Genomic DNA, 72,089 nt, shown 5'->3' with positions numbered 1-72,089 from the left:
TGACTGACTGTGAACGCTGCTATTACTAGACAGAAAAAGAAGCGTTAATTCTCGTGTGGGCGGTGGAAGATTTCCACATATTCCTTTATTGTAAAAGATTTGAACTTATAAGAGATCACAAGCCGTTGGAGGTAATATTTGGTCCTAATTCTAAACCATATGCAGGGATAGAGAGATGGATTATACGCTTACAATCTTACGACTATAAAATAGTTTACCAACCAGGGAAAACCAATATCGCCGACTCATTGTCGAGACAACAAATAAGCAAAAATGCGGAGAAATCCCTGATAAAATTGGAAGACAATCACATTTGTCATATTGTAGATTTGCCCGACCTCGTGCTGTTTATATTAAAGAAATAATAGATAGCACAATGGACGATAGGGAAATACTAAACGTGAAAGAGGGTTTATATCGGAACATATGGAACGACGACGTGACGTTGTATAAAATCTTACAAAATGAACTTTGTTTTCATGAGGGTATATTATTGAGAGGAATGAGAATTGTGGTTCCCTCGGCACTTCGTAAAAGAGTTTTGAATGCAGCTCACGAGGGACATCCCGGTATCGTGTCAATGAAGTCGAGACTTCGTACGAAAGTCTGGTGGCCTAGATGCGACAGAGGCTGATAAAATTGTTAAAGCCTGTAAAGGATGTACTCTTGTATCTGCACCATGTCCACCAAACCCTATAAAACGGCGTGAGTTTCCAGAAGTGCTTTGGATTGATATTGCAATTCATTACAAGTGGTGACCACATATTATAAAGAAGTGAAGATTTGTCGCAAAATTACCTCTACTGAAATTGTAGCCAAACTTAAAGGAATATTCAGTCGATTAGGAAATCAATAACTTCAGATAATAGAAGACAGTTACTCAGCGAAGAGTTTAAATCATTTCTAACAGAGATAAACATTATTCTTTTCAATACAGTACCATATTGTCTGCGACAAAGCGGAAAGGTCGAAAGACAAAACTGTGTCATACTTAAACGTCTTAAAATAAGTATAGCTGAAAATAAAGACTGGAAGGAAAGTTAACTGGAATATTTAACCATGTACAACACATTCTGTTACTGGAAGAACCTCATCAGAACTTTTCTTCAAAAGTTAAGAGATAAATTACCTATGGTAAACGATACAATAGAGAGGACATCGCAAGACACTGAGGTTAAGGATATACAAAAAAAAAAAAAGGAAACAAATGGGAAAAGAAATCGGATACGATAAACGGAAGGCTGGATAATGTGATTTAATACCAGGAGACATAGTGTATATAAAAATATGAATAAAGGAAATAAATAAAAATAAAATTAATACATCCAGAAACAAACACGGTGGAAATCACGAAAGGAGGAGATATCACGGTAAAAAACGATGAAACCGGTCAAACTCGAAGAAGGGACGTTGTACATTTGAAAAGAGTTCAAGGGGAATGGAATGTCTAAAAGAAATGAAGTTAACGACGAGGAAATCAATGTCGGAACTTAACCCTAGTGTAGCTGCATAAAACTTTAATTTCATTAATTATGTTTGATTCATGTAAAATCCATCACATTACATCCAAGTTACATTAATGAGTAATCAGAGAGATATAATCAATAAAAACAAATAAAACAAAAAAGGGATGTAGTGTATTGACTAAATAAAGTGTTGCTTGGTTGTCTCATGCGCCTACGTCACTTGTCAGACAGTCAGTCGTAATCTGACACCCGAACGGAGCGGTTGTGTGTAGGACGTTTGTACAAGTGTTGTGGTGTTGGTGAGCCGTAAAACACTCCAAGAAGCAGGACATTACAAAATGAATTGTAATGACTTGCGTGTACACACATATAAAAAAAGTCATGATTATATTTTTTCATATTTTACTATTGTATTTTAATATTATTTTATTATTCATAATACAAAAAATATTTTTTTTTTCTTATTGGTACAAATAAACTCTTTATTTGTATGACTTCGATAATGGGAAATTATAAATGTGTTTTTTTTACTAAACTTTATAATAAATAGCATTTATCTAACCTTAGCCGCCAAAGGCAGTTCGAATAAATAAAAATGAATGGGGACAAATATTATTAAAAGAATAGAATTTAAAATTTGATACTAGTTTAATTGAAAATCTCAGAACAAAAGAGCCATAATAAATTGATTCCACTAAACTCATTCAGATTTCATTCGACAATAATTCTATAATCCGTAAAATCTGTAAACTTAGTAAACCGAGATTTAGGGTAGGGTTGTCACATATAAAATTAAATTACAAATCAACTAACATTTTGATTAATTTATAGTCCTTTACCGATTAAAACTTATACCTATCAACTGAACCGCTTTCGACCTCCAATAATCGTAAATATTGTAGCACCTGGATCGCCGGGCGAGAGTGATCTGGGGCGACAGCATCGGTGACTCCAGAACTGGTGCTTTTCGCGCTCAACAAATAACTTTCGTAATTCATCGAGGAAATGCTGCCAGCATAAATAATTACAGAACTTAGAAAATTTGATGCTTTATCGGTAACAAGTGCTATATTTCAGGCGTATTAAAACGCACACTAAGGTAAAGAAAAACTATGTTAACAAAACATAATATTACAGCTAGCTAAAGCTAGCATATAAAAGTTTTATAAATGCTCTCCCAAACCTGTTAGCTTCTTCATTTTTTCCTCAAAAAAGACTATTCTTCCAGATATAGCAATTGCCAACCCTATTTTTCGCGTGGATTGAAAGTGCTCAAAACGCTTGTAGTATGATTGAACTAATTGCTTCTCAGATCTCAAAGACATCAAAGAGTTTGAAATTATAGATGCTATTGTTAGATTATTAATACAATCAAATTCGACAGAGCTAAAGATATGTTGAGAAGACACGATTTTGCTGTGAGCTGAGTGGTTTCTCTTGGGTACTTTAAGACAAATTAAAAAGTTTTGGCTAATAATCTTCACTTTAAAAATGTTAATAAATCAGACGAAGATATTCCCCCGCCCCGTTTATGGAACTTCAAACAATTTTCAGCTATTGTATATCGCCCCTGGTGCGTACAATTCGAGTATGGGGTGATGTTAGTTGTTTCGACTATGTACTTGCGTGTTGTTCCCATGAAAATGTAAGTGCGTGCTCCTATTTCACCATGCCTCCTGCTGATAGAGGACAAATCTTTGTTTTTAATTTATTTTATTATTATTTATTACCTAAGATGTCATGTGGAACATGGTGTAATGGTTGCAGCTCCAAACGTTGTGTAAAACCAAAACTTGGCGATTAAAAAGAGTGGCGGAGAGTTTATTGCCAGTTCTTCTTTTCCGTTCTACGCCCTTGAGTTGAGAACTGGCAGTAAATGTAAAATTAGAAGCATTTAATGTATATTTCTTTTTTTTTGACGTTCATAAGTGTACATTGTGTTACCTACATGAATAAATGATTTTTGTTTGTTTGTTTGTTTGTTTAAGTACACCCAAAATTGTTAACATCAAACTTATAGAAGTATCTCTCTTTTGTGTTTACTAGAGGCAGGCACAGGAAATAAAAAAAACAACCATGATGATTTCGCTGAATTGAGCAATTATTATGAAGTAGAAAACAAACACAGGCCGAAACCTTCGATGTAACTTAAACATATATTCATTTATTATTACATAAATTCGTCATATTATGACTAAAGTACACCCAGTCAATATCTAACTTATAGAAGTATCCCTGAAAACATGTACCCTTTCTGGTTTTGTGTTACGAGAGGCAGGCACAAGGATTTAAAAAAAACAACCATGATGTATTTCGCTGAATAGAGCATTTATAATGAAGAAGAAAGCAAAAACAGGCCGAAGTCTTCGATGGCTGTAACTTAAACATATAGTAATTTATGTATTCACATAAATTCGTCATATTATGTCTTAAGTACACCCAAAATCGTAAACAAACATAGGTTTATCACCTTGACTATATATAACAATTACGATTCAAAAAGACGCAATATGTCTCATACTTCCTAAGTCCATGCGGACAAAGTAGCAAGCATCAGCTCTTTAAGTTGGGGTTACCAAGTAGAACGTCTATCCCCGAAACTTTGGAAGATGAGGGCTTTGTAACCGCTTTTAGTGAATTAAAACTTACACAACTCCACTGATTGGTGTTTAGCGAGATCAAAGACGAATTATGTACTCTTAAAAAATGTGTTGAAGTTCGTTACATATTCATAATGCAACTAACCTAAATTTTGTATGGATGTAGGAGAAAAGTCAAATATTCAATATCAGTTAGTCCATACTAAAAGGAACATCGACAATGGCCTGTTCAAAAAACGTTTGAAACAGAAAAAAGGTTTTATACGAAAATCGTTGATTTTGCTTAATTATAAGTGTATTAAGCAAAATATTTAATTATTATTTTATTAATGAAATGCGTACTAAATTAGTTTCTTGGTACATGAAACATGTGTTTGAAGAGAAAACATTTTTTTTAAATACCTACTATTATACATTGTGAGAGATACAGCCTTTTCATGCCTATCCTGAGTAAGAATCAGGACGGTATCAAAGATGGCCCACAAATGCCTCTAAACCTGACGAGCTTGTATAGTGAATGTTATGGACAGGTATCTCAACATCATAGCAAATTATATACTTCAATCTCATAGATGTATATTATTTTAGATATAAAACATGAACCACAGACATTACAAATTCACTGAATGAACGAAATTGAATTCAAGTAAATTAATTTTATGTTTTATTAATCGCTGGTTAAAATAATTAAATAATTTAACATCAATTGAACGATTAATGTTTTAGTAATTTAAATGTACATATGGACGATTTTGTACATAAATTACCTAGTATAATTGATTGAATTAAAATTATATTACATGATGTAAGTATACTATAAGGTATTTTCAACTCGATTTCTGTCAATAACACTTAAACTCATAGTTCAAATTGATAATCTAATATATTCAATTCTCATGTCACAATGTTCATTCCCATACTCCTCCGAAAAGGCTCCACCGATTCTTATGAAATTTAAGTGAGATAAGTGGACACCCCTTATCACTTATCACCCAGTAAGTCTGAGAATCGGCTACATGATATGGGGTGTCCACCCCAAAAAAAAAAATATTTTTATTTTTTTATTATGTGGCATATCAAAATACATTATACAATTTTCACCCCTCTACGATCAACCCCTATTTTTTTATTTGTTAATTAAAAACTTATGACTTGAACTCTGAGGTTTATATGGAGAAAAAATCACAGAAAACCCGACAAGTTTTCATTCCGGAAAACCGAACAGTCTCTGGGGTAGCATAGCCAAATGTTCCATGTTGGTATGTACTAAAAAGGTAGGTTAAGTAAAATCACATAAAAATCACATTAAACAAAGTTCGCGGGGGCAGCTAGTATAATATAATATTAAGAAGTTCACAGGCGCGACCTTGGGGTTCTTGACGCCTGTTAGACGATACCGGCGACCCTAGAGCTGGTGCTTACCTTGCTCAACGACTAAGTATCGCAATACAGTGAGAAAATGCTGCCATCATTAAAGGTTTAAAGGTACACTGCTACTTACATTAATTTTAGTCTATTCATAAACTTTTAATTATAATTATTACTATGTTGGTTAAGAATATTGTAAATTACTCTATATTTGTGTTATTCAATATATTCCCATTTCCAAAATATATTAAAATATTTTATTTTTTATTATTAATAATAATCAGTGGCGCTACACCGTCTTTAGGTCTGGGCCTCAGATTTCTGAATCTGTTTCATGATCATTTTTCAATCTAATACGCCAGTAGCTGATTAGCCTCCAGTGCCTGACACACGCCGTCGACTTTTTTTCTGGGTCTTAGACATGTAGGTTTCCTCACAATGTTTTCCTTCACCGTACCAGCATGTATGAAATGCGCACATAGACAGAAAGTCCATTGGTGCACAGCCGGGATTTGAACCTACGATCTCAAGGATTAGATTCGCATGCTAAAGCCTCTAGGCCAACACTAGTCGTACTTGCTACTAGTTCAAGAGCCGAATAAAAACAGAGTATCGATATCAAAATTGCCTCCAAACCAATCTGATTTCACTATTGTACGATAACTAAAGTACTCTTTCGTCTCTTTCTGTAAAATTATGTTTACACTGTGATGATAAGAGATAATGAATGCCTTGTTGCTATTGTTGTTACTAATAGTTGCTATTAAAAAATCTAAAACCTCGTTATAGAAAATCTATTGAAAAACTAACCGTTTGCATAAAACTACCATAACGTGCAGCAAGTCGGGTGTGACGTCATAAATATGCGCTGACGTCACCGAGTCACGTTTGAATACTCTCAAAGAGTCGCTCATAGTTTGTGCAACTCCCGAATATCGATGAGTTTTAAAATAAAATCGTTGAGTCAAATGTCAGCTTGAACCAGTTCAAACATGCTTTTTACGGTCTATAAAAATATTATTGTACTACTGTTAGCGCGAAGTTAGGATTATTATTTTTGTGCTAAAACAGTGCTATTCGGGACATTTTTTCAGTTTGGCATCTTGGAAAGAGACATGCTTATTTATAACAATTCAACTGTTTTATTTTTTGGATGTATACATTTAAATCAAAGTATGGTTTTGTTTTATATTTTTACGTCTAAACGAAATCGCAACAGTTTTCAATATCCAAAGTAGTGGTAGTAATTGTTATAAGTCGTATATTTAAAAATATTTTAATTAAATTATAATAAATCGCATTCGCCCTTTAAAGAGAAGATCGCCTTCTGTGAAAGCAGAAACTACATTTCCAAGAAATCAAACTCAGGACCCAGTGACACTTCGAATTTCGGCAGTTAGCCATCCGTGAAGCTTAACCTTAAATAATAATAATGGGTTAAGTTTATTTTAATTGCAAGCAATCGTCAGAACTACTGTATAGATTGTGAATATTACAAGGTAAAAAGCTACATTATTATTAAAGGAGTTTATTTATTAAATTTTGATTAATATTTGTATCTTTATTATACACGCGGGTAATTTTAGGCTTTGGGCTGCGGTATCATTCATAAAGATTAATCTATTATATTTATAGAGAGCAGAAATAAATAAACTCAAATATAAAGTATTTCTTTCAGCTTCGATTTTGTTCCCTTTGGAGAAGAGACTCTTGGGCCGTGGGTGCAAAGGCGCTAATTCAAAATTTAAGTTGGCGCCTGGTAGATAGTTCCGGTGACTCCAGAGCTGATGCTTTCCTCGCTCAACCAATAAGTATCGCAATACAGCGAAGAAATGCTGCCAGCGTTAAAGGTTCAATGTCATAGGGACCTAACATTTTAAATTTATTTTATATTTTTTTTATTATTACTATGTAAGTAATTGTAAATAATGTATATTTGATTGCTATGTTAAGGTTTTAATAAACGTATCTAATAAACAAGTAGGTGATCAACCTCCTGTGCCTGACGCCCTCAATTTTTAACTCTAAAGTTTCCTAACGATGTTTTCCTCACCGTTCGAACGAAAGTTAGCCGCTAGTAGAACACTGCCATCGCCTAAAGCAAACTAAAATCTATTTCCGTCTAATGTTAATACAAAATCACACCAGTAAATATGTTTATCAAATAACATTAATATCGAGTACTCAATCAACTTTGACCCTCCTCAAGATCAACAAAACATTTCAATACCACATGTTACATTTGAAATAGCACCTTCTCATTTACTCACAGGGTATATTTATACGTGTGACAGAGAGGCCTAGAACCTTCAGGCTGTATGCCTCATTTCACTTGAGAAGTTGAAAGACAAACAACGTATGTAAGACATTAATCTACTGGATGTTAGCATAGCTTTACCGCTTAGAAACTGTTTTGGACTTAGGAAGCAGGAGGTAATATAAATTTAGTTTAGTATAACGAATATTTTACAGAATCTTCACAGGATCATTGATCTGAAATATTTTAAAATTAGTTGTTTGAATGAACAGGCATAGAATGCCATATGCATTTTGGTATTGCGTATATTTGGTGTTTTATAACATAGGTTGTTGTCATAGCCAACATTAGGTACTGTGTACATATCTGCTATTATGTATATTAATTGTAGGCAATCCCCGTGCTTACAACGGGCTAACGGCATATTAAAAGTACTTATCAAGTACTTATCAAAACAAGCGATCCCTACAACCTTTGACAGTGTAAATTTATTTTATTCCTGAAATTCCAAACAATACACATATGTTAAAACATGACACAACACCTAAGTTTTACTAATGAAGTGGATAAGTAAAGTAAGTACCACGACTAGGGGTGACTTTTAGGTGAAAAAAACCCGTCGCCTTTGGAACGTATCCACTTTTATAACATTCACCACGCATGTTCATCCTGCTGGTCCAGGTATGTACGACAAGGCCTACTCATCCTGATCTCACCATTCACTGTTGCCTTGTATGTGCCTACATGGCCAAACCACCTAAGCCAAATGACATAATATTCTCTTGACATACAATAGAACTTTGTTTAAAGAACCTACTAAACAGCTACAGATAATTAATTTCCCAATCGGTACTATCACTCTTTTGTTTTATTTTGGAACTGGGTTGCCTGTTGATATAAAGGAATATTAATATCTCTAGAATTCTATAAAAGAATTTTAACTTTTGAAACAGGTTTCAGTAAAGATAATAATGGTTATTCTCGGCAGGTACAAATGGCGAAAAGTTGCGGGAGTACGTTTAATTTTATCCCGTATCATTAGATAAAACACCTGGAAGCCAGTGGTACAGGATAAAGAATACAGAAAGTTGTTAAACATACGGCTAATAACGTTGTATAAAAACGTGCTTTTCTATCGTTTTCTTTAACGACAAATCACATTTTGTATTGTAAGAAAAATAAGACAATGTCATTTCTAATATCAGAGAGATAACTTCTAGGATGACTTCATTTTTCTGCAGTTCAAGCTTACTTTCAATGGAGGCATCACTTCTCTGGGAACCAAACCAAACACACATGTTTGATAGAAACAGACACAACAATGTATGCACTGCATGCCCAGTTAGGACAACAATAAATACTTGCTAATGCTTAAACACAGATGTTAATATCATTATTGCTTTTTATTTTTATTTGTCGTAACTTTAAATAGAGTATCGCTCTGTAAACAAAGGTTAAAAACACAATTATGTCCCATATATTCCTCACTTTACTAACTTAACTTTCTGTGTGAGTCCACTCAGTCTAATTAAGTTGTTCTTAAGAGCACAACTTGAAACTAATTGTAACAAATAGAGCACTAAAGAACGCCTTTATTGTTACTATACTTGCGCACTGCTAGATAATTGATGATAAATAATTGCATCTTAATGTTGTTTTTATAAGAGTTAGCTACTAGAGCGTCAACATTTTGGAATTCGGGTCAAATAAGTGGGCTTAATTGCAAGTAGGACGTGGAGCCATTGAGCCTATACCTGTAGGCTGCAGCCTGAAAATCACATCCCTGAGGTTGTAGGTTCGATCCGGCTGAGCACCAATTTTCTATGTGTGTATGTTTAACATGCATGCATGTTTAACACTTGCTGGTACGGTAAAGGAAAACATCGTGAGGAAACCGACGTGCCGTAGACCCAACAAGTCGACGGCGTGTGTCAGGCATAGGAGGCTGATCACCTACTTATCTTTTAAGAAAAATATATGATCATGAAACGGATACAGAAATCTGAGGCTTAGGCCTACTTAAAAAAGTTCTAGCGCCATTCTTCAATCGTTTTTAGGAATTAGATAATGTACGACCCAATACTCTAAGTACCATGAAACTAGTAGAAGGACAGTGTTTATACATACATACAGTGTATACAGATACAATAAAATTTGAATAAGTTGAAACCTATTTTTGATTGGTATTCTGGACGGCAATTGACGACGTCGTTGGAATTGTCCAACACCAAATATATTGTTTACAGTTTTCCGCTATTTAGTCCCCTCTTCGGTGTTGGATCAAGCACTAGTGAAGGAATATCTGAATAAGAAATAATGATTACTTTTATCCTCGACATTTGTAAACTCTTAAGCTTTACGCTGAGCGAAATATTTAAAGCTTTACACCAATTATGCCAATATGCAATTTCACGTATTTAGTGTCCTGCTATATATTTATTATGTGTTCCGTTTGACGTCCGAGGTCCATTATGAGAGTACATCGTTTCCTTTTCCGCCCAAATCGCTAGTATCCGACCTTTTCCCACCACGTGACACCGCCGCCAGCGCCCAGCGTTTGAAACTGGAACTAACTTTTTATCGCGCTAAAGCAAGCCGCCAGAGTTCTTGTTCATTGTTGCGTCGTTTTTCGTCTTGCACAGTCGCTAGTGCACACTTAAAAACGAATCAGTATATTCAAAGTTATATCGACCTTAAATTTATTTTCAAAGTGGAAATAATTATTTCGTAAAATGGTTAACTCGGTTTTCACGTTAAAAATATAAAATGGCTAATGAAAGTGCTAAAATCGGTGTAAATGTGTTGGCTACGCGGTCAAACGTGTCTCACCCGCGCTTTACAAGGCCGTCTCATATCACGGGAGATATTGTCTCTGCAAGTTCTGACAAGCCCAGTTCTTCGCAAAGTTCGAGTACGAGTGAAGAGGATGAAGAACCGCCGCCACAGCAGTAATTCACGTGATTATTCTCAGGTTTGAGCAATTGTCGCAGTAATTGGTGAGTCACCTTAATAATACTTTTTTACAATTATGCTGCGTCGTCTAGCATGTTACATAAAGTGACCGAATCTAATAATGCAAACCTACACGACCCTTTTTTGAACCATGCGGCTGTAGAACCTCCGAGTTATAAATTATAATATTAATTTCAATGCAGAGGTTTTTACATTTCTAATTTGAACTGTGTACGTTATATTGATATACAAAAGAAATACGTTGCTTTTCCTGCTTTTACCGATTTAAAAATGAGTTTATCAATAAAGCGTTACGTAGCGTTTTAGTGGTCTTCAGTCGAACGCGGTTCTTAATTTAAATTCTATACATAATAAATTGCAAGAATGTTTTGGTCAAACTTTAAAAACATGTTATAGAAGATTTAGATAAAATTCCCACCCCTCTTCGGAGTACATGTTTAATCCTGAAAAATTATCTAAATATTTACAAAATGTTGGTAGTATTGTCAAAATTGACAGAATTCGCGGGTACCAATCTAAAACAATACGCGTTAAATAACGCATACGTTTTTAATCGCCTGTAGCTTCAACGTCTCAGGTTAGTCAAAAGCCCTTTCTTGGTAACCGATACAAAAACAAGGACAACAGAGTCACAACTTCGATGATCACGAAAATAAAAAATGTGGGCCGTCACGGGACGCCTGGCAGATGTGAAACATCGACATTATTTTGTTAAAATAACGATGACTATTTATTGAATAAACATTTATTTTCATTTAAATACAAAAAATTTACGAATTTATTTCAAAACGTGACTACTTAATTCGTTTAATCAGTGACTTCGAAATACACCGTACACACTACTGCATATAGACTGTATATATACCATCATATAGCGTGGCATCGCCACGGCATTTGTCGCCACACCAGAAATCGGTTTTACGTGCGGTTATAGATGTTTCACATCAAAAGGGGGGACGCAAATATAACAATCCAAATAAATACCAACATAAGTGACTCGATGGGCTTATCGGGCGGATGTTTAAGGAACTATCACAAAAATTGGGTGAAATTAAAACCTCCTTTTTCCATTCTAAAATTAATAACCTCCGCTCGAATAACTTTCAATCGAAAACCGCTATTAGTACTGTCCTAAATCCTAAAAAAGTTGCAAACACCTGTTTCAACTTCGATTTCCTTGGAAATACATACCATGATTCGAGACCATATACTGGAGCCAGCACCTCTGACTCCGACGTTCATATCTATCATATCATATTTCATAATAACGAAGAACGGAAAAATCGAGTCATTTTCAGCCTAAAATCTTTAAATCGGTTCATGAAACCAGAACCTTTTCATCTGTTTCATCACCACCAAATGCCAAATTTCCTACAAAAAGGCGATTGGATGGTGAAGCTGGATCACAGGCAATCCTTCTATCATGTACCGATTTCCCTCGAACATCGTTGCTTTCTGCGTATCAGTTACGAGGGAAGGCTCCTTCAAATGACTTGTCTACCTATTGGGTTGGCCATAGCTCCGAAAATGTTTGCTTCGGTGACAAATTGGACAGCCGAGCTATAACGCCGTCAGGGCTTAAGAGTGATCGTTTTCTTGAACGATTACTTACTGGTCCACCAGGACAGAACAATTCTTAACTCCCAGGTTCTCGTAGCCATGACCTTTTTGAAGAACCTGGGCTGGACCATAAATCGAGAGAAGTCGATATGCACTCCAACGAGGTCGATCGATTTTCTGGGTATCACGTGGGACACACTATCAAATGCAAAGTCCTTACCCGTAAAAAGTTATCAAAATTCGTCAGTGCCTGATAACACGCTTGTCAGCCGGCAAATTGGACCCTCAAGCAGGCCCAACGCCTCTTAGGGTATCTCAATTTTGCGACCTTCATCACCCACCGGGGAAGGTTGCGTTGCCGAACGCTGCAGCGACACAGCAATGCATTTAGGAGAGCTCCTCTTTGCCCGAGTTCTCTTGCAGAGGTGAATCAGGACGTGGTATGGTGTTTGCACAACCTCAGTCACAAAACACCGATTCACTTCAAAACAAGGCATGTGAAATACATTGTCACCAATGCCTCGGATCTACAATGGGGAGCGCTAATCAACAACAAACCCCTGAATGGTTCTTGGACTCAAAGTCGGATTGAGTGGCATTGCAATTTAAAGGAGATGCACGCTGTGGTAGCAGCAATCTTTTTGACATCCGAAGTCCTAAAGAACTCGATGGTAATCCTGCAAAGCGACAGCAAAACTGTTGTATCGTACATAAAAAACGAAGGAGGAAAAAGGTCCCAAATGCTGTTAAAATTGACAAAAGATCTTCTGGCACTGACGGACAGTTTGAATATTGTACTTATCCCTCACTTCCTTGCCGGGAATGTACAACGTGGAAGCCGATTACCTCTCGCGCAATCGCAGGGGCACCGAATGGCATCTCTTGAAAGAGGCAACCACGGACATATTCAGACGATGGGGAACCCCGATGTGGCAAGTTATGTGTCGCTAGACTTATTAGACTCCAACACTTGCTTCACCACGCCTTCAGTAAATGCTGGCGATACGATCTAGCGTGGATATTTCCACCGCCAGTGCCTCTACCTCGAGTGCTGCACCATCTCAACTTATCCCAAGGGAAGTTCATAATAATAGCACCCAGGTGGAGGAAGCCTTTTTGGCGCCCGGATTTGAAAGGCCGAGCACTTGCACCCTCGCTACCAATACGGAATCTAAACAAAACCCTGATAAATACCGTAACGGGTCAACCTCCTCCTCAAGGGCAGAAATTACAGTTGGAAGCGTGGCTGATTTTGGCTGCAAAACACGAGACGAAAAACAACTTATTTCGTCGTGTTTGAGAGCTTCAACAAGGAAAACATATGCCCCTATTTGGTATAAATGGGTAAATTGGTCAACATAGTAATATAAACTGTCGATTCCCGGCTCCTCCTGATGAAGCTAGATTCTTAGCAAACCTATTTATAAAGGATCATCTGGCATAGATATCTATATATCTAAATCTATTATCTAAATAGATCTATATCTATTTTAGTTCACAAATCTGACATAGCATCAATTTGTGAGGCTCTAAGCGATGTTAAAATTTTATCTAATAAATTAGTAAAACATATCCTTAAAGCGCTAGCTCAATCCTATCTATAGCTAGACCAATCGCGCAGTAATTGCCAGTATGGGAAGCGGGGAAAGTTATAAATTATTTGAAAAGCCTAAAACTAGATGAGCAAAATTTATTTCATAGCTCGAAACACACAGCCACAATAATTTTATTGGCTTCTGGGCATAGAGTTCATGATTTGACTCTCTTGCTTTTTCGAGCCTCAGCATTTTATTGATAACGGTGATTCCATCACTTTGCATCCGGGTTTCGGTTTTAAAACAGATACAGGAACGTATAGACAGTCAAGTTGGACGTTTTTATCGTGCCCGGAGAAGCATCTAAATCCCTTATTTTGGCTTAGGACACTCATAACTGTCTCTAATAATAGATGAGGCTCCTTGACAAATTTGTTTATTACAACCAGATATCTTGTAAGACCAGCTACGCCCACAATTGTTGGGGGCTGGGTCAAGAAACCCCTTTTGGAATCAGGTATCGAAGCATCTCGTGGTACTTGATCAGCTGTTGCTTCGCTAAATTGTTTTAGAAACATAAATGATATTCTTGGTTAGGCAAATTGGCGTCATGAAAGTACATTAAAGATATATTATTGTCAAAATCTAAATAATAATAGTCAGAATGCTGAGACTCAATCAGAAGTCTCTTTCTCAGTACTTTCGGCCGCTTAATGATTAGCCAAGTATTCTACTTCATTATAAACAATAAAAAATTTTGTTATTATGTTTATTAAATGATGCTAAAGCTTAGGCTTTAATTAGCTTGTATTGTTTATTTCATCATGATTCTATCGGATATAAATAATTCAAATCACATTGTTGCGTTTTTTAGTTATTAATATATAACTTTACAAGCCACCAGGAGATAACAAACACGTCTCTCATAATGGACCTCGGACGTCAAACGGAACACATAATATAGAAATTTTACCTAAAAATAAAATTTGTATTATGTTTCCTAAGACGTCCGAGGTCCAAACAAGCTCTTCCTGGTTCTCTTATTATGAGACAAACAATGAACAAGAACTCTGGCGGCTTGCTTTAGCGCGATAAAAAGTTAGTTCCAGTTTCAAACGCTGGGCGCTGGCGGCGGTGTCACGTGGTGGGAAAAGGTCGGATACTAGCGATTTGGGCGGAAAAGGAAACGATGTACTCTCATAATGGACCTCGGACGTCTTAGGAAACATAATACAAATTTTATTTTTAGGTAAAATTTCTATATTATTAGATATAATAATTTAATGATTTGAAGTAGTGTTGGCCTAGTATTGCCTTCATTGTGCGACTCTTATCCCAGAGGTCATAGATTCGAAGACAGGTTTTGCAACACCTTTCCGTCAATGTGCGCTTTTTACACTCGCTTGTATGATGAAAATAAATATCTTGTTGAAAAGGCCATGCCTTACACCCAAAAAGTCAACAGACAGAGAAGACTACTTAACTATTGGAAAAAACAAATTATCGCGAAACAGATACAGAATTCTGAGTTTCAAAGCTTAAAAGGTTACCAGTGGGGCTACCACTGGTTTTTTACGCTAACCTTTAATATTTATAATACTTTGATGCTGTATTTATAACATTTATTTGTGTATTATATCTGTCACCGTAAAATTGTAAATTGTAATTGTATTACGATAAATTGTAAGCAGTACGGTTAGCTTCACAATCTTTCGACAGTTCACAATCTCGCGAGATAGATTACAACCTAACGGTATTTACAATTTTACGGTGACATACTATCTTTACTATACCCCTAAAACCGTCTGTTTCCACTTGAGTCATTGAGTTAACGAAATTATAGTTTTATAAGTTAATATGGCAGCTTCTTAAAAGCCTCTTAATCCTCGCCAACGAAGCTCGTATGAAGAGCAATAAACAGTATGTAGGTGGGAGTGCAGAGAAAGTTTTACCGGATAACTTTGTATGGTATCTGCGGAACAAGCAACAAAGATTGCACGCCGGATAGAGTTACACTTCAAACTGTAGTCTGCACATGCTTTGTAGAAAAGTAAATTGCTCCTTTAGCAGGTTTATTCGAGTGAGGCTTGATAACACATCTATTACTCATATTTTTTAAAGTATTTTTGGAGCAAACTTTTGTTTTGAGTGAAAAGTGTTAGCAGCATTTAGGATAAGACTCAGAAATTAAACTTACCGCGAATCAACACGTTTTTGACACACAAGAGTCACACAACGCTTATGACCGCCTTCCACTGCGAGCGGAACGGACCCCTTACGGACTCGGCTATACACGTAACGATGATTTTCATATAATTATGTGCTCCCATCAAAGCGGAGACGAGCGCAGCGGAGAGAGCGAGTTGAAAGAGTCACATATGAGGTTAGTGAGTTGACCGAGTTTCCCACGAACATAAAAAAGGAAAATGTATAAAGAAAAAACTTTTTAACTGGATTAAAGTTATGCATAATTGTAAATTTATAATAATTCATAACTTTAAATCGGGTAAAACGTTTTTTCTTTAAATGTGTAAAGGTTATGTCAATAAAAGACAATACTAGGAAAATGTATGAAAATCATCGTTACGAGTATAACTGAGTCCGTAAGTTTGGAAAGCATTAGTTTCGCTTTTGAAATCTAACCTAAGCGTCCTTTAAAATAAATTCAAAACGAAGAGGTTATGTTCAACCATATTATGTTTGTAATTTTAATATGTAGTAATAAAGTAGATTCAACGCGAAGCAGACGTTTCATTGCACTAAAATTATACTTAATAGTTAACCAGTCAAAAAGCAACCTTATCGCCACGATCATATGGTCCTTCGAGCCGGATATTGTGTCTACTGAGCTGCATCGAAGGAACAATAGACTACGCATTCCATTGCGATAAGGAACTCGTTTAGCAACTATTTTGTGCAATTTTTAGACTTATAACTTTTGAATAATATTGAAATAGAACGTGCAAGTGACTTCAAAGTGATCAAATAATGGCAAATGTGGAACAATTATTAAGTGTACTTGAGAATAATAATGAACTATTAAAAAAGACTCAAATAAATATTAAAAAATGTGCAAAGGCTAGACTTACGAAAGGTTATCTACAAACACGGATGGAGTGTATAGAAAGTTACTGGAAGACTTATAAAAGTGCACATTTAGATTTAATAAAAATTACACCGCGTGAACAAAAGTCAATTTTACCATATTTTGTCAATGAGGATTATTATTTGATCGAGGATTTATATTTATGTATGGTGTCTGACATCAGGGATATGTTAGAAGGTCTTGAAATTCAAAGAGGACAACAATCCTGTAATCAAGGGAACGGCTCCACTGCAGTCGAACACAACGTACAATCACAGGTTCGACTCCCGCGCATTGAATTACCTATTTTTTCGGGTAATTATGAAGAATGGCCTTCTTACAAAGATATTTTTGTTGCACTGGTACATGATAACACGGCACTGTCTAATGTTCAACGACTACATTATTTGAAATGCAGCATAACAGGTGAAGCAGCATCCTTGTTAAAACACATCCAAATCACCGAGTCGAATTACTTATCTGCTTGGGAGACTTTAAAACTTAGATATGGGAATAAACGTATGATAATTAATTCATTATTTAAACGATTATTTTCACAAAAGAAAATTATGTCACAATCGGCTTTACAATTAAAAGGAATATTAGATACAACAAATGAAGTTTTAAACAGCTTACAAAATCTTAAGGTACCCACAGAGTCATGGGACCCTATAATTGTATTTTTAGTAGTTCAAAGGTTGGATCCAGATACTCACAAAGAATGGGAACAATTTTCGTATGATATAAGTCAAGAAAAATTATCTACCTGGTTTGAATTACAGAAGTTTTTAGAAGGAAAATTTAGAACGTTAGAATTGTTAAATCCACCTTTTAAACCAACTCTCAAGCCGTTAAGAGAACGTGTTTTTCACATGTCTATAGAGAAGACATGTATTATGTGTAAGGAAAATCATAGCTTATGTCGTTGTAAAACATTCTCAAAAATGTCACCTGCAGAAAGAAGTCACTATGCACAACACAACAAACTCTGCTTCAACTGCTTGGCTCCAGGGCATTCGGCATTTAGATGTAATTTACCTCTTTCATGTCGAATATGCAAGGCTCGTCATCATTCTCTTCTTCATCAGTCAACTAAAGCAAATGCATCGGCATCTTTAGAACTCAAGCAACCGATGACATTACCTCAGGAAGAGGAGAAGACTCTTGCTACAATGACAGCTTTACATAATGTTACAGAACATATCAATCTATTAGCAACCGCAATTGTGGTTATAAAGGGAAACTATGGGCACACAACTGTACTTAGGGCGCTAATAGATTCGGGGTCGCAGTCATGCTTTATCACTCAAAAGGCAACTCAAGCACTAAAATTGCAACGCAAACCTGTAAATTTGGTCGTCACAGGTATGGATAATATGAAGGTAAACATCAAACACGAAGTCAATTTTGATTTATTATCACGCTGGGAACCTAACTTTGAGCTACCAATACACGCCTACGTGATGTCACAGCCATTAAAGTTTAACATACCTTCATCAGAATATTTGCAACAGGAACTGCGTCACTTTGAGAAATTGAATCTAGCAGATCCAAATTTTATGGATTCCGGAGCATTGGATTTGCTATTAGGGGTGCAAGAGTATACAGCAATTCTTAAACAAGGATTAATCAAGGGTCCATCAGGCACAATATGCGCACAGAAAACCAGCCTGGGATGGATTGTGATGGGTGGAATAAACATCAACATGAAACCAAAGCATAAAGCCATAATGGCAATGAATATCACAACTGATGCAAGTTTTAATGATTTAATTAAAACTATTTGGGAGATAGATACAGACACAAAACGTAATTTAACTAAAGAAGAATTGAGATGTGAAGAATTTTATAAAGAAACTCATGCTAGGAATAACGAAGGAAGATATATAGTTAGATTACCCTTTAAAACTGAAGCACCATTGTCATCTGAAGGAAATACAAAAGAAACAGCAATTAAGCAGCATTAAATCCAGAATGAAAAGACGAATATCTGAAAGTAATAAACGAATATAAAACATTAAATCACATTGAAGAAGTACCTGAAAAAGAATTACATAAAAAATCAGTTTACTTACCTGAAGTCGATGAAGAAAACATAATCACGAAGCGGAATATCCTCTCAGATATACAAAAGTTGTTCGACCCTTTAGGTTGGATCGCACCTAGTATTGTTCAAGCTAAAATATTAATTCAAAAACTATGGCTTGAGAAGGTTGATTGGGATGAGGATCTTAACATTTTTCTGAAAGAAGAATGGTTGAAGATTCGCCGAGATCTTATGAATGTGAATAACATTTCTATCGATCGATGGTTAAGTACTTCATGCTCCAACATGGATACAATTCAAATTCATGGTTATTGTGATGCTTCTATTTTAGCTTACGCCGCCGTGGTGTATTGCCTAGTCAAGAAAACGGACGGTTCATATAGAACATCATTAATTGCAGCCAGAACTAGAGTGGCTCCCCTCAAGACAATTTCGTTGCCAAAATTAGAACTTTCTGGAGCTTTGCTTTTATCCCGATTATTGAACCATGTAGCACAGGCCATGAGAATACCGATGGAAAGAGTTTTCGCATGGACAGATTCATCTATAGTCATAGCTTGGTTGTCTGGTGAACCCACGAAATGGAAGCCATTTGTGGCCAATCGTGTAGTAGAAATTTTAGCAAATCATAAAAGAGAACAATGGCATCATGTCCAGTCAGAAGAAAATCCAGCAGATATTGCATCTAGAGGTATGTTTATCTCCGATTTGAAACACTGCAACCTTTGGTGGAAAGGACCTACTTGGTTACAAAAAGGAGAAATCATCTTAACAGACGAGAACATATTTACAACAGATCTAGAAAAGAAAAAGGAAAGAATTAAAACTCTCATATTGACAAACATTAAAGAAGAAAAAAGATTTTCTGAAAAATTTGAAAGATTTACTACCTTAAATGAACTATTAAGAACCATAGCTTTTTGTAAAAAGTTTATCAAGTTTAAAAGGGATAATAAAAACATAATTATCACAACAGAAGATATAGAAGAAGCATTAGTAACATGTATCAAAATAGTGCAAAATGAAGAATTCGAAACTGAAATAGATTCGTTAAAGAAAAAGAACAATATTAAAAAGAACAGTAAATTGAAGACGCTTAATCCATTTTTAGATAATAATGGAGTGCTCAGGGTGGGCGGAAGATTAGCAAAATCAAGTTTAGAAGCAAATACTAAACATCCTATAATCATTGGAAACAACAACACTCTTGTCTCACTTATTATCGCCGACGCTCATAAAACAACATTACATGGAGGTATTCAGCTAATGCTTTGTTATTTACGCTCTAAATATTGGGTATTGCGTGCAAAAGACATGACAAAGAAGCATATCCATCGATGTCTAATTTGCGCTAAGGAAAGTGCAAAGGTAAAAACTCAATTAATGGGTGATTTACCTTCCGTTCGTACTACACCTTCTCGACCATTTATCAATGCAGGTGTAGATTTCGCTGGTCCATTTCAAATTTTGATGAACAAAGGAAGAGGTATCAAAACAAACAAAGCCTACGCTGCGATTTTTGTCTGTATGTCTACTAAAGCAATTCACTTAGAACTAGTCGGTGACATGACGTCAAATTCATTCATAGCTGCATACAGACGATTTACATCAAGAAGAGGCAAATGCGCACATCTTTGGAGTGATCAGGGAAAAAACTTCGTAGGAGCAAACAAAGAGTTATGTAAAGCATGGGAAGAAGCAAAATTGCAATTTGACCAAGAAATCATAGACAGCTTAGCAAATGATGGCACTCAGTGGCACTTCATTCCTGCATACTCACCAAACTTCGGAGGACTCTGGGAGGCTGGAGTTAAGTCAATGAAGTATCATTTAAAACGAATTCTTAATAACAACCTTACCTTCGAAGAGTTGTCCACTGTATTATGTGAAATCGAAGCCTGTCTTAACTCACGGCCACTCTGCCATATAAGCCAAGCAGATGATACTCTTGATCCACTAACACCTGGACACTTTCTAATTGGTGAAGCCCCAATAGTTGTACCGCATCCAAAGTTGAACGATATCAAAATTTCGCAGTTAGCCCGTTGGCAATATACACAAAAGCTATTAAACGATTTTTGGTGTCGTTGGCAAAGTGAATACTTGACCAATCTACAGCAACGGCCAAAATGGTTAAAAAGAATAGAAGAATTTAAAATTGGTGATATCGTACTGATAAAACAACAAAATTTGCCACCTGGAAAATGGATCCTTGGACGAATTACTGAAAAACATCCAGGATCAGATGGTGTAACTAGAGTTTATAGTGTTAAAAATGGAAATAATATTGTAAAACGATCTGTATCTAATCTTTGCTATCTCCCAATTAATGAAGCTTAAGTGCCAAATTGTTAAAGTATATTAAGGGTTTGCATGTAATTTTTTGAAAGGACATTAAAGGTCCTTTGGTGGGCGGATATGTTCAACCATATTATGTTTGTAATTTTAATATGTAGTAATAAAGTAGATTCAACGCGAAGCAGACGTTTCATTGCACTAAAATTATACTTAATAGTTAACCAGTCAAAAAGCAACCTTATCGCCACGATCAGGTTACGATTCCGAAAGTATTTTCATTATTTCCTGAATTAAAAAAAAAGTGTGTGTGTGTCAGCTACGACGCACGATTGGAGTTTACTCCTTACGAACGATAAAATGGCGATAATGTTCTGTGGCTGTCGACCATATTTTCATACTAAAGGTGGTAAGAATATATGTTTTTATAATATAAATGTTTGTAGTAGTAATAAAACGTACCTACATCATCTATGCCCAAATAGGATTTTCTTTCTGTGACCAAAGTTACCTTTATAGTAAGAGAAGAATAAGAATGAACAATCTTTTTAGTTTTAATTTCACTGACCATTACTATTGACAAAACTCTATGGCACGCTAGACAATCTACTTTTATTTTTTACACCTGTCAACACTGACAATGTTGTAACGTGGCTGTCAAAACGTGAATTCAAAATAAAAAAGTCTGTGTAATGTATTCCATCTCATTCTTTTACACGTTCAATCCTACAGATAGTTTGTCTCTTTCTACATAACGCCTCAAATTTTCGTGTTACACATAACGCCTCAACTGTTCATGTTACACTTGATTTTACTCCTCATAAAATTTCCGTACCGGGCCTTATAACTCAAATCGTTTCTTAAGGAGTAAACTCCAAAAAATTATAAACCTAATAAGAAATATCTAAAATTAAAATAGAATAAACATATCATATATAGATATTAAGATTTTTATTTAGTCTTCTCATCCACGAGAATAAGTCACGCTTGCTAAATCCGTAGAGTTTCAGGGGTAATGTTTTGTCTGTAGATATATTTGGTGTCCCCTGACCCACTTTACAAGCAGAGCGGAAGGTGCCGGCGCGTCTATCGATATTGGTTCAACTGCGTTGTAGATTCTATGACGTTCATACTTATGGTACGTATTTTACGTTTACAAATCTTGGATGGTTGATATGTGTAACGCGAAAGCTTGCATTTGCTAATATATAATTAAAATTAGTAAAAAATCGCAGTAGTGATGTGTTTTCAGCACAGCGTAAGCCCAATTTGACAATTTGACACTTTAGTGAAAAGACTCCTACTCCTATTTCCTTTTTTAAATATGAATAGTATGTCTGTCAAATCTAGAATAAATTGTTCGTACTTTGTCTCGCTAAAACTCGTGAATGGCTGGACCGATTTTGCTTATTTTGATCTTGAAATATTTGTGGAAGTTCAGGAAAGGTGAGAATCGTATAATATATAAAAAACATAAGCTGAAGTCATTTATTTTTCCAACAATAAGTTTCTAGTTATAAAACATTTGATGTCCTTTGTTTTTTTGAAATAAAAAATGATCAAAGTTGGTCTATTTTTTTAAATTTGTCTATTTCAAGGTATAACGTTTGGACGTTCCCTTTAATATGTTTTGAAAACAGTTTTTTCTTTCAAAACAGATCTGTTTCAGAAATAAAAAAGTGGTAGTTGGTGTTCGAAAAAAGAAAATAAATAAATACATTTCAAGCCGATCTTACAGAAATATATGTAAGTGATGCGAAATTCACCGGGTCATCTAGTAATAAATAATTAAATAGATTAAACCATATTTTAATACTACGAAAATGCATTATACTAAAGTCTTTATAATTGAATCTTAGACGACAAATTCTACTTATTTTTGCACCTTAAACTTCATTACGTGTAAAATTCGATAAAAACCTACAAAAAAGCAAGAGTACTTGACAAAAACCGTAAAAGGGTGTATTTGCGTAGTCATCCAGTCTCGCAGGAAGGTTATCAGCTGCTGAAGGATGCTGAGCACGCGTATTGGCTACTCTAGTACCCTGCATACTCCGCTTACTGAGATAATATCCTTAGGATTGGGTTACAGTCATAAGAGGGTAAACAAGCGTTTTCCAGTATGGTTCGGTTACGAAATCCGAGCCTACAGTTTGCAGATAACTTTTAGGGCGAGAGGTTTTTCTTATCCTGATTCAATGGAGAGAAACAAAATCTTCATTTCATTCTTCAGACCTCAGATTTGAAGTATTTTATTATTTATTAAGCCGTATAGCTTTTGTAGTTGAAGTTGGGTTATACGGTTTGTTTCGGTAGGTACAGATTTTTATCATATTAGCATTTTATTAATTAAAAAAATGGCACAATTATATAGTAGCTCATCATACAGATGCTGGTCCCTGGTGGAATAGTTTTATAAACATTTTAGCCGGCAATTCAATTGTGTAGAAGCACTTTACACTGTCTTCTTCTTTGGTTTATAGGGACTCGGTAATCTTTGGGATTGGGTTCGTGACCACCCAGTGACTCTTTATACCTAAAAGTTACCATTATGTGGTGTAAAGTACTGGAAAGTCGTAAATAATATTAACAATAACGCGTAATTCAATCCCCGCCCCGCATCGTAACGTTTTACAAATAGAAAAAAAATCGTTACGCTTGAACGCTCTTTAGTTGTATGACAAATTTAAGTTTAAAACGTGTTCCGCTACTCCCGTCAACCGCACCTGTAATCTTAATGTCGTTAATGTCCTACATATATTAGCAGACACAGGTAACTCCGTATCGCGATTAGAGACACGGAATATTGCCCTAAATTGTAATTTATACTTGTACTTAGAAGACATACCCGCTTCATGTACCGGCAATTTGGAGCAAATTGTTCTGTGCTACGTAGATTATAGCGGGCGGCGCTTAACCGCGGTTTTGTCATTAGCAAATTATGGTGATTATGTTAGTTAATTGAATACATATGATAATTTAAGTGTCTGACTGCCATTTACATTATTATTGGTGAGATTTTAGCGTTGACATTGACCTATTGAAACCCCTTTTTTTAATTAAAAAAAGGATTTATTGTGACGAATAAACTCAAAAATATTCATCCTTAGAATCCCACATTAACCTACATATCCCAAGTGATATTTTAAAAAATATATCCGTGCGAAGTCAACATAAACATAAATTTAAAACACAGTTAAATAAATTTACTATGTAATAGTCCAGGATTTATGAATTTCAATTTGAGAACTAATAACATTACATAAATTAATTCTATCCTTTGTTGTGCTAATGTAATAGCTTCACACTATTGTTATTTATAATCTGCGCCTAACAGTAATTAATGGAAACCATTTAAACCCATATAATACTAGTAACAATCCTTTATCACTAATATCCTAATAGCATATACATTATACATACACGTTATATATCTATTAAATGTCAATTTGTATGAATAATAGCAGTTCTAAGAGGTCACTACTGGTTAACGGTTGCTTAATCAGTCGTCTACTTTTTATATGGAACAGTGGGCTATTGACATTCACACATGACATTTCTTATTAGATCTTGTTTGTGAAGTTTCTTGAATGATAGTTCCATATAGTTGTGGTGCGTGGCAAAAGTGCTGCTTGTGGAACGCTGATGCGGAAATAAATTTCATATTTTGCCTCGATATCTCAATCTATATATATAAAAAGAAAATGGTGTTCGTTTGAGGCTCTTTCACGCTTAAACCACTGATCGTATCGACATGAAACTACCACCATTCGATGGTTCCTAGATGGTTTATGGCTATTTTTTTTTTAATTCCAACGTTCCTTCATTTTTTTATTGCTGTTTTACTTTTATGAAAATTTTTCCCGCTAATAAAAACAAAAGAGGCTTCCTAGAACCTCTAAACGTCAACATCTGTTAAAAACTCGATTTTCGAAATATTTCAATTTTCTTAGCGGGAAGTTAAAAAGAAGAATAATAAAAATATGAAAAAAAAGAAAATAATGAAACATAAAATTTATTTTAATTCGTCCAGCAAAGCGGGCGCGAAACGGCTAGTAATTAATAATTAGTTAAGGATTTAATTTGGCGCCTGGTAAATAGTAGCGGTGACCTCAGAGCTGGTGCTTTCCTGGCTCAACTAATACGTATCGAAATACAACGAGGAAATGCTCCTAGCGTTAAAGGTATACACAGGGACCAAACTTTTTAAATTTGTTTTAATTTTCTTTTTAATCATTTTTATTAGTTAGTTTACACATGTATTTTTTCACCATTTAGTGGACAATAAAAGTACACAAGAGGCTGTATTTAATATAAGGTATAGTAACTGTTCATCAGCGCGAACATTTTCCTAGATTAAGAAAACTCATTACAGTAATTAAGTGATCCATTTAATTTTCCGAGGACAAAAAAAATAGGGGACACGAATGATGCGGTGTTTGCGTGTCCGAAATGAGTGATCGCAATACTGCTATTCATTCGCTAATTAAAAGACTTGCTTTTGCTTACAAGAAATGATTTACAATTATATTAATGACTCCCAATTAACAATGCAAATTGTTCGGTACGATATCATATATAGAGTGGCGGATATCAAGAGTGGCGGAGAGTTTATTGCCAGTTCTTCTCTTCCATTCTACGTCCTTGATTTGAGAACTGGCAGTAAATGTAAAATAAGAAGCATTTAATGTATATTTCTTTTTTGACGTTCATAAGTATACATATTGTTACCTATATGAATAAATGGTTTTTGATTTGACTTTGACTTGACTTGATATGATAATTTTTTTAAATATTGTTGCCTTTATACCATTTGATTAAGAGAATATTTTAAATGATAAGTATAAATATAATTGCAAGTTAACATTAGTAAACGTTCAAATATTGTACTTAGACAAACTTGGAAATCCTATTTCATGTAACATGAATTTGTGAGTAAATTTTTAATTTAATTAATACACTAAGACTTTTATAAAAAAACTTTATACAAATTTCTGGTATTTTTTTGCCTGCACACAATATTAAATTATCTGGCAACACTCGTACTTCGGCATGTTAAACAATATTTTAAAGATGGACTATTATATTATCCGGCTACAATTGTTGGTAATTTGTCTTGATAAAGTGATAGGTCAAAACCATTGAGGCAAGCAGTTTGGTCTTGAAAGTTTGTCTAAGTTCTATTACACAGGTGGAGGGAAGTGCAGTCGAATATTAATCGAACTGTTACAGTGAACTACAGTTTCTTAATGCAAGTTTAATGAGTCCTTGGATTACACAGATATTAATTGAAATTACAGTTATATTATCTGTGGTTAACGTGAGTATTATTACAAATGAATTTTCTTTCAAGTACATGGCTTGTTGCTGTTCAATAGGTGGGCAAAAGTCAGGGCATAAGGTAAGCAAAGAGGTTTAAAATCGTACGAGCGTCAACCATAATTACATTTTTGGAATAACAGTCTTGACTAGTGCAAGATATCCCACAAGTTAAAATGGTGACAGCTAACTTTAATAAGAAAGGTGTAGCTAAAAAACAATGGTAATGCGAATTTATAACATTTGGTTACGCTAAAACGTTGGATACCACGAACTGTTGTTCGAAAATAAAATGTATTATTTTTTTCGTACTTTTTATATCCTATCTGTAACAATATATTATCCAAAATTACTAATCCACCCTTTTTGTAGTCACCAAAATAATAGCACATATTAACGGCCACCATTGGAGGAAGTTCGAATCTCATATTAGATTTGCCATCATTTTATTTATATTTCAAATTAGTATTTTTTGTTTTAGAATCTTTAGGAAGCATCAAGCTAAGTATTATTGTTTTTTTTATTAATTATTGAAATTCTCGCGTTCAACATTATTTGCATGATTCGACATTTGGATTGCTAAGCGTAAGCTGGATCCAGAAGATCTCTAACGAGAAAGTTCTTAAACGAGTTGAAATGTCGAAAAAACTAATGCATTTAAATAAACAACTGAAATTTGCGTATCTGGGTCTCGTGTTGCGCCATGCTACCACCTCCTTCAATTAATTTTAATGCGTATTGGTAGAAGGAAGAAATCATGGCTTCGCAACGTTAGGGACATTGCGACTGCGCAAGAGTTGCTGCATTTGGCACAGGACAAGACACGCTTCAAGAGTCTGACGGCAAATATCCAGTAATGGAGAGGCACTAAAAGAAGAATAATATTCCTATTCGTAATAGGTATACTATTAGGTAGGAGTATTTTTTAACCTATCCTAATCTAAACAAAATCTTAATCTAAAAATGCGCTAGACTATCCAAAATTCCGCTAAACGGTTACGCTCCGAACCTGACATGTAGCTATTTGATTATTGATGAAAAATATAGGATTCAACAAAATAAACTGTAATATTAGATAAGAAAAGCTTCTAAAAATCCAGTTTATGGGCTCGCTTAAAACAATAAGTACAATAAAGGTACAAGAATTTTACGTCTGCTGGTAAACTGCCAATTGTGTTTAGTACTGGATGGGTTTAATATTGATTTTGTTGTATTTTTATGAAAGTCTATATAGAATAGATGTTCCTGGTTCTCTTATTGATGCAATAATAATAATAAATCATTTATTTGCAAGAAAGTGGTACATTTATATCGATCAATTATAAAAATCCGCACAATCAGCCACACAAAATTAGGCATGCAAATGTCACATTAATTTTCATTAAGTTTCAGTAAGAACATCTGTCATAATAATAAGTCAAGCTATTTATAATTAATTGTTGTCAAACTTATGGGCCAAATATTCGCCCATGCTATAAAAGCACCTTGACTTTAAAAACTTAATCACCTTCCCCTTGAAAGGATTCCTCGGCAGTGATCTGTAACTTCTAGGAAGGTGATAAAATATTTTTATAGCCATGGTGTATCAATTTTTGACTATAACACGGTGCAACATGCAGGCACCCACAGCCGTGTTGGATATATACATAATTTAATGTAAGGATGTAATGATGAGGCAAGTAATTCTTAGGAACCTAAAAAAAATAGGGCATAACCAGGGCCGTCTTAGACTAGGCTGGGGCCATTGGGCACACAAGAATTTGGGGCCCTTTTGGAAAGTAAAAAAAAGCTAATTATAATAAAAAAATTACTAAGTATGACCATTTATTATTATAGGTCATCAAATACAGTATGATATATTATGTCATTAATGATATTAGAATACTGCTAGTTTTTTGGTTACGATTACGATAACGGTTTCTTTCGAGATTTCTGTTGAGTCTTCTATTATATATATCCTTATTAATAAAATTAGTACAGTAGGAATAGGCGCAGTTATCGATATAATGGCGTAGTATATGCCTTGTAAATACCTTCTGATAAGATTACTAATTTGTGAAAAAAGTGTAATGTGCCCTTCAAAAATGTTTTGAGAATAAATGTGTGTGAGTTATTGTCGGTCCTTCGGGGCCCCCTGAGAATGGGTGCCCTGGGCACGGGCCCCGTGTGCCCTTATGGTGAAGACGGTATTGGGTATAGCCGAGATTCGTAAAGCAAAATACAAGTGTTGGCATGGCATTACACCTGGCTAATATTTCTCAAAGTATGTATAGAAGGGCCATTATGTTATACCCTAGGGCGATATGGTTGTTTAGATTCTATAAATTCTATAATGATATGTGTATAGAATATGATGTCGGCCTGGGGGATATAAATCGTGATTTGGTCGCAACCTTTCTGTACTGTTGGTAGGTATTATAAAATAATGTATTGAAGCAAATAGTGTATTTCTAAAATATAAATTAAGTCAAAATAATATTACTCATTCTGTAATAAATATTTAGAAAACAAATATATTAAAATTAAATATAAATTTAATTAAAAGCATTTTACTATCTTTAAGACAAAACGCACTAAACATTTTAATTTAATGAAAAAAAAAATTATTTAAATTGCAAACAATCGATCTTTAAATTGGTATCGTGTCAATTCTAGTCAAATCATTTATTTCAATTAGGCCTATTAAAAAGGCACCTTTGAAAGTCAAAATTATAAGTTAAAATTATATTTAAAAAATTACACTAAAAACCTTTCAAAAGGTAGTTTCATATGGAGAAGAATGGGCAGGAAACTCCATACATATTTTACTTTGTATATATATTTACCATCTTTCTTTACCAGTCATCTTCTCTTCTCCGTCATTCCTCATATCATGTTTGCCTGTAAGTGGCTGTGACAGTGACATGAAAATAAAAACATCGTCATTAATGGATGTTTTTTCCCCGCTTGAACCTCACAAGCCTTGATATACCAGCTACGGACTAAAATTTTTGAAGCAGATATTATTACCGCGCGTACTTCAATTACCATTAAGAACTCGTTCCGATACGACGCAAACAAATGACTTCTATGAAAAACAAAAGAGAATGAATTGCTTTTTATTATTATTATAACTAAAGACTGAGCTGCGCTTGAGTATTTTTCCAATGAGAATGTATCCCATTACCATTATATATCTATATTACATCTCTCGTATATATAGACAAAACAAAATATAACAATCATAATATCAGTTTGGTAGAAATTCTAATAAAGATAAAAATATGCTTGTTTTTCGATTTCGCCTTAAGACGTAGAAATAATATGTTTTTCTTTTAAATTGAAGTTTTATTCTTGGTTATTCTACATGTAAACGCAAAGTGACGTCTTACTAATGGTACGTCAACAAGACATAATAGATCTTATAAAACAATGATTATGTTCTTGAGACGTCTGGACGGGAAGTTTATTATGCTGTTTTCCGACGATTAGTATTACAATTGTTTAAAATAAAATTCGTTGTTTATAAGCTTCTGTGTACTTTATAAAGCACACACATTTCTTTTAATCTTTTTTATTGCCCATTTGTAGCCAGAAGGACTCACTTTGCTTTATTTATTATTATTATATAATGTAGGACCTGAGGTATATATACGGAAAGCTAATATTTAACTCTTCAATTGAATTTTTTTTAAAGTTAATATTTTATTGATTACAATCAAATATACAGTATTTACAATTTTCTAAAACTTCAACGTAAAAATAATTTTTTTTAAAAATAAAATCAAAACAAATTTAAAAAGTTTAGTCTCTGTGGCAGTGTACCTTTAACACTGGCATTATAAGCATTATTGTAATAATTAATTGCGTTATACAGCTGTACTTAAAGTCGTCCATTAAATCATCCCAAATACTTGTTTTCAAAAACTACTACAAGTCCTAAATGACAATAATTTTCCAATTAGATAAAGAAGTAAGGATGCATAGGGCATTAGATATATTATTGAATATATGTTTACCTTCCAATCGGATCTATTGTGAAGTTATTTGAATCATTCTAAATGACTTAAATACCCCTTAACTTATAAACAATGTTGAGCATGTTATTAAGGCATATTTTCTTTACATTATTACTAGTTAATTTGCTTTATTTCCAATCAAATTCAGTACGAAAAGCACACGTTTATATGCTTAAATAAACAATTATATAACAAGGTGTTAACTATGAACATCAATGACGTACGCGATAAAATTAATCAAAGGGCGATATCGGTTCATTTCACACACAAACGCTTGCGGTGTCGGATGCTTTATAAAGACGTGATTGCGAGATAAGCAGTAAAATTAGTGAAATGAAATAATTCTATTGGGCGTGTTCTGATAGCATTGATTTCAGTAGGATTTTTCTAGTATTCTACATATATTCAAACCCCAAACTTGTACAACCACGTTTGTTTTGATAGACCAAACAGGCGCACACGTATTGTGGATTTCAACAAAAAAACATAATAGACTTTTTTTTAAAGATAAACTTATTTTGTGGTGAATGCCTGATATTATTAGAACCGATGAATATGGTACATAGCAATTCTTGCATCTGTTTTATGATCATTTGTCAATCTAAGGTTATCAGCTTTATGTGCCTGACACACACCGTCGACTTTTTGGATCTAAGGCAAGCCGGTTTCCTCACGATGTTTTCCTTCACCGTTCGAGCGAATGTTAAATACGCACATAGAAAGAAAGTCAATTGGTGCACAGCCTGGGATCGAACCTACAACCTCAGGGATGAGAGTCGCACGATGAACCCACTTGGCCACAGTGCTTAGTATGTAATTAAAGCGGCTTTATTATTATTATTAATTACATACAATTTCTTAGTCTAATATAAAGATTTTCAGTCTGAACGTAAAGTGCATAACCAACTAAACTAAGGCACTTAAGAATATCTACCTTTTCTCCCTTGTAAGTAATGTCAGCAATACCTCGGGATTAAATCCCACGCTGGCACAATCAGGAAAGGAGTTTATCACTTTAAGTGTCCCTCATCGTGTGCTCTTCGAGTTAATGTACTATTATTATTTACCACAAAGTGCATCTCTGCACTTTAGTCATTTAACTTTCATACTGTGTAGTAAGCGATCAATGTATAGCCTTCAACTTATAATATTTTATAAGCAATAATATGGTACAAAAATATTATGAGTCATATATTTCTAATTCTAATATTATTTGTAGTGATAAAATATCTCATTATTAAAATATATTATTTCGTTATCAAAATAATATTAATTATTATGTTTCACGAAAATAATCAAAAGTAGTACAAGAAGTCGATTTTTAAAAAATCTAGTGGCAAGACCTTTAAATCTTTTCTATAAATTATTATAAATCTTGATTGTTTTGCGGTAGGTACTAGTGATAGGTGAGAGACTATCGACATACAGTCTTATATGAATAACTATCTGGCAATTGTTTTGCCATATAGAATATAAACATAGACAATAGACATGCTGTCGTTGTCATTTTTGTAGGCATTATCAAGCTCCACAACTTTTCTCTTGGACTCAATCATATATCGCTCCGAAGAAACCTTTTCAATAGACCATTTTTTTGCCCAAATAACGTGGCTTTTAATTGGTATTTTTTCCTAAAATTCAAAAGTAGATTTAGAGATTACACTTAAAGTATCTTGTAAAATAAAATAGTAGTAATTTCTTGCCAATTCTTCTTATCCCTTCTATACCCTCGATTTAGGAACTGGCTTTAAATTTAAAGTAATTTTGTTTGAAGTTGAACGTGTATAGAATTTACCTAAATAAACAGATATAAGTAAGTATGAGCGGCATCCAAAGTTAAAGAAGCCATGATAATCGCCAACCTTAGAACGGAGATGACACTTTTAGAAGAAGTAAGTATACTGTTTATGATAAAAGTGTAAAAGTTTAATCATACCTTCACGACAGAATTCAAAAATGGAACATACCTAATGTTCCATTTTTGAATTCTGAAATGTACTTGAAATTAAAACTATAATCCGTACAGCAATTTCCCAAAATAGATTGAATCACGGTTGTGTTTCTTCCATTTATCCTGCGATATACATTTTACAGAAAGGTGATATTTTGCGCCGTTCGCACCCTTTCTGTGAAAATACAATATTTGAAGAAAAATAAAACCATTTGTTCCCTTCTGTACGGGAACATTTATCTTCATAATATTACTCATGCGAGCCATGACGCATGTGCTGTGATTAAATATTCATTTCCTTAATATTTACTTTGAAACATATTTTCTTCATTTACACGTGCCATTTCAATTAATAAGTTATTACAGAACACTGTTTACTTTGACAAATAATATCTACACGTGTTATTGCTTTTCGCAAAAGCAATTTAAATAAATATTTTAAAATGGATCAGCAATTTAGTTACCACAGACTGAAAGTTATTACAACAAATTTAAAAGTCAAATATTTTTATACGCCATAGATACGTTCATAACATTCAAACAAATCGCCATAAAAAACCAACCAGTCCTTTTTAAAAGACTAAGTTATTTCGATTCCGGAGGTTTAAAATAAAAAAATAATAAATCTTTGTTTTTAATTTATTTTATTATTATTTATTACTTAAGATGTCATGTGGAACATGGTGTAATGGTTGCAGTTCCTTACAAACTTGTAAAACAAAAAACATGGCGATTAAAAAGAGTGGCGGAGAGTTTATTGCCAGCTCTTATCTTCCGTTCTACGCCCTTGATTTGAGAACTGGCAGTAAATGTCAAATTAGAAGCATTTAATGTATATTGTACGTTCATAAGTGTACATTGTGTTGCCTGTATGAATAAATGATTTTTGACTTTTAAACCCCATCTAGCTCTGAAAAAGAGTGTGAACTTCGCACCGTTTAAGACTCCTCGGTCTAGACTAAAAGGCAAACCCAACGATTATCCAAATACAGAGTGGTTCACATGCAGTTCAAATATTTACCAGCCCGTAAACCGATTCGGTCGCCCCAGTTTATTCCGCACCAACAAACTTTACTCCACCCGTTTTTGTGTTTGTTTTCAACGGCTGAATTTTAAATCAGTCTGAATTCAGATGTTTATTTTAGTTTGACGCTGTTACTCGTAGTCTAATGCCAAACGCGTCCCCATAAATAATATGAATCAAAATCTTATAAAAGGAAACTGATACTGAGGTAACCGTGGTCACGTCCGGCTGCTTCTAACAGCGTCATTTTGTTAAGGCTGGTTTAAACAACGTCGCAAGAACTTTTCTCCTATAATTTCTGTGAAACAGTTATATAATATACAAGCTGCTCCCACTTTAAAACCGTTTTAGTAGCTACATACCAACAATATGGAACATTTTGCTATGAACTTCATATGAAATTTCTTTTCTATAATAAAACCTAAGTACTAAATAAAACGAAATTATTTATTTTTGTGTCTTTCCAATTTTTCTCTTCATAAAAGTCTTCCAGTTTTGCGCTTAGCAACATATCTTGCGATTGATTTTTATTTATAATATAACCATCCCACATACAAGAAAGTTTCTTTTAATTAGCATTGATTGAACGGAATGCCTTATCGTATGTCTGTGATTGGACTATAAAAACCTACACACCACCGGTCTGACTAATAATGCACTAATAAATAGGTTAATTTGGCACTGTGACAACGCATATGTTTTTTAGGAGTTAGCATTATTAAAAAAAATAAATTGCGCAGTATAATGATAAAGCTTCTCTTTTTAGTAAAATATTATGAAAGTATTATTGGTATAAGAACGCATTATGCTAATAAAAGATATAACTGGCAATAAACAGCTACAGATTAGGCAGAGCTATAAAGTGGGCTGTATTGGCCCACCAGTTGGCGAGATGCCAAGCGGGTCGCGGGTTCAAATTCGGCCGTAATAATTTCAATTGAACGTAATGGTCTATTTATTAAGTTCAAATTAAGCACGTTCTGAAATTGCAGCAGATTGCTTCTGTTTGTTTTTGTTTGCAGCTTTGCGTTTATCTGGTTTCAGCAGTGGTTTGCTATTTGTAACGACCTTCACGATTTATTTGTAGCAAGAAATTAACTATACGACAACACCGGGTTTGATTTCCAGCTATACAATATTTTTTTCGGGTTGGTGAAAAGGCTAGGTGCTATAAAATATATATGTAATAGCCAAAGATGTTTTAACCACTATTTTATTACTATATTTACTATTATCTAATGTAATATATAAAAATACGTTTATAACGGTGTATTTTTCTTTATTTTATAAATCTATACCATGTGTAAGTAGTACAAAGTAATAAATTCAGCTACACAGTACTGTTTGCTGGAGGCTTAATGTCAGTAAGGCGTCGATAAGTCCAATTTGCTTGTATCACGTACGCGATGCGTACGGGCTTTAAAGAACATCATCAAAATCCACTTCAGAGCCTTTTTCTTAAAAATTACAGTATCTAAGGTGATCCTAGATAAATTGATATTTAAAATTTGTACATTACAGCGAAATCTTATTACGTTTTATACTACTGAGGAAAATCTAGGTGAATTATTTAACACCGCGGAGGCACTCAAATGTAGGTAGCAAATATTACCTAGACATCACTTTATTTTTACTACTAGATTTTTTGAAGTGAAACTTCATTATCGGGATTGGAAAAAAATTTAGTATAACATTTTTTCGTTACGCGTCACATTTTTCGGTTACGCGCACTGTTGCTTTTTGAAGTCAAACTTCTTTATCGGCGTTAGAAAAAAAATTACCGGCACATTTTACCACGGTTGATCCGAAGAGATTCGAAGCCATTCGTTATTATATATACAAAAATATATAATAACGAAAACAATGATAGTATTTTTATTAATATATATTATATATAGTATATTAATTCTATTACAATCAATGAAATTCTGTAATAATCTTAGTAGTAATAAGGTAAAATGAAATAATTTTGTATTTGTATTCATGTCTATGACAATAAAAGCCTTTTGTTAAACTTTATCAAATTTAACTTTATTTAACCAATTTCTGTAAAGTTGCATATAGTAGATCATTTTTCGAACTAGTACACGCACACATTTTTTTGTATTCTATAATCAGATTTCATTATTAACTGTTCAGGCTGCCAATTGGCAATTAAAAAAATCGGTAATTTTGGTAAACACATAAATGATTTATTAGATTTTAAGTAAAGAACGAATCAAAATGTTAACTATATCATTTGGTTGTGCTTAAATGCATTCATAATTAAACCTTATGAAATTCTCAACATAGTGTTTTGTCCGCTATAATGAAATTGCATGAACATAGTGTGTAATTAAATTTGACGTCATTATTTCATGCGTGGACTGGGAAAAGCCATTGTTGACTGTTGACATTTTAAAACAATTTACTTTATTCGTTTCCCTACTAATAATATAACGAAGAAAGATTAGTATTTTGTAACGAATAAACTCAAAGACTACTGAACTGATTTCAAAAAAATGGTTACATAATATAATAATAATAATCTATATCAATAAAAATGAATCGCTATTTCCCTTGGTCACGGCATCACGCGTGAACTGCTGGACCGATTTCGGTAGTTCTTTTTTGCTGTGTTTGATATTGTCAGGAGAAGGTCCTTAATTGAAAAAAATTAAGAAAATTGGGCGGAAACTTAGAAAATTTAAGAATACTTAATCACCTGCGCTTTTACAATTTAAACTTTTTTGATGTAACTTTATGGCGTTTGATTATTTTTTTTAATTATACCAATTCGAAATCAATATTCATAGTTAGGTAAGACAGGACAACGTTTGTCGGGTCCGCTAGTATATAATAATAATATAATTATTAATACCGTGTTTTTATAAACATAATACAGTCGTAATTTTTACGAGTCAAGTTTTCCAAAAGACAACGCACCTGAAGGGGTAGGCAGAGACCACGGATCTCCACTTGCTACAGTCCTGACATACCTCTCTCGCTTCATCCTCTTTCATGACATTGACCATGCATGCTCTTCGGTTATAGGTACCTTGTTCCTTCTCTGACACCTCTTGGATTTAGTCCACGTACAAAAATCATACTAAATAATTATGCGAGCGAAAAGTTTATTGCGCTACATTTATTTCAATAGCTTTTTCTAAAAATATATTATACGAGAATTCATAAACATTTGAATTTATTAAAAAACATATTTCACGCTCAGCGTTTTACATACAATGTACGTTTTAGAGGCGCTATTCGTAACGTTTCATTTTGGCGCGCAGCATGATTGATGGCGCGGGTTGACAGCCGACAGGTGAGCCGACCGCTGTTTTGTCCGTGTTGCCATCGAAAAAAATGTTGCCCAGCGAAAAAGATGTTATTTCTCAATTTTAAAAGAGCGCAATATTGTGGACAAAAGTTAATTATCCAATTTGTCATAAATGCTTAATTGTAATCATTCATCATTACTTACTTTAGTCTGTAATACCTATAAATCGTTTTTAATAAGTTTGTCGACACGAACTGTCATTTTCATACAAATTAAGTTTGACTTTCTACATACACTACTGTTGTACTAAACCCCCAGATTGCTTTGAGTATAGACTACACGATGTACTCATTTTTAAAAAATAGCTTAAAACTATCGCAGAAAGTCAAGTTAATTTTACAGAAATATTCGTGAAACTTTATGAGCACTTAAATCAGAAAATTAACATTTTCTATCTATTCAATTGTACTTGGCTAAGGCCATTATATTCTGCACCTGGGCTGTCGTAAAATACTTCAGCTGTGCAGCTTCAACCCAGTTATTTTCATGTAGAGTTTTTTTAATAATTCTATTTAGTAAAGACTCTTTTCTTCAGAGAAGTAAACTTAGTGTTTTGTGCAAATATAATAATGCAATTAAATAATTGTAGGTAATGAGTAAAGATAATAAATAAAGCAATCCGACTGATAAACACATAAACTATCATTTAATATGGCACACAGATTGTTTTAGTCAAAAAAGTTTGCCAAATCATCTCTAGTAAAACCTTAAGGCGATTTTAAATAAAAGGCCTATTTTTAGAAACGTATTATTTAAAAAATACTTTATTTGTATTAAGAGACATATAAAATAAGATTTATTCCCTGAAGACTTATTTAGTCACGGGGCGCTCTTGTTGCATTGAACATGTAAGTTCGGTAATATTATTTAAGCAAGTGTACTTTTGGCTTCCTTTGATAATTTATTATGCGCTTTGAAATGTTCATACTCCGTATTTCTTACATGAAACTCTAACAGCAATGCACGGTTTCCATCTTCGCACAGAGCAAAAAGTTTGATTAACAACGTCTGCTCCACTTTTTCTGTCTTTAGTTTATGCAGAATATGTTAGTGAAGTTAAATTTTAAATTACGTTTTTTGAAATTTTCTAACGTGATTTATGCCACATGACCAAACGGTATTAAATATACTAGCTGACCCGGTTAACGTTTTGCTATATAAATCCGAAAACTTGCAAATTGGAGTTGGAAGGGTGAACATTATTTGTAATACCAATAGCTTTTAATACATAAAATTATGTAAATATAAACATAATCGCTTAGCGTATAAAAAGTTTTTATATAAAATTGGTTGTCTGTAAAGTCGGTTTACGGACGATAGTTAAACGTGACAACGTTATAACAAAACATTGATGAAATGATTGCATACTATGATGATAAAATTGAATTATCGCTATTTTGTACAGATACAAAGGAGTGAATCCTCGGACGCATAGGCCAATCGAGTAGGAGAGAAAGGTGCGGCGCAGGCGCACAATGAGCGTAACGGGGCAATGAGTCATGCTTTTTCGTGAGTGCAGCCGACGTTCATCGATTTATTAGACGTTGTCACGTCAAATAAAAATAGAGATTTATTCTCCTAACGCTACTAAAATTTTAATAATATAAATATCCTTTAAAATGTCTTCCTCTCGTTCCTCCGACCTAAGGGATACATTCACGGTCATGACTGGTCATTCTAACCACTGACTTGCCAAAAGGCTAGCACCCGTGACTAAGGTCGAAAATTTGCGGCCTGAATAATTTCTAGTATGACGTCATCGTATTGATTGTGGCCACAGAAGTAGACGTCGCTACACTACGATTCTTGGTCAACAAAACTTAATAAATGTGTAGTACTCGGTTAACCACAGATAAAATATATATCTCTCTATCTATCTCATATACTTTATGACTGTGCTTAATGTGTTAAAGCTTACTTTGTAGTATAAGCATTTACATAAAATCTGCGAGGTAGGTACTGTAATGATTTTAAGCTTAATAATTTCTCGACTTCGTTAAGGTGATATCAACTCGCTAGCTAGTTATTAGTTTGTGTGGACTAAGAGTCAATTTGAAAACGACGCAATATTTTAAATAAATTACAACCAAATTTTTTATATTAATCATTATTCAAAATGTATATTTTAGTGTTCTAATAAAACTACTTTAATATATTTAATGGACATGACGTGCTCCACGAGGTCGAATCCTTGCAAAACGACTATTCTAATTACTTGTCCTTAATAATTTCCTTCCTGAATTTGTATTATTACATATAATTATTGTCAGACATGCTTTTGGGTTCATCTTTGTTTGTTTTCTATTCTCTTCCAACTCCACCGGTATTGCGTCTTTTGCATGCGTGCTTTGTAAGGTGGGACGGCAAACGGTCTCTTGTCCTGCCGAGACATCACATTCAAGGAGCCTTCAGATCATTGGGACTTTACAAGGGCATTATGTGGTCCACCCACCGGTTACATCTTACGGTTTACGATCTTAGTGACTAGATCGTTTCCACTCGATGGATTATTATATGTACAGGTTATGTTACTAAAGATGTCATATATAATATTAATAAAATTTAGATAATATATTAGAGATTTCAGTTGGCGCCTGGTAAATAGTACCGGTGACCCTAGAGCTGGTGTCTCGCTCAACGAATAAGTATCGCTATACAACCAAGAAGTGCTGCCAACATTAAAAGTACACCGTACCGTACATCCGTTTTTAATGATTATTACTGGAAGGTTAGAAGAATATTGTAAATACTTTATATCTGTTATTAAATATATTTTCATGTATATATTAGATAACTTTCCCCGAGTTTTTCAACAACCTTGCATTGTCAATAACTTACTATTATTATTGTTTTCTTTTGTATTTACATTATATATTCGCGGATGCGTAGCGGACCCATGAGGCTTTTTCGATACGTAATGTCCGCTCGGGTGTTGTGTGCTGCCCTGCGATTCTGTAACTCACTTTTCGAACTCACATAGCGGTTTTCGCATCGGCGGTCGCTCTCAAATCAGTCGTGAAGCAGTCATTTTATGATTTGGCATTCTGATAAACAATAAACTACAAGCTCCCACCTTTTCAGAATGCCAAATCATAAAATGACTGCTTCACGACTGATTTGAGAGCGACCGCAGATGCGAAAACCGCTATGTGAGTTCGAAAAGTGAGTTACAGAATCGCAGGGCTGCGATGTTGTGGCCTTCTCGATTGTGAGGAGGTTGCATTCTTCTTAAGTTCTCATGTCATTTTCACACGTGCCTTTTTAACATATTTTCATAAGTATTTAATGGGCCTCACTGTGTGATGTTTGAGATAAGTGAAATAAAATAATAAAGTAACATTTGCTAATCAAATATCTTGAATAAGCAAATAAGATTTATACTACACCTCGATCTCCTAGACTACGTACGTATACGTGGCAGGATACTTTATTGGATCACACGTAGCTGTTATTTTGCGAACACTTACTGAAATTTACTTAAATATTAAACAGTATATGCTTGTGTTCTTGCAAATAGTTTGTAAATACTTACAGATATTGTTGTTCTTAGACCATCTTGTATTTAATTTTTTTTAAGAAGAAGAACTTATCTAGCCGGAATTTCAGCCGGTCGTGGTCGTGTGGTGGAATTGTGATATTCAGGGAGGATTCGTTGAGATGTTGAGTATATCCTAAGCGGTCAGAATAGCTTTATTAGCGCGACTGAGGATATGACGTCATCGGAGTGATTGTAGTCATAGATTCTAGATGCCGCTACAGGCCCTTGCGGCCTGGTCCTCCCATTTATATAGATATATCTACACAAAAGAGAAACGGACACTACAAACACAAACGTATGCGATATATTCAACCTTTTGTGATCTCTCAATCCTGATACGTACGCCAGATCCTTTTCTTAGATTTATTGGAAATGTTTATATTATAGTATATTTAATTACAATGATATATATATAATAGTAATCTGCAACATGAAAAATATATGTTTCTCTTTGATAGTAACTTCTTCTGGTGTTACGCTGATACTCTGTGAGAAAAAAAATCCAATAAATCTTAAAGCAAAAGATACCTTTAACCAAAAGAACTTATGCTTTAATATACAATATACATATTATTAATATACATCGTGTAGGGTGTCGCCCCGCTCGCATAAACAACAGATGACAAATGCCAGATGGACAGACGAGTGACAGAGTGACAAGGCCCTTTAGGAAAGAAAAGGGAGGTTGCCATCTTGCACTCTACTCCGATGAGCTTAAAGAAGTTGATGAGAAGATAGAGAGAGTTGGAGCCGGTTGGAGGAGACCTTTACTCTTTAAGAGGTCCTTATAAAAATAAAACTAGTTTTGTATAAAAGGAGGTTTGTGTGTATCATAATTCATAAATGAAGCTTAATTATTTTTATTAAATATCGCCTATGTTCAACCTTTGTAAAGCCGAGAGAAGACCCACTAGCTACCCTTAAAATGTAAATTAGGTTTCCATAAAGGAATTCAAAGTGAAATATTTCTCATTATTTCGCGAAGATTTAATTGAAATAAGCCTTAAATGTAACGCATTTCTCCTAATAACTATGTTAAATAATTGCTCTTATTTAGACATTTGTAATTATTATAGCAATCCGCCAGTCGCGAGGAAAATTGTACAGTTTCTGTTGCTGTAAACACTTTCTCTACCTTATTACAATCCAATAAGAACTATATTCTATTGTTTATGGATTTTACGTACAAAGGCTACGTAAGGAATGGCGAAGTGACATCATTCATTCATTGGTACATTTATTTTATTTCCATAAATTATAGGTCCTTAGGAACTGGAACATGTCGTGGAAGCCAAAAGTTCCGGGTTTAATTAAGTTCAAAACAATATTTTTTAAATATTATTTTAAACTGAATTAAAGCTAGTTACTGCAGTTGGTAAATGATCAAAAATATTTCTCCCATTAAGCGAGTGCAGCTCTGTAGCCTCCATAATATAGTAAACAGCCTCTACGATGGTCATAGGCTACTTGACAGTATAAAAAATGATATATTATTGAAAGTAATATGTATAGAACATGGCTTTAAAAAGCGTTATGGAGTAAAATGACTTGTAAATATTCATTAATTTATCAAAAATATGTTGATTTTTATATGTCAGTTACGTGACTAAACACGGCCACATATAAGTTAAATCGAAGATGGCGTGGCATGTTTGTAAATAATAAGTTTTCGTCGGTCTAATCCTAATACTGTCTTGGAGTTTAATTTCGCCAGAGACTATTTATGAATTATGATCGAAATATAATATGTGTGTATTTGTGTAATTTAAGAATGATTAACACCAAAACAAACTTGATGTTTGTTTACTTGTTGACAGATGACGTACCGTCATAGGAATCAATACGACGCCATCTTGCCTAGAGAAGCGTTTTGGCGGGTTTTTGAAACCAGTAATTTTTAATTTTAATTTCTACTAAAAAGTTCAAGTAACAATTTTTATAGGTTCCATGGACTAATAAATAATGAAAATGGTTTTTAAAATCTTGTCAGTAGCCTTGCAAGAATTATGTTTTATGAATTTTCTTTTATAAGAGTGGTATATGCCCAAAATGATTTGGATCTCCTAAACCCACGAAAACATTTGTGCATTTCAATTGAACAAACCTGGTAAGCCGTAAATGTAGTAGGTATATGAGCATATTATATAACGTTTGTTGTAATATTCAGTGCCTAGAGACAAACTAAGGCAAGTACAATTGCAGGTGAACTAAAGCCGAACACGGCGACATGATTGCGCGTAATTGCTCAATGTTGTTGACAAGGCACAACCCACTTACTATTCAATATTATTATGTATGTATGAGCGTCAATTAATGATATGTTGATAATTTTATCGTATTACTTTATTAGTTAACGACATTTACGATTCATAAGACATTACACGAACTAAGTTTATACAATAGATGGTTCATGGCACCCACTACATACACACTGTAAGTCTGTCACAGTTATTTTAACAATATTTTCTAAGCTAATTGTCAGTGTCAGTGTTAAGTCACTCCAGACTATCTCCATTATTATATTTAGAACATCAGGCAGATGATCTTCAGACTGAGAATATTAAAGGAACCACTAAAATAATGACATGACTCTATGTTTTTTTTCATAAATGAATATTATTATATATAATTAAAGACAAATCTTCATTGTATTACATGACCAGTAAAATTAGAGCAATTATAACTCTTCCGTACAATCACTATGATACAATATTATTAATTTGAGTATCCCATAGTAGGTATATATGTAGATTATGCCATCAAAAACATAACTTGTAAAAAACCAAGTCTCGCAACGCAGTTCTTCTATCATAAAATGTTATGTCATCCATATACATAATACCAAGTTGGTTAATTTATTCAGTCCCTCCATAAGGAACCTTTTGTCTTAATTTATTACGTAATTAGCTAACCTAATCACATCTTAAAGTGACCATATCAATATTACAAATATTTTATGTAAAAACATTGACTTGGCTATCGCATGGAAACACATGTATCTCGTAAGTATTAAATTTTATATCAAATTAGATTATATAGTGTGATTGCCATATATTTTAATATATAGATTGTCAGTGAGTGACAAAATTAAGAAATTTGACTAGTTATAATTCTTAATCTACTGGTTTATATTGAATGAAATTTGAAATATACCGTGATTATACAATCCCTGCTTGGTAACTGAACATTCAACTTAATTTGTTTTATTTTTCAATTAATTTTACCCACAACGAAGTTATAGCCTCAGGGGTCGAAAATGGCCTGAACTGCTTCGAAAAGAAAGTATGGCCACAGGCCGTGCCACGTGCCATTTGCTCGACGTGGCGGGCGCACTGCCGTGGCCAAGATACTAAATTTTTGATTAGACATTATAGCGGTATATTTGAAAGTGTTTATGTACAGTATGGAGCAAGTAAATATGAAGCAGCTAACATAAAAAAGTTATACATCGAATTAATAACCTCCGCCTTCAGATTTTCAAACTCTCAATTTCTGAATCACTTTATACAACCAATGTTACCACTTACTCACTTAGTTAAATATTTACTTTACTTCCAAGACATAGCCATAACGCATAAAGACATAGTTAAAATAAACAATTTCAATAATTAACGGTAATATTAATATTGTTTTATTATGTACTTACAAAATATTATTACGGTACTGGCAAGTTCTATGCGGCAAATTGTCAACTTAATCAGAACTGACGCTACTTCAATCTTCAGACAGCAGACTTCAAGTGTCATTTTTCAATTTTCTTTTTCATTACTCTAGGAAACGGTTGCCGGACAGCTGCGTCGCTGTAATTTTCAAGTTTAATTCTTCAAATTTAATTGTAAGTACACTTTTAATTAATGCCATTACTATAGTTTATTATGCTTCATTTGACAATAATTAAATCTAATGTATTTTCAATCGTAAATTCACCACTGCCATCGTCTCAGCCGTCTTTTGTTACGTTTCCAATTGATAGATTTATCTAGAAATATTTTATAACTCATCTCTGTACATACCTACCACCTTAAGTCGCATTTCAACTCAAAATTTCCACATCTTTCAAAACAAACAAATATCTAATAAGAATTGCAACGTGGTTTAGTACTTTTCAATAACTTCTCCGGTACCTACGTTACCTACGTATAGTATGAAATCATCTTGTCTTTTTTACCGGATGATTTGTAAAATTTATCTAATACTTTGGATCAAAGGTTAATATGATGCAAGAAGTAATAAGTAGAAAAAGAGAACGCAGTGAATCAGACGTTGGGAATGTGGCAAAAAAATTATTAACTTCAAGGTTAGTTATTTTAATGACGACATTTAGGGGGGCTGGCATGAGGATATATCTAAGGATAAATTTTGTACATTTTGCATTATAGTAAATTCTATAATCATTTTAAAATCTATTTCTCATACCATTTATATAAAAAGTTATTACAATCCCAACAAATACATATTCTAATAGTACTGATTACAGATATGATTAGACGTTCCGAGTGTAATTATATGGCATGATTATAACTTTATTGTTTTGCCTAATCTATTTGTTTTATATATTACCACAAAGCATGGTGCATGTAGACTTCATAAGCTCGTTTATTTAAATGGATTACTGGTTAATTTTATATCTATAACAATATATGAGAAGTATAAATAAAACAAATTTATGTAGTATGAAGTTCGGTTAATTATCTTTAAGATTTAGACAAATGCTGAATCATTACCACAATGTTTTGAGAAGCGTGCATATATACATATTTACTTAATATGTCTATGTATGATTTTAAAAATAATAAATCCAAACTTAACAAGGTTATCTAAATATTATCAAGTTCAAAATAACCTGACTGCAATCAAAGTTTTTGCTGGAAGTGATTTAATAGTAACATAACCAGCATTAATTCATAAATTGCCACTTATTTCACAATACTACAATTGTATTTCAATTATTTCATCCAGTTACAAATTGTATAATTTAGTGTTCTGGATACTTGTATATGCTAATTATTTACACAATTTACATAAATTATCACAGCTGATCAAATTGTCAAGTAACAATGGCCATGGATCATAAATGTTACTGTCGGGGCGATGAAGTCAATGCCCTCGACTTACAGAAGCCAGAGCATCTTTTACCCATGATGAGACCTTTCTCTATGAGGTTTTTCTTTTTCGTTTAGTAGTGTACCATATAAAATTAGTATTGTCGTAGAAACAGTAGTAATATAGTGAAATAAAAAGTTGTTTGACTAGTTACCTCTTATATTTGTATACAAATTAATTAAGTCCTAGCTGGCAGTATTTAATTGGATACAGTTGATTTGGATTATTATTAGTACTCTTTATATTATATAGTAGTCTATCCAATTGAACTAATATTGATTTATGTAATGTAAAGTGGTATTTTCAGTTAGTTTGAAACAAGGATTTAATGTAAAATTTATATGAATTGTATTTATTACCATGAAGGGAATAAAATTACTGTATTAGTTACAATGATACAATGTTATTTCCAAATGAAAAGAATGGTATCTTGGTTACTAACACAGTAGTAACTTTTATCCACATTTCATAACAAGACTTAATGCTTGGTTTTGATTACTTGTTTGGAAGGTAAATTAACTGTGGTGCTACAAACTCTTTAGGTCTGGGTCTCAGATTTCTGATTTCTGTTTCACGATCATTTTTTTAATCTATTTACATAAATAAAAGTGCAAAGTCTTGTATTTTGGTAATGTATTGTAGGTAATCTTTATTGGAATACGTCAACGATCTCGTAGATTAAGATTCTACTTATCAAGCTCTATGGATTGCATTATCATAACCTGTCTTTGATAGATTATCCACGCACTTTGTATTCACAATAATTTTTCTAATATATTTGTTTTGTGTACATACGACTCCTTTTAAGTTAATTTTTAATATTGGAAAATATTTATTTTGACGTCAACCATATAACGTAAATATTTTTTTCTTCAAATCAAACAAAATCTGTATAATTTTAATAGTTTTCCATAAACTAATTAACCGAACGAAACCACACTTGTTCAATTATAAGCGTGGTTAGTTTTAATGTTATTCAAATTGCTTTTTCCCTTGAGGGTAGGTTTGAACACGTAGCTTGTTGAGAATGTTTAGTTGGCTTAATTTTTGATCATAAATAATAACACTTGTAGATCTTTGTTAGTTATTACAACATTGACGAATGACTCGTTCGTACCAAGAATTGGCTCTAAGCATTTCATGTTTAAATAAATAAATTAACATTCAAATTCCCTAAGTGTGCAACAATTGTTAGCAAGATTACCATCGCTGGAAAAATTTAAACAATGTCTTGTATAATCATAAATATAGTAAATTGTTCCCAGGGTGAATAACCTCGAGAGAGCCGTTAGGAACATGCTCAATTGTGGACTTTTATCGGATTTTCTTTATAAAGGCGACGGAAAATTATTAGTTAGACTCTGGAGAGAGACCGCTTACTTGCCCCATGCCGTTTGGTTGATACGTACCGATTGTATTCTGAAAGGTCTTAGGTTCGTTATAAATGGCTTTAGTTGTAGTGTAGGTTGTGAAACTTAGTAATAGCGGTAAGCGCAAGTTCGTTATAGTGAGGTAAAGTTGTGAGTACAATTTTAATTAAATAGAATTCCCATATGACGTAACTAACCGAAAAACGTCAGGAAACTCGAATAGGTACCAATTTTCCTTGTTACGTTTAATGTTGAGTTTAATTAGAATGAAAGATTTTTCCTATAAATGTTAGACTCTATAATCTAATATATAAAATTCCCGTGTCGCGGTGTTTGTGGTTAAACTCCTCCGAAACGGCTCGACAGATTCTCATGAAATTTTGAGTGCATATTGGGTATGTCTGAGAATCGGACAGCCCCAAAATCCATTAAATGTTTTTTCTGTTTTTTTATGATACAGCATTAAAAAATACATACAACCCCTAACTTTCACCCCTCTACGATCAACCCCTATTTTTTTATTATAAATGATATACATGACAAACCACGTTTGCCCGGTCAGCTAGTCAACATATAATATTGCTTACAATGATGCTATTAGTCGTCACGCTATTCCACTAACACGCAAAATTTCTGGAAGAAGCCAGCTATGGTAATGTAATCCCTAATAGAGGTTTAGCCATCGATGTGTCGACCGGCGCTGGTATCGATTTGAATCAACTAATTGTAACATCGTTACTGTGACCGTCAAAGCAATTATTGGCACTGAAAAATGCCTCTACAAAAGAAGTAGTGAAACAATACAAATTAGTTCAAGTATTACGTAAGCACTATAGGGGGCTCTTCGATTTTCTTATTTGGTGATTACGTCAACAGTAATTATTTACTTTTTTCACATATTACCCACACATTGTCTATGCTTGAAAACGATATTCATTTTCAAGGATTCCTACATAAAATTAATACGCTTATGTACTATTATTTTTGAGAGCTTTACTTACTTTTGCTGACACGAGGGGGGGGGGAGGATAAATTAAATTAAATCTGCTTATTTATTTATTTATGTATTAGGGAAAATAAACACAGATACATCACTATACATAAAAAAACACGTAATATGTATTTGATCGGCCCCATAGACGAGATATAGGTATTTTACCAAAATGTACAAATTGTTGTAATAATTGTCTCGTGAATTTTTATACTGATAACAAAACATGTTATCAGTCGAGTAGTTTTAAATGTTTTCTTATCGTCACACAACAAGTGTTTACCTTCAATATATATTGATAAATAGTTCAAATTGGCACCAAGGAAACAAGATTTCAACTATTACGATTACTAAACTTATATTTATTTACTAGCCCGCGTGACTTAAAACGATTCGGAGTCGTGACTTCGCTAACTGTGATACTCATACATCAAAAATGTAACGTAGTTTCAAGGATCTTAACGTACAGATGACGAGGAACTTATTCGTTTTAAACTAGATTAAATAACATAAGTGACGCAGATGACGCCAGCATTAACTTCGGCTTTTGCACAACATATGCTAATCCAACCTGGTAGCATGCAACTTCAAAGCATGTTGGTATAAAAAATGTCATTGTAAATTTAGATATTTTTCCCGTATCTGTATATATATATATTGAAATCTTATAAAGTTTACCTTTTTATATCTTAAACTACGGTACGGTTGGTAACAATAGATATTTCCAATTTACTATTATGAATATTCTAGTGTATAGTTCATATAACCGGTTTACCAGGTAATAAGAGCGGTTAGGTTGTACGGTTTATAAACGGTAATATGTATAAATTCATATATCGTTACGACAAGTACGAAATTGTATTCGTCACATAATAAACAAATTCAACATTAACTTAGTAATTTATTTGATTACGTCAATATTTCATCATTGTTCTGTTTTTATACAGATATTTAAGGAAACGAGGATTGTATAAGCAATAAACAGAAACCTTGGAGGATTGGAGGAAAGATTTTGGATTTTTTTAGGAACTGGCCGTGGTCGAAATTCAATTTCGTCGTATTCATATTTGTATTAATTATAATATTATTCTAAACATTTTCTCATATAACTGTTTGATGTTTATGTAATCTTAACCTTTTTTTATATGTAATACATAATGTTAATATGTATATTATATTACCATAATAGGCACTTAGCAATGTAGACATAACAGAAATATATTTCAATTAAAAAATATATAAAAAAACCCGAAAGAAAAGGTTTTCAAAGCCGTGTTCTTTTTCCTAATATGCTCCTTAACCGATTCCAGTTTCAACAAAATGCCGCTTCAACTGACCAAACCAGCGCCCCAGTTTAAGGCCACGGCTGTGGTCAACGGAGAGTTCAAGGACGTGTCTCTCTCGGACTACAAAGGCAAATACGTCGTCCTGTTCTTCTATCCACTAGACTTGTAAGTATTATATAATCGTATTTGAAAAGAAATATAACGCGTATAAAATATTTTTTTTTTATTAGACAATTCACACCAATTGACCTAGTCCCATGCTAAGCTGGTGAAGCTTGTGTTATGGGTACTAGGCAACGGATATACATACATATTATAGATAGATAAACATATAAATACATATTTAAACACCCAAGACCCAAGCACAACACCTAATGCCCATCACATCGATGTTCGTCTCAGCCGGGGATCGTACCCGGGACCCATGGATTCGCAGTCAGCGGTACTAACCACTAGACCAATGAGCCTCAAATTTTATACGCGTTATATTAGATTTAAATTTAAATTGGTTCCAACATAGTATTCTGTACAGTGTACTAAACATATTAGAGATTTATGACCGAAGAATTTTAATAATTATCAAAACTAAGATTTTAATCTTCCAGTATAATTAATAATTTCACACCCTATTAACTTTGATATGAGAACATAAAACCCGTTTCGCGGGGAAAATTTATTATAGAATCTAAGTGAGCTGTGACGGAAATAAATCATATTCAATTGGTCATTTAAATTTATAATTACCTTGTAGTTCACCGATATTTTGGACACACATTATTTCTTAAATAATTTATAACATCAGTATGTATGTTAATTTCTATTCTATATGTTTATTTAACTTCTAACTTCGTTGACCGAAAATAGATATACGGATTTAACTGTTTTTTTTTTTCATTTAAATGTGTGTCATCAAATGCAACGGTTCCATGCTACTGTTGTGTATAACACTTGGAACGGAAATAATTCTTATTTAACATTTTTATAGTGAGACTTTTTTATCTTATTAAATAAGCCTTTATTGAAGTTCACTAAAAAACAGTTAAAAATCACCTTCAATAATAATTGCTAATAATAAAACCTAAATTTTTCAGCACATTTGTCTGCCCAACGGAGATCATCGCGTTCTCAGAGCGCGCTGATGACTTCCGCAAGATCGGTTGTGAGGTTATCGCTGCTTCCACTGATTCACACTTCACACATCTCGCCTGGATCAACACACCACGCAAACAGGGTCAGTACTTTCGATATATAGAAGACCAAGAATTATACTATTTTTTTAAATATGTTTAATACTACAACATTCGAAAGGTTTACTACTACTATGTATTGAATGCAATACATTCAATACATAGTAGTAGTAAACCTTTTATTTCAACAAAGGCTAATTGGCCAGGAAACTCTTAGTATTCAGCCTTTGGTCAAATTCACTATTTGTTGTAACTAAAAAAAATATTTTGTCTAGATTTTTCTGTTTTAATTAAGGCTGATTCTCAGGTACAAAGATAACAATAAAATTATATTTATAAGCCTCTTCGCAAGTGTATTTAATAAAGTATGTGTACAAGCTATTGACTGCCTGTAAAAAAAAGGTGCGTGTTCTTATGTAGGCGCGTAAGAAGTTATACTTCTTTGGCATTATCTTATCTTAATATATATAAATTACGTGTCACGTTGTTTGTCCGCTATGGACTCCTAAACTACTGAACTGATATCAATCAAATTTGCACACATTGTGCAGTTTGATCTAACTTAAAAGATAGGATAGCTTACTTTTATACCTGCAATATTATTTTATTGCAAATATTTGTTTACTATTTGATACAATTCTAACAGATGGCGCTGTGTTAAAAGTACCAACGTTTCCCATAGCTATCTACCTTTCACATAAGTTTCCCCACACCGTATCCCTTGAATAGTTTACTACTATGTAATATAAAAAAACCTTAGCCACAGCAACGCTTGGCCGGTCTGCTAGTTAAAAATAGTTTTTGATTGCATGCAAATAATTAATTACAATTAAATAATCAAAGACTGGAAAAGGAGTCATTATAGTCAATAAAGTTCAGTTTACATTTGAAAAATTAAATAAATAAATATTTATTATTATTCTCTTACATTAAGTGTAACATAAATTCTATTATTATTCGAATGTTGTTTTTAAATTATGTCCAATACCGTAGCATCTTCGGTGGGCAACTTCATTCTGTTAATTTTGTGTCACGGTGCGCGCGCATCGTAAAATTTCACTCTCATCAATTTTTCATAACGCGCCTAAAGAAGTATAACTTCAAAAAGGTTGAATGTTTTACTAGAACCATTGCCGTCGCTTTGACTCACCATTTTATTTCACATACATGAATGGTATGGTATAGAATGGCATATGAAGACTAACTGTCATCAATCTAAAAGGCTATTTGCAGGCAGCCCTAGACGTGCTTCTGTAGATGAAGGCGGCTTCCTTTGTCTGCGTTCATTAAAAAAATTTAGCTTTTGTTCGCGACGCGAACCACCCAACCCGCGACAACGTTCGGCCTCAGTAGGGGATTACAGTGAGTGGTCGTTGGGTCAATGGGGCAAAGCATTTGACAACTAATTAAAAATTAAATTAGGTCGAAATTATCAACGGTCATTTATTACTTTTGTTAAATATGTGAAACACATTCACAGTTGAATGGATGATTATTTATTTATTTATTGTATACATGATCCTAAATAGAAAGAAGTTGGCGTGGTGGAAACAAAAACTGGACACAGTTCAATAAATCCTAAATTAGGTTATTGCAATATTTACTCGAAACCAATATGTTCCTTTTATACTTAGTTTTATAAATTTCACAACAAAACTAACAGAAAATAATAGTTATCAAGGGCTTTTTGCTATTTTCATTAACTCAGTACATTTCATGTACTTTACATATAAAACAATATTTGTCAAATGCTTTTTAATGTGGGATATGTTATATGAAAAGCCTCGAGAATCAGGTCTTGTGTGGTTCGCGTCACGGGACTGTAAGTTTGTTATTTCTATTTGTTTGTTTGCTTTTTGTCGGAGAAAATATACTAATTCTTTTAATTCCAATAGCCATTATTATTACTAAGAAAACACATTTATTGTTATTGTAGAAATACAGTTTTTAATTGATCCTAGTAACATGTGATTACGTAATTTAGAAATTACTTGAGTAAATGTACATTAATTTTTTTTAAATTATGGTAATGGTTCTAAGGATATATATATTGGCTGAAGTTCTAGAGCCTTTAGTTTGGACTACAAAAAAAATATCCTTCGTTCGTAATTCGTTTTGTTATCGAATTTTTCTTTATTTAGAGGTTATTTTTGGTCTGTTTTATATAAATATATCGGTAATTATCAAAATATTGTGTAACGCTTAAGCCCTTTACTTCTGTGCTTGTGTGAGTTTTCTCCTTTTTCTCTTATATTGTCATGTGTCTGTGAGTGATTATATAATCATTCTCTTTTTATGGATGTCAATTGTGTCCATAAAGATTTAAAGATGAGATATTTAATTGAATCTTTATTAAACAGGGGGTTTGGGTCCAATGAACATTCCCATGATCAGCGACAAATCTCACCGCATCGCCCGGGACTACGGTATATTAGATGAAGAGAGTGGCATTCCCTTCCGTGGCCTCTTCATCATTGATGACAAGCAACTGCTTAGACAGATCACCGTCAATGACCTTCCTGTTGGCCGGTAAGAGAATTTTACTTAGTTTATTGTTAAATGTGAAAATTGTGCAAAGTTATCACCAGTTTTTGTACTTCCAACGATTAATATTATTTTGAATTGAATGGATACCTCCATTTTTTTAATACATTTTTTTATATTATTTTGACAGTCACTACAGTACAGAAGTTTTAGTAAATAAAGTCTTTAGTTGAAATCTCCACTTTAACATTAGAATAAATTTGATCTGCACATAGCTACTTGTTTTTAAAAATATAAAATATATAAGCAGCAAATATACTGTCGTGGTTTATATTGGCATACAGCTGAATATCTATACATTTATTACAATCGACTACAATTAAAGTCCTTTTGAGCAATCTATGTGAAACTTAGATTTAAAAACCCTCTAAAATCTAAATCTTATTATCTATTCAGGAATTTTGGTTGTATCAAGGCACAATTTTTATCACAATTATACAATTATAGATTGTCTATAATTGTAATACATATTTTACTTTTCTGTTCCAATTTTTATTTTAAATTTTAGTGTATGAAATATTTCTGTATGTACTTCGTGACTTCTTTGAATAATTATCAATAAAAGAGCAAAAATGTCAACTCCTTTCTCATATTATACTCCTCCCACAGCTCAGTAGATGAGACTCTGAGGCTGGTGCAAGCATTCCAGTTCACAGACAAGTATGGTGAGGTCTGCCCTGCAAACTGGCACCCTGGCTCCAAGACTATCAAACCCGACACTAAGGCTGCGCAGGAGTACTTCGGAGACGCCAACTAAATATTAAAACTACAGTTAGATTGTTACAATAAATAAAGATTTTAAAATTATTTGTCGTTTTCGTCGACAGTTCATGATTATTAAGTCACCACCTGCACCAATTCCAACATTTTTGTCTGTAATTTTAATGTAGTTCTCTCAATATAATAAAAAAACTACGTCGAAGTTTGGATCCCTATTTATGACCGCCTTCCACAGCGAGCGGAACGGACCCATTACAGACTCCGCTATACTCGTAACGATGATTTTCATTCATTTCCATGGGAAACTCGGTCAACTCGCTAACCTCATATGTGACTCTTTAAACTCGCTCTCTCCGCTTCGGTGGAAGCACATGTATGAAAATCATCGTTACGAAGGCGGGCATTAGAGTACTGGACTACAAAGCTGGTTATGACATGTGATGTTCCTACCAAGACCACTAGAAAGATGTTTTATAATATTATAAGATCTTTTCCATCTTCTGTTAAAATATATTGTTATAGCCATGGGAACTATGGGTCAGTTAAAGAACGTCAAAATTATGTTTACGTTTTCAGTCTAACATTACTCAAATATTTCCGTAATTTTGTCAGTTAAGCACTATGCCATCTAGCTCCACTAGACATTACTCTGAAACATGAATAATGTCAAGTTACTATTCTAGATGGCAGTCAAATAACTAATTACAGTGATTAACTCATACAATTTAAACGTATTACTCGTGCACTTCGTAAAAAAACTTTGGATAACGGTGTACAGCATACAGTGACAATAAACTCGAATAAAGTATGCCTTAAATATTTACCTATTAAATAATTGCCTGTTTATATCTAAATATTACGTCTAATTTCAATATATTGCGCACAATGCCATCTTGTTAGCTTTTTATAGAACACGCAAAAGTACAGTTCAAAGTTATGTTCGAATGTTGGTTATATGCCTTATCATCTTAGATGGCAGTATAGCAAATAACGATTTGTGTTTGAAAAAAAAATGTGGCAAGCCCAGTGGTGTGATTGACGCTTGGCGCTATTCTTTATTTTGTGGTTATATAGTATGTGTTGGATTTATAGGCAGTCATTTTATATTACTTTATATAAGTGCTTACCATAATAACTTTCCCAATAAAATCCAAAAGTGTAGGTAATTAATAATCGTAGGGAAGAACGCTTAATCTCCATACAAGATGCGCTATCTATAGAGTATAGCGCATATTCATTATTCTGTGACCGAATGTTTAGTTATGTTTGTCTGTGGCGCTCACTACACGGATGCAACAAGGTTTTAGCGCTATTCTTGATTCATATTTAATTTAATGATTTTCTGTAAATTTTTCGAATATGTCATGTAGGTACTTTGGATTTCAACGTTTAAATTATGGGAATAAGTGCTATCAATATAAATAGAAAAATCAAACATGTACACAACTATGTATTAAAACATTTGTAGTTTGTACGATTGTCATGTTTTGGTAACATAAACATTGAGCAAACCCACCAATTTTTTATACTCATATAATATGTACATACTTACATAATTATAATGCGTTTGAAGAAATTTATAAACAATCGGCACGAGATCAGTTGTAATTATTTACATTAGGTGTCAGATTAGCGTTAAATAAACCTATGACTAGACGCGGCAAATAAAATTTGAGACAAAGCAACGCAATATATACTCTGATTATTACTTAGCAAGTACTGATGAGTTTTTTTCATTTCAAACAGGTGAATTTTTCAAGTCCAATCACGTTAACGAACCTACGTTATATACTTCATGTATATAACCTTATGTACAATACAAATTAGAGAAATTGTTAAACTTACCGGTGGGGTTTTGAAGAAGATTTTCATTTAAGAAGACATTACAATGATTTGGTATTATCTATTCTTAATTCTTAGTTGCAACTTTGATAGGTAAGTTATTGTCATAAGTTACCGAAATCTAAAAAAATCGTTGTATTTAAATGATAATAATAATATACCGTATACATAAATTACACAAAAAGTTCTATAATCTTAAACATAATATCCTGATGGTATATCGCCTTTTTGTCGAAAAATAGAACAGCAAAACTCGTGTATTACACCTTGATCTCCTAGGGATATTTAATATGCTTTACGACATAATCTACTACCTAACTTACTACCAAATATATAAAATAGGTAAATCTGTTTTGGAAGAGTACGACCACAGACATCAAGACACGAGATTTTCTGGATGGCCTTGTACCACTGGACATTAATTAAAAAAAATACCTTAATATAGCTTATGTTTTCAATGACAATGCAGTATTCTAATTGTGACAAAAAAATTTAATCGCTCAAGTAGTTTTCGCTAAGATATTTTAAATCTTTTCACTTAATAAGCATAGATACATAAAACTTAATTTGTCTATGACAATACTATAATAATTCTAATTCTTAAGAATAACTCAATTATGTATATTTTAGGAAAACCATTGATAATATATAAGAATATTTACGCTAACAATTTACCTACTGTATGTCTACATAATAAGCATTTGAGTTGCATTAATAAACACAATGCACGAAAAATTCTCGTAGATACCAAACAAAATTACAAATTTGTGTGTTTTTCTTCTTATTATGTATGTTTGTTATGGCAAAATTAAATACAATTAAATCCTTTTCAATGTGGGTAATGAGCAACAGTAAATTAGATTTTGTAAATTATTGAGGGTAGTTAGAAAAATAGTCATGGTGACTTTATCAAGGTCAAATGCTGTACTAATAACTAAATTTTTGGTTAGCCATTAGGGCAGTTGTATACAATATTTGATCTCAAAGAAAATTATATAAATCATATAATGTCGAAGGACTAAACAATATATATATTTATATAAATAATTAATATAAATATTATATACAATATATTATATTTAGATATTTATAAAAACCATTTGTGAATAACGAATTATTAAGATGTAAAAATAAATAAAGCAATTACGTTAATATGTCGTGTATTTTTCTGCTTTTTAATAAACGCCTGTTATAGTATATAAAACAATACTTTATTAGCGTTTAACTTTTCTAACGTAACTACCTGATTTGCAGAATGTTCTGGTATTTTAGGACGTGTGCATCTTGCCTTACGGGTTGTTTACTCGGTGAGCTCCATATAAATATGTGGCGTATATTTAAAAGTAATTAGTAATTACTCTTCAGTCTTCAAAAGGAGTTCAAAGGACGCGGACGCCAAGAACGAAATTAGAATAACTAAATAAATTATAATATACATTGTTGATTGAAAGATTTAGTGAGTATTTTTGTCTAATTTTTATCTTTTAGTATTAATATATTTTTATTAATATTAATTAGAGGTTAGGTTTAGAGATTTTAAAGTTCATTTTATATTTTAGAACAGTGTAGTTTATGATTCTTACATTGGAGCTAGAATCTATTTTATTCTTTTAGTTTGCTTCTACTTCAGTTTAATAAGCTATTTTATGTGATTAGTTACGAAAGTTTATCTTTTTTAAAGTAATAACAATATACGTTTAGATCTATTAATTTATCAATTAAATTATTTCAATAATTTATATTGATTTATATTACCTTTCCTTTTAAAATTTTATACATTTATTGTTTTTAATGTTTGTATTATTCGCTTATTCACCATTCACCTAGAAATTAGTATTTACCATTTATTCATATTTCGTTTTGTATTTATTTAAAGATACATATGTATATTTTATTAATATTTAAAATTGTATTTGGTTCGTCTGGCGTCTTGTTGCATCTAGCACGTGGAAGTAAATGAAATTGTTTATAACCTTAAAGTTCTTTATACATTTTTATATTTATTTTATGATGATACTTTACGTGTGTAAGGGAAATAATATTTAATTGTTTTAGGGGATGGTTTGGAACTCGAACATGAACTCCATAATTAATGAGACTCCTATTCGTCCATCTTCGAGATTTTTACCAGGTAATGTTTCTCTTCTACTTTTAATTATTCTTTATGAAGAATCCGGTCACGCTAGATTCGATGTCTAGGGAATATATTTTTATCGCTTTGCAAAAACAAATACAGATTTCGTTTAGGCGGTACAATCAACTTGTTTAGTATAACATAATAGTCATATTTTAAGTTTTAAGTGTAGTGTAGATTGTTTAAATCCTAACACTATCCCGTTAAAAAAATATTTTGTTAATCTTTGCCGCGCACCATCGCTCTGTGGAATCAGCTGCCCGTCGAGATGCTTTTGAACCAATATGACTTAGTCCTTCTAGAAAAGAGTGTAGCAATTATTAAAATCTCGGGAATGGACTCGCGAGCCCTGGCATTGAGAGTATCTATTTCAATGGGCTCACTTAACATCAGAGGCCTGCCCGTTTACCCCAGCTTTTCTATAAAAAAACTATTATTAATTATTAAAATGTTTAAGAGTGGAAAAGACTTAGGTTATTTTTAAAGCCTTCTTGCTAAGGGGTTTAGTACGCCTGAAGTATCGGGTTCGATCTAGTAATTAACAATTTTTTATTTTTATTAAATGCTTCTGGTGCATTGGGAGGACTCGACAGAATGTCGGAAATGTTTGCCAAATTCCGACATTTGAGAATTTAGATATTTTTTACTTTTAATTTTCAATCTAAAAAAGCTACGTTATACATATTAAAAGCAAACTAAACACTTTGTAGTGAATTTAAATTATTTAATACAAAGTTTGCCATTAAATTTTATTGTTCAGTATTAATATTACAGGGCCAAAAATGCCTACCTATAATGACGTCATGGAAGAGTTCCGTAGCAATGGGGTCGACTTACCATATGAACCTGAAAACGACTCACTTTTTAAAATAGGTAAGTAAATGTGTTAGGTTAGGTTACTCTTAAGAGGTCTTCAGTTCGAACCTCGGTTATTATAAATAATTGTTATCCACTACTGGGCTATTATTCTGAAGCGCCAAATAGCAATCCCGATCCCGGGGTTGGATTTAGAAATACGTCGCCGGAATTTGTTGATACTGATTATGTAGATTTCTCGGGAACCTTGATTGGAGGGGTCTCCAAGTAATTTTGGCTGCCGGAGTTGCGTCTAAGTATGAAAAAAATTAAATATAATTTTGTGTATTGTATTGAAATTCGTGTAACGAAACGTACATTTTACACTTTTCTCTTAATTATTATAATATTTCAAGCAGCGTGTATTTAAAAACATGTGAAACGAAACGCAAACCGCTATTATGAAATGATTGTAGATTTTGACAGAAATTACACTGACAGATTCAATCCGTTACTTTGAAGTTTACGTGAATTTGCTTCTGCGTTTATTGCGTGGAAGTGGTTGATAACCCTGCCCATGCTACTCCCCCCTCCCCTCCCTCCCACTCGCAAACCTCTATACGACGTATTTCTAAATCATTAATTACACCAATCCCATTTTTGTATGCAACATCGATGTTTCGCTTATGTTGCAGCCTTGCATGCTCGGTTTTTTTATTTGGAATCAAAGTAGGGATCGCTTTTGGAAGTCTGTAAATTACCTACATAACGTAGTGGGTATCCAACGCGAAAGGGGGTAAATCCTCACTCTTGGCGGATACTGTAAAACTGTTTTTATTCCGTCGAAATGTTAGATCGAACGCTGATTCTCTTATCTCTATAATTTCTGTGCTTCTATTTCGCCAGCAAGGGGCAATTTGCTTAAGAAATTATTAATGTTATATCATACTTAAACTAACACATATCGACATCATCGCATTAGATGCTATTAGAATAGAATAATAATAACAAACTAACGTTTACTATCAGCAGTAGGCGAGGCGAAAATGGAGCATACGTTTACATAAAAGCAGAACAAATCGCAAACACATAGTACATCAATGTATAGTACGGTTGTAATTATTATTTCAATGTATTAGTCTGACATTTACTTAAATACTTAAATAAATAAATAAAAATGACTTTATTTGACGCAAAAACATTACATTTTGTACTTACATTCTAAAGATTGTAAGTACATACAATAGGCAACGAATCGTTGAGATAGAATATTCATTTTGATTAACCTTATACATAATATACTTCTATGAGCATTAAAACTAGGCCTAGCCTGTATCTTAAACGCTAGTTCCTTGATCCTTCCAATGTCATTGACAAATTGGTTAAGTTGTTTGTCATTAGATGTTTATTATTTTTTTTACTTTATATGGATGGTTCGCTACAGGCAATTAGCGTGATGCATCTATAGAAGATTAAATAGGGGCCCCTTACAGCTTAGATTTTTTCAGGCTTAACAGGCTTTGGTCCAGCTAGAGAGTACCTCACCCAAAGATCGTGCCCAGAAGCTAAAAATATATACCCGACTGCAGCCAACTACGGGAATATTTCTCCCCTATCTTTTGATTCGGGGATTGGACAACCAAATTCGCCCATTCGTCAGTCGGAGGTTTCTTTTCCAAATCAAACCTCATTTGGGATAAATATGGCCACACGTGCACAGGAAGCTTCATACGGCCAAGGTATGTAAATGGAAGGTTTCTTTAATAGATTTGCTATTTCAACTCTAAATTTAGATCAGATCTGTTACCAGTTTGTACACGTACTTTTACAACAATATATTATTTTAGGTATTTTTTTCGCAAATAGACTCCTAGCATTGAGCATTTAGGAGAAATAGTGAAAAAATATAAAATACAAGAAATAAGAGAATAATTTTCGACTTGATAGAAAATTTAATTTATGCTTATATTATATAAGTAATATAATTTATTTCTAAGAAAAAAATATAACAAAAAATTTAAATGAGCCAACCTTTTAAATAAATATAAATTTCGTGAACCCAACGTATTGTACCATTTGTCCATCCATTCAGAAGAAAGGGATTTGCCCAAAACTCCCTGTGAGTTATACAAATTGAGCATTCTGATTAACGATTTGTTTTTATAATTCATGAATTGATGTATTTTTTTCTCTTCGTGTTTGTTTTGTTTGTCTTTAAGTGCGGGTCTCATTAAATCTTGTATTTTTCTTTAAGTACCAATATAAGAGAGTGCCGAGCGTTGGCAAGCTTTTGTAAATAAATTAACAATTACTTTAATCCTTATGTTAAATAGTTAAATGAATTTAAAAAAAAATAGGTGAGATAACAATTTAAGAAGAATAATGATTTTTGTCTTTGTGTACGTATTTGTTTGACTATAGTAACTGAAGTGATACTGCATTATCGCGTGTTTACAATTTTATTGCAATAACCTTTTTGACGTTTCAGATTCACTATTACCCGATGAAACAGCTGTTGGTGTTCTGCAGAACTACCTGAATGAGGAGCAGATTCAGCTGCTTAACACGATACCCTCGAAGGCTCTCTACTTCTTCATAAACTACTATAGGAAGATTGCCCCGAAGAATAAAATTGTGAAGGATAAGGTAAGAACAATATTGAACACAAGTAAATTTTATACTTATACTAGCTGACCGGCCAAGCGTTGCTGTGGCTAAAGGCCGATTTACATTATCATTAGTGTTTAGGAGAGTGCTTTAGGATAGTACTTTAGTTGAAACATGTAAACGCTACTTACTTTAGTAAACGCTACGCTATAGAACTTGCCCTTCAAGTTGTACTAAAGCACTCTCCTAAACACTAAGATAATGTAAATCGGCCTTAAGGTTTTAGTTATATTACGTAGTAGTAACATATTCAAGGGAAACGGTAGGAGAACACCAGTCATGGGGACCACCATGCTTTATTGGTGGTTATACCATTGAATTGTAGCTTATTTGAAACGTTGGTACTTTCAACACAGCGCCATCTGTTAGAATTGTGACTATCAAATAATAAAAAAATATTTTGCTATAAAATAATATTGCGGGTATAAATTAAGATGTCAGCTATCCTATCTTTTAAGTTAGATCAAACTGCACACGGTGTGCAAATTTAATTGATATCGGTTCGGTAGTTTAGGAGTCCATAGCTGATAAACAACGTTAAGATTAATAACAGAGTCGATTTCTCCATGGTTACACGGACACGGACTGATCAAATTCCGTGTTTTCGTATTCATGCAAGTCCGTGGTCCATTATGAATGCACAAACCTTCTAAAATAATTGCGTCGTCATCCATAGACCATCGGTCTCCACTCCACTGATTAAAGAGATTTTGCGTACATGGAAGTCATGATTACCCTTACCTTCCATTCCTGGTTTTTTTAAAGTAACATAAATGAACGACCTTTTTCATGGTATGAATTTAAGGTATGGTCATAAAATTCAGATTCAAAAATCATTTATTCATATTGGTACACTTATGAACGTCATAATAATTAATATAAATGCTTCAAATTTTTCATTTACTGCCAGTTCTCAAATCAAGGGCGTAGAACGAATGACTGGCAATAAACTCTCCGCCACTCTTTTTAATCGTCAACTTTTTTGTTTTACACAATGTTTGTAAGGAGCTGCAACCATTACACCATGTTCCACATAACATCTTAAGTAATTTATAATAATAAAATAAATTAAAAACAAAGAGTTGTCCTCTATCAGCAGGAAGCATGGTGAAATAGGTGCTCCTATCCGCACTTACATTCTCGTGGGAACAACACGCAAATACATATTCGAAATATCTGTCTAAATCTAATACATAGTAAATACCTCCGAGAGTTATTTACTATGGGCATCTGGTTAATATCTCAATTGAAATGCAATTTATAATTCGTCATTTATTTTCCGTCTTGAGTTAAGCCGACTTATCAATCCTCTTGCAAATACAGCGAAATTCGACGGACAATTTGTAAGGTTTAAAATGCCTGAGCGGGCTTAAACGATTTTAGCTTCACAAATACTGAACACGGTTTGTTTTATATGAGTAAATCGAAAGGTACTTAATAAATTTCAGACATGTCGCTTTTGCAAGAACAATGGCGAGTGTGAGGCAGTGTACCGAAGTCACAGACTACGTACGGAAGGAAAGCTCTCGTGTCCCGTACTGCGACATCTAGTGTGCGAGCGCTGTGGCGCAACTGGCGACGACGCGCACACCATCAAGTACTGCAAAGCTACTACTCCTGAGGGTCTGTACTTAGTTACAAATAACAAATATATACGAATAACCAATATCTTGTCTTAAGGAATAGGTGTTAAAATATTTGGAATATTTATTTTAACATCTAATATCTATAAGAAAACAGATGATTATAAAAATAAATTGGATACGGCCTAACAAATTTTTATCAAAAATCGACTGTAGCCGACCAGCCAGTAACCATTTTGACTTCTTTAATTCAATTATAATTAAGTTATATGTTATATAAGCGTACGATGTCGATCTGACCACCGCCGCTATTCTTGAAATGAAACTCGGAGTGGAGTTATAAATGTTATGTTTATTGGCCGAACGTTAGTGATGGTGATACAATTATAATACAGCGAAGTAAGCTTACGACTGACGTCCGTCCGGCACGGCTGCTTAAATCTATCTGGTCGTTATACAAATAATAGCCTTAAACTAAACCTAAAACTACCACGCTGGTCAAAGGGACCGACCGGCTTTTCCGCTACCTGCGTCCCGCCGACCGTTTCCTAGAAGAACATCTGGCTGGCAGCTTCGTTCGTCGGCTTTCTTAACTGTATTGTTCGTTGTCCGTAACAGTCTCCCCTCAGCGAAACCTTCCTATGACGTGAAGCTTTCCGTAGGTAGGACAACGAAAATTCATCTGCTAATGCTTGCGCCGTCTTTGACGTTCTTTTGGTAACGTGCTTCAACGCAACTATCTCAATATTATGTACATCTCTAGTACTTAGGCACGTAAAAATCGCGCCCCATGGCTTTTCATTACGGCCTCCTTTTCTAAGCGTATGACACCCATCTAAAAGAATGTGACTCCTTGTCACCTCTGTTATCGATATTCTTAATCGCACACGTACACGCAGTAACCGATTGCTTACGCTTAATCGGCCACTATGATCTTTAAGCTTGCGTAAAAATAGTTGTACGTAAGCTGTGGCTCTAGTCAGCCGTTCATACTGCGAGAATCTCTCTATATCTGGTAAATCGTTTCTGTTGGCTCTCCTTTCGATGACAGTCAAAGTCAGCACTTGTGACTCACAGCTTTCTTTTGGCCATGTTTCTTCAGGCCCGTAAAGGAACGCTAGGCCCACAAACCACCGGTCATTGTTGGTTTTATGCTCCAACGTTATTCTTGTAGCATCATCCGCTACATTTTCCTTGGTTGAAACCCAACGCCATTGCCTTGCATCCGTCGTTACGGTTATTTCAGTTAGTCTATGTGCTACGAATGGTGGATGTCTCGCTTTATCATTTCTTATCCATTGTAATACCGTCGTTGAATCCGTCCATAGCACGATCTTGTTTGGTTCAATGCTGTTGCCTTCTCTAATGGCCACAGCTAATCTCGCTCCGATAAGGGCTGCCTGTAGCTCAAGCCGCTGTTTACTCTGTGACTTAATAGGTGCCACTGGTGCTTTCGCTGTGATGAACCTGTCGTCAATTACATTGGTTTCAATTCGCCAATATGCCACGCTCGCATGTGCTTGTTCAGATGCGTCACAGAACACATGCAATTGTATCTGTCCTCCCCTCGTGTAAATATACCATCTAGGTACCACTGAAGACAGTATTTGTACATTTTCTAAGTGAGACACCGACTTTTTAAACTCATACGACTGATCCATTTTCCGTTCAATGCTTTTAAGCCGATTAAAGGCCATATTATAGCTTTCAGGGAATTTCGTGTTATCAGTCTTCCACGGCAACCCCAGGTAGTAACGCCTTTCCCGTTTCTCTATTGTTGTATTGAACAATTGAACTGCACGTGCGTCGGCACTTGTTAACCTTTTTTTATTATTTATACCCAAGGCATCAATTGCAAAACCTTGTTTTAATATCGCCTCTAGACGCTCATCTATTGTTTCTTTGTAAACGTCGATTTCTGCCGCCTTTTTTATGCAGTGCAAAACACGTTCGTTGTCTTCCATTAAACTTCGTATAGGTGCTGTACTATGTAAAATCCAGCCTAATCGGGTTAAAGATGCAGCCGGTTCATTTTTCTTCCCACTGTATACTTTTCTGGAAACGATGAGATGCCAATTGTCTGCTCCAATTAATAATTGTGGTTTAGCTTCGCCAATCATTTGTTGGAGTGGTAACTTAACCAAATGTTTGTAGCGCAAATTATCCACGCTAATTCTTTGGCTACCAATATCGAAATCACGCATAGTTCGCGCTTTCAAAGTGTAATTAGCCCCTCCGTCGTAGCGACTGACGTAAATTTTGACGTGTTGGCTCTCAAAATCTTTCGTTTGAGAACTAACTCCTTGGATTTTCAGCAGCTTCTTTGACCCGCTCACACCTAATTCGAGGGCTAATTTTTCCTCGATGATTGTAATAGTCGACCCTTCGCTTATAGGGCATGAGTTTTTACAACCTTTCCAAGTAAGACGGCTTGACATTCATCCTTTGCCGTCACAGAGGTCGACATAACAACTTCAACCTCTGAGTTGGATGTTGATGGTTTCACCAACAATGGTTGTTGTTGTGGCTTGTGTACTACCCAATGCAACAACCTATGGTGCGCTTTTTCACACCCATCAATACCACATCGCTTTATTTCTTTCAGCGCTTTATCAATTATAATCTGCGGTTGCCCATAGCACTGATCTAGTGCGTTGATAATAAGCTCGGGATCGCAAGCAGTACTCAATAATACGGCGACTGTTTCTTTAGCGGATCCCGTAAGACATGTGCGTAATCTTGCCATGTTTTCCGCTTTAGAGTATTTGTAGAGCTTCGTGGAGTCTTCATAAGCAACTTTAAAGTAAAGCCAGTCGCAGACATTCCCGTTAAACTTCGGCAGATCTGGTCATGTCGTACAGGGGGTCTGTTTGTAGCAATTTTTTCAAAGGCTCCGATGAGCCGTTCCATCCCTTGATCATGGGATCGCGTTCTCGGCACGGAGGCCACTTCGATAGGTGATATGGGCCGTTCTTTTTCCCACGACTCATTGTGTTTCAATGGCTCCTCGCGTTCTGGGAGCGCTTTGTCTTCTTCCCTATCACCTTGAGATAGATTATTCACGCCGCTATGACTTCTTAGCCATCTTTCTACCATAGCAGCGGAGTTGTTTCCGTTCCGCTGTTCTGGCAAGCATTCGACGATACTCTCTTCGTCGTCTGCTCTGGGTAAGTCAACAGCGATTTGCTTCTTTAACAATTTCATTTCAAGCTCCATCTCTTGTTCCATCTCCTGATATTTTAATTCGAACTTTTTTCTTAAATGTTCTTTTTCTAATGCGACCAAGCGTTTTTGGACTTCGTATTCAGCTTGCCTTACACGGGATGCTTTCGACCTCATCGTATTTCTAGAGGTCTGTGATGCTGAACCCACAGGTAACAACGTTGAATCAACGGCTTCTTTCCTCCGTATTGATTGAACTGACTCCCTGTCGTGTGTAATATCGGCTAGTCCATGTTCTAGGACTTTCGATGATGATTCTAACGGCACGCGTTCTGTCCGTAGTTCTTCATCGATTTCATCTGCCCTCCTAGCTTGTCGGCTTCTTGTGTTCATTTTGAAGTCGATTGTATTCTTCGCTTCAATGAACTGGTGGATAATGCTTTCCGTCGGCGACCCACAGCAGCAATGCGTCGATGCGGCGAGTCACTTTGTACAGGCGATGAAGTCAACCCTCTGCACGTACTCCTGGGATCGCAGGTAGTACTGCCGATGAAAATCTTCCTGGGATCGCAGGTAAAATCTTCCTTCTTCTCGGCGTCAATGCGTAGAGTATTTCTTCTGGTTATCCGGCTCGAAGGACCAAACTATAAGCGTACGATGTCGATCTGACCACCGCCGCTATTCTTGAAATGAAACTCGGAGTGGAGTTATAAATGTTATGTTTATTGGCCGAACGTTAGTGATGGTGATACAATTATAATACAGCGAAGTAAGCTTACGACTGACGTCCGTCCGGCACGGCTGCTTAAATCTATCTGGTCGTTATACAAATAATAGCCTTAAACTAAACCTAAAACTACCACGCTGGTCAAAGGGACCGACCGGCTTTTCCGCTACCTGCGTCCCGCCGACCGTTTCCTAGAAGAACATCTGGCTGGCAGCTTCGTTCGTCGGCTTTCTTAACTGTATTGTTCGTTGTCCGTAACATGTTATGATATAACTATGAATAAACTTGTGTGTAGCCTCACACTATATTACTCTATTGAATTATTTTACATATCTAGATGTTTCAATCGCATTTCAGTAATTAAGGCGGTTTTGCCTAGTAGGTAAAATTTTTAATTTGCGTCATTTGTATGACGTATAAATTATATAATAATAAGAATATTCCTCTAGCACTAGTAGTTTGCTCAAGAGGCTCACTTTTCCCTTCCCTTTTTCATTATCCGTTGAGTGAACTGCCTATAGTTAGTTAGTTAATTTCTTGTATTTTTTTAATTATGTAATTTTGTTTTCCCTAATCAATTTCTGATGTTAGTTTTTCTTTCGTCTGTAAATTTTATTCACTTATTGTGCACTCTTGTCTATTTAGGGTCGCCTGTTAGGGCAGGAGTGTTTTTATAAATAAATAAAATAAATATATTTTAGTTTTATATCGTAAAATAAATAATTTGGAATTAAGGCGAGTATAGAAGGTGGGTCAAGACAAGAGGTGCTGTAATAACAGAAATATGAACTGAACTAACTATTAATAAAGAACTTCTAATAAATGTCACTCCTTGTCTACAGCTTAACCTGTGCAACCATAGATTATATTCCATTAAATGATATAAGGTATTAAATAAAATATTATTAGTAAACACAAAAGATTAGAACGTGTAGGTACTTTAGACTTTTAAAATCTACCGAGGTTAGGTCAGTAACAAGTCCGTTCCGCACGGAGTCTCGAAATAAAAAGTGAGTCAACGCCGGTGTTGCCACGCTTTATATAGGTTTCTGCTACAAGATGGCGTTAGTCCGCTAACAATATTATATTTTCAGAACGCAAACACTACGAGTTGCTAATGCACAACAGGCGCTTGACCTCAGTTACTCGCCCTTACGCACGGCCCTTATCTAGGGAATTAGACAGCGCCTTTATGGAGGAGGTTGCAACTCGTTTCCCACTTGAGGGCTCTTATCGCAATGAGCTGCCCCCGCAGTGGTTGGAATTGGAAAGGAAACTATCTATGCAGTAATTAAAACCGCGCAACTCTAAATTCGAATCAAAACTGTCAAAATCATGTTCTTTGATAGGTATTTAAATCTTACCGTAAGACCTTTTTTGTTATCGTAGTTCGCGTAGTCTCTAATAGATGGCGCTCTGAACAATTATGTTCGAAAGTGATTATTAATGTTTGACTTGAATTATTTGCAAATTGACGAATCTGAAATATAGTTATAGCTATCAAATGTCTTTGTCTTATATTTTCGCATTTGCGTTATATGTATTTCCATCAATTTGAAGACTATACAATGTGTTACCTTTATGTATTTTCCTGCATATATAATGCTTTTTTTTATATTATGGCAATAGTATATAATGCTTTGTGATGACGCAATGGCTATAAAATACTTTTCTACGTCAAATTTTGCATAATTTGGCGGGAAAATTTTGGTATTCTAAAACAATGATAATACAATTAGTATTAAGATAAGAATAAGAAAAGAAAATGTTGATTCATTTTCTTAATTATTAAAATAATATTGTTTTCTATTACATTTGACTTAAATTTATATTGTGTGTTAATAAATGAATGAAAAAAAAGCTTGTTTTTTTTTCAAATAAACCTGGTATATCCCGCAGACATTTCTACCTGTTCTAATTAAGAATTTTTTATGTAAGATGTTTTAAAGAAGCTTTAAGGAATTTTTAGTAGGGAGCTTTTTAGAAGTTTTAGTAAACTTTTAGACAGATGGTCAGTTTTTAACTTTAATTCCTGAATATATAGTTAAGAAAATAGAAGTTAAATCTAGTGTTTTTTTGACTCAAATTCGTAAAATTGCAAAGAGCTTCGAGCTTACCGCTACTTATGAATTCATTGACGAAATTTTAACGAAAAATCAACTCTAATAATAATAAATTAAAGTTAACTTTTGCTATACATTATTTTTTGAACAGCTAAGTTTTACGACTGAGCAAGGTATACGCAAGGTTGAATTTACTACTAGTTGATTAAGTAGGTTACAATTCGGTTGTTTTTGGAATTCGGGTCAAATAAGTGGGCTAAATTGCCAGTAGGACCAATGTACCAAGTTGACCACCGTAGACACATTGAGATATAAGTTGAATATAGAGCAGTGTTGGCCTAGTGGCTGCACCGTGCGAATCTCATCCCTGAGGTCGTAGGTTCGTTCCCCGGCTGTGCACCAAGGAACTTTCTTTCTGTGTGCGCATTTAACATTCGCTCGAACGGTGAAGGAAAACATCGTCAGGAAACCAGCTTGCCTTAGACCGAAAACGTCAACGGCGTGTCAGGCACAGGAGGCTGATCACCTACTTTCCTATTAGATTGACAAATGATAATGAAACAGATACAGAAATCTGAGGCCCAGACCTAAAAAGGTTGTAGTGCCACTGATTTTTTAAGCTGTAAGCTGTTGGACGCAGGTTCTTATATGAAGTTCTCTGGTATTTAAATTGTTTCTACAATGTCTAAATATATAAGACGCTTTTTAAATGTATTTAAATTTGTTTCGTAGTTATATTTTATTTTGATTAATATTAAATAAGCCCCAAACTCCACTACGGGCGCAGAAGTAGACTACTAACTTAAACCCGTTTGAATATTTTATGCGATTTATACCGAAATGGACCAATTTCCAAACCCACGCCCTAGGACCAATTGAACATTTATACAGCTTAGCAATTATTATCCAAGCTAAATCGTTAAGGCATGCAAAGTCATAGTAAGCACCTACGCAGCCCCACCAAGTAAGAGAAATGGCCTGACCTTGTTTCTTGACCCACTGCCGAGCGACGTCTCGGACGAGCACCGCACTCACACCACTGCGCATGCGCATCTATCTATAAAATTGTGCCTTTTAGATTTTTTTCTATCTGTTCTTATTTGTGATGCTTACGATGTGGATTTTATATTTTCATCGTACACGACATGTGAATCCAGGTTTTACCTGAATGCATTTTTCCTTCTTCTGAGCTCACTTGCACTAGATCGAGCGGTCAAATTAGCACATCATAGACCCAAAATAAATGAGCTATGTGACGAAACCTATAATTAAATTATCAATAGAACAGTTGCCGAAATTAAAGCACAAGCATAATTACATAAAGGGGCCTATACTATGTATAAGTTACCTATTTATTCTACCTTTACAATAATTATTAATGCACTAATAGCTTTAAAGATAAAACTAGCCACTTTTCTGAGCTCGATAAAAAAAAGAATATTCATTATTAAAATTACAACACTATCTTAAAAAATACGCTGTTGGATGTGTCTGTCGATATTAGCCATGGGATCACTTTACGTCGACATTTCTCAAATATATTATTTTATGATCTTTATATAAAATAATTATCATTTCAAAATAATCAAATACACAGTATTAATAATATTGTTAACCTACATAGTAATAACAATAATTAAAAATTAATAAATTGAAAATTAAAACAAATTGAAAAAGTTTGGTCCCTGTGGCACTGTACCTTTAATGCTGGCAGTATTTCCTCGCTGTATTGCGACTTATTTGTTGAGCGAGGAAAGCACCAGCTCTGGGGTTACCGGTAAGTACTATCTACCAGGCGTCAAATCTTAAATTAATATATTTTAATGGACTCTTATATTTGACCCGTTTATTATTTTCCGCCTGCTCTGCAGCAGCGCCAGCTTTTGTGTTTGTCCGGAAAGGTAAGACTGTATTAAGGTGTTCACACAAGCAGCTTTCCATACTAAAGCCAAGTATTCAAAATAATAGTTATAATAGAACGCACAGGTAATTTAAAAAATATTTTTGTAAAATCGGAATATGACATTATTCTAATACATTGCTAATTAAAAAGATTGCCGGAGCTCATGAACAAATACTTAACTATCACGTGTGAGGCTTTTAGACACCACGGGTCTAGTGACACAACGGAAATCACATTTCGAGTATTAGGGCTAGTTTGTATCAGTGCTAAAGTAGTGTTTATGGTATTAATAGATTAATTAATAAAGCATTATTACTATTTTAATTCAAATATCTTTCTTTAGTAAATTACCTGTCATTATCTGTCTTTCTTTCAACCATAAGAGCGACCCGGTGAGGAGGCCCTATTGGGAAACGATACAGAGGAAGACCGTTCACGAAATTGGCGTATGACATTATCAAAACGGCTGGCTCGTCTTGGATGCAGCTTGCACAAGACAGAGATATCTGGAGATCATTGGAGGAGTCATTCACCTGCGGTCTTCTTGCAAACTAATTAGAAAATAGATATTACTTTGTTCAGATAAAAATTAGTGTAATTTAATATGACAAATTTTGAAAGAAATAAAAGGCTTTTTATTTCATTATCAGCCCTTCTTTGGTTATCAATCATTATATCGTAAATAATGTTGCCCAACTTTGTTATATATTGCGTGGTTATGTACAGTTAATGTGAATCACATTTTAAGGTCTCATAATAACTGTGCAAATTCCAAAATATCCAATAAACGACAAAAACTCCTACCTTGCCCCACTTGATGTCACTCACCACGCACAATGATATCATTTTCGTAATGATAACCAAAATTTACAGTTATCATGTGCTATTCAGTCAAATGTCAGCATTCCACACGATACTGTTAAATTGCTTAAATCAGCAGATTTAAAAAAGAATTGCATGGAAAATGCCAGTTCTCAAATCAAGGGCGTAGAACGGACGAGAAGAACTGGCAAAAAACTCCCCGCCATTCTTTGTAATCGCCAAGTTTTTTGTTTTACACTATGTTTGTAAGGAGCTTCAACCATTACACCATGACATCTTTAAGTAATTAACTATAATAATAAAAAATATAAAATCCAATAATCTGTAAATACAAAAAAATTGGCTAATAAGAACTTAGGCATCGAGAAATTTAAGTTCATGTCCCAAAGAAAATATTGGGCTCTATCAATGGTAGTAGTTGATAATATATTTTCTTGTTGAAGTGAAACTTCTGTAGGCGCATGAGGGTAATTTTTTTATGGATGAAACACAATAATAATAATATTAGCGTCACGAAGATGTGCAGCGTTTTTGTCGAAGATATCTAGATCCTATAAGTCTCAGAAATCTAAAGTTTTAGATTTGTATAAATAAGCACAAGACTTAAAATTAGTTTGCCAAAGAAGTTTCACTTCTGACAGTGTACTTTGTACGCACGTACTTTTTATGTTGAAGTAGGTTTTGCATCAAAATATCTTAGGATTACTTAGCTTAGATAATATTATATATCTAACTGGCACCTATATTACCGCTGCCGCCCATGTTCCAAGTCGTAAGGTCATAATGTCTGACGTTAGACGAGGGTTATTTGACTTACTCCAATAGTAGAATATTCAAAATGAATTCTTTAAATTC

At 34.0% G+C, this 72,089-nt stretch overlaps 3 protein-coding genes across 3 annotated transcripts; all 3 read left to right on the top strand.

Moving 5' to 3' along the window:
• Positions 1 to 18,827: 18,827 nt before the first annotated feature.
• On the top strand, positions 18,828 to 21,370 carry LOC125051108. Its single transcript, XM_047651260.1, has 2 exons — positions 18,828 to 20,691; positions 21,137 to 21,370. Exons 1-2 carry the CDS (start codon positions 19,123 to 19,125, stop codon positions 21,143 to 21,145), a joined length of 1,578 nt encoding a protein of 525 aa, XP_047507216.1. The 5' UTR covers positions 18,828 to 19,122; the 3' UTR covers positions 21,146 to 21,370.
• A 22,662-nt stretch (positions 21,371 to 44,032) lies between these two features.
• On the top strand, positions 44,033 to 53,623 carry LOC125051088 (peroxiredoxin 1). Its single transcript, XM_047651238.1, has 5 exons — positions 44,033 to 44,170; positions 49,110 to 49,250; positions 50,177 to 50,316; positions 52,633 to 52,801; positions 53,426 to 53,623. Exons 2-5 carry the CDS (start codon positions 49,120 to 49,122, stop codon positions 53,571 to 53,573), a joined length of 588 nt encoding a protein of 195 aa, XP_047507194.1. The 5' UTR covers positions 44,033 to 44,170; positions 49,110 to 49,119; the 3' UTR covers positions 53,574 to 53,623.
• Positions 53,624 to 56,715: 3,092 nt separating this feature from the next.
• Positions 56,716 to 67,951, top strand: LOC125051243. The gene is made up of 7 exons (XM_047651456.1): positions 56,716 to 56,834; positions 57,434 to 57,509; positions 58,287 to 58,385; positions 59,816 to 60,046; positions 60,796 to 60,953; positions 62,423 to 62,597; positions 67,541 to 67,951. Exons 2-7 carry the CDS (start codon positions 57,437 to 57,439, stop codon positions 67,735 to 67,737), a joined length of 933 nt encoding a protein of 310 aa, XP_047507412.1. The 5' UTR covers positions 56,716 to 56,834; positions 57,434 to 57,436; the 3' UTR covers positions 67,738 to 67,951.
• Positions 67,952 to 72,089: the final 4,138 nt, after the last annotated feature.

Source organism: Pieris napi, chromosome 7 (genome assembly GCF_905475465.1).
Source record: "Pieris napi chromosome 7, ilPieNapi1.2, whole genome shotgun sequence".
Taxonomy (NCBI): domain Eukaryota; kingdom Metazoa; phylum Arthropoda; class Insecta; order Lepidoptera; family Pieridae; genus Pieris; species Pieris napi.
This window is presented reverse-complemented; position numbering and strand designations above follow the sequence as displayed.

Coding starts and splice junctions, on each gene's coding strand:
- LOC125051088 (XM_047651238.1), top strand. CDS start 49,120: ATGCCGCTTCAACTGACCAAACCAGCGCCCCAGTTTAAGGCCACGGCT. Junction 49,251..50,176: donor TTCTTCTATCCACTAGACTT/GTAAGTATTATA, acceptor TAAATTTTTCAG/CACATTTGTCTGCCCAACGG. Junction 52,802..53,425: donor AATGACCTTCCTGTTGGCCG/GTAAGAGAATTT, acceptor CTCCTCCCACAG/CTCAGTAGATGAGACTCTGA.
- LOC125051243 (XM_047651456.1), top strand. CDS start 57,437: ATGGTTTGGAACTCGAACATGAACTCCATAATTAATGAGACTCCTATT. Junction 60,047..60,795: donor GGAAGCTTCATACGGCCAAG/GTATGTAAATGG, acceptor TTGACGTTTCAG/ATTCACTATTACCCGATGAA. Junction 62,598..67,540: donor CAAAGCTACTACTCCTGAGG/GTCTGTACTTAG, acceptor TTATATTTTCAG/AACGCAAACACTACGAGTTG.
- LOC125051108 (XM_047651260.1), top strand. CDS start 19,123: ATGAATGTGAATAACATTTCTATCGATCGATGGTTAAGTACTTCATGC.